General features: G+C 26.0%; 2 protein-coding genes across 5 annotated transcripts in view; one reads left to right on the plus strand and one right to left on the minus strand.

Annotated features, from left to right (window-relative positions):
• Positions 1–11,275: 11,275 nt before the first annotated feature.
• LOC112595828 (synaptonemal complex protein 1) lies at positions 11,276–55,948 on the minus strand. 2 transcript variants are annotated; one of them, XM_025341199.1, is made up of 17 exons: positions 55,758–55,948; positions 47,336–47,537; positions 31,869–31,934; positions 23,542–23,608; positions 20,135–20,274; positions 19,444–19,707; positions 19,091–19,201; positions 16,994–17,607; positions 16,042–16,924; positions 15,874–15,972; positions 13,737–13,916; positions 13,579–13,671; positions 13,239–13,371; positions 13,126–13,148; positions 12,761–13,036; positions 12,131–12,265; positions 11,276–11,711 (listed from the first exon to the last, which is right to left on the minus strand). In XM_025341199.1, exons 2-17 carry the CDS (start codon positions 47,519–47,521, stop codon positions 11,541–11,543), a joined length of 3,441 nt encoding a protein of 1,146 aa, XP_025196984.1. In that variant the 5' UTR covers positions 47,522–47,537; positions 55,758–55,948; the 3' UTR covers positions 11,276–11,540. The 2 variants fall into 2 exon arrangements, with proteins under 2 accessions (XP_025196984.1, XP_025196985.1); XM_025341200.1 differs by lacking the exons at positions 47,336–47,537; positions 55,758–55,948 and adding an exon at positions 40,142–40,352.
• A 13,857-nt stretch (positions 55,949–69,805) lies between these two features.
• Positions 69,806–72,089, plus strand: part of LOC112596000 (alpha-ketoglutarate-dependent taurine dioxygenase-like) — a 2,537-nt gene continuing 253 nt past the window's right edge. Inside the window, exons 1-5 of one of the 3 annotated variants that reach the window (XM_025341436.1) lie at positions 69,806–69,884; positions 69,993–70,081; positions 70,233–70,427; positions 70,858–71,099; positions 71,181–71,336. In XM_025341436.1, the coding sequence (XP_025197221.1) occupies positions 70,009–70,081; positions 70,233–70,427; positions 70,858–71,099; positions 71,181–71,336 (666 nt within the window). In that variant the 5' untranslated portion in view covers positions 69,806–69,884; positions 69,993–70,008. Of the gene's footprint in view, positions 69,892–69,951; positions 70,082–70,232; positions 70,428–70,857; positions 71,100–71,180; positions 71,337–72,089 lie in introns of those variants that run through there. The other 2 variants (XM_025341437.1, XM_025341435.1) reach the window with 2 other exon arrangements.

A 72,089-nucleotide genomic window follows, 5' to 3' on the forward strand; every position in this document is an offset into this window, starting at 1 on the left:
ACTGCGAAATAGGTACGACCCACGGTGTTTAAAATAAAATAAATTAAAAATGCACGTTGAAATTCAAAAAACGAAAAAAAAACAATAAAAAATGTGTCAATTTTTAGCGATTTAAAGTTATACCTACAGTATTAATAGTATTATTACTGAGAAGCCCGTTATTGATTATTATGTACATATAGGTAAATACAAATATGATATACTGCCTGTGAGCCTATTTATTACTTCAAATCTAACTGTGATAATTTTTTTAATTTAATCTTATTGTAATTAAAATTCTTAAAAAGTACAAATCAAAAACTATTGTTACAGTATTTATTTTGATTTTTGATATAAAATGAAAGGTACACCATAAAAATATTCTACTTCAATTTAAAATATTATGAAATTAAAAATATAATTATTATTATTATAGGAAGAAATATTAAAAAGTCTTGAACACGAATATTGATAACTTAGAAAACTATTATAACGTTTACATAAAGTTATGTTGTCTTATAACTTACAATTATGAAAAAAGCAAGTATCTATACCTTTTTTAATGTACATATTATCTATTATTTACTACGTATTGAGTGGCCTACTGCAGGCTACTCAGTTACTCAGCTTCTGTTTTTGTTTAAAAAAATATATACAATTACGTTAAGTATAATTATAATTATTATAAATAATAATAAATACTTTGACAATATATAGATATTATACCTATATGGCTATATCTATATACTTCCATTACATCTTCATCAAAAAAAATCTTGGGCATGCAGGTATTATATTATTATCGCCGGTTTAATCTACATAATATTACGAGTATATTACTTATACATTTATACGAGTTTTTGTAGGGTTCTTTTTTAGTTTATTTATTATTTAAAAATTTAATCTTGTTTAAACTAAGAGTTGGTTTTTTTCTATTAAACATTTTACATTTAAATAGGTATTATTATATTATGTACATTTATGATATTATTATGTAGGTATACTACGCGTCTAAACACATACTTCAATTTTATTATTTTATTGTTACGCCACGAATTATACATTATTATATTAACATATTATAATTTGTATTAAAATAATGGTCTCTGATCAGCACCTAATCGTCTAACGTCAGTCTTTATGATCACATAAATAACGATGGCGACGACGAATTTATTATAGATACGGTTTTTATTATCATTATTATTATTACACACGCAGCGGTTTATAACAGATGTGATGAATCTTATAACTTTGACGGGTTACACGAAAACCAGCAAAGTGCCAAAGTCTATAATCATTTTTGTGTATTATAATTAATTGTATTTTGTTTTCAACTTTTCAATGTATATAACGTGCCACACGCGATCGTGGCCTATATACCTACGAAGACTGATCGACAATCAAACACGTGTTAAGTTGTCCGCTTTATTATAAATTATTTTAAATACAGCATTTATTTGTTTTAATATAATACAACCAAAACACATTTATTTAATATATTTTTTTTAAACATCTAAAAGTTAGAACGTGTTTTGGATCAGACGTCGTCACGTAGGCGAGGCGTAAAGCTAAAAACAATAAATGTACCTATCTATCAGGAAATGACTTGCATAATATATTTGTATTAGATTACTTATATTTATTGTTGTTTGCTATGTTTGGATGAATTTTCAGCTTACACTTTCTGTCTTGAAGCTTTGTTTAATTATTTTATGCAACGGATAGATAAATAATCTGAAAAAGCTTAAATTATCTAAGACTTAAAACAGGCGGCATAATTTCCATTGAAACGAGTGGTAAGTAGGTTTAAAATTTAAATAGCCCGTTACCTACCAAGAACGCGTCAAACGCTAAAATTCTTTTGTTATCCGTTTCACGAAGTGTTGAACTAGATTTTTTTTTTATAATATAAGTAAGTGAAAAAACAAATATTATGATTTTTAACTACCATTTTATTTTATCGCCTATTCGCATTATACTATAATATCGTATCACCTATACCTGGAACAGTTAATCATTGGTATAAATTAGAAGATTTAGCCCTTCCTAAGATTAGTTACTTCATTTTAATACTTAATTTTAGTATATAAGTATAAAGTAATCTTTATCACAGTAAATTATATAATTTGTAATTTATATTTATAACCAATGAAAATAGTTTTAAATTTAATAATAGTAATAATGTATTGGTAGGTTTTCATTAATGTCGTATAAACAGTTAATGGTCTGTTAAACCATATAAGTAATTAGCAGTTATAAAAAAAAGTCTGTCGCATAGAATGCATAGTCGTCCAAATATCTAGATATACATTTACAAACAGCAAACGTGTGTGTGCGGCCGCGCGGGTATAATTACACCAAGTCATCCAAACACATAAATATCACTGATAATTAAAATTGTGCACATGGAGTGGGTGGAAAATGAATTTCCCACTCTTTTTCTTCTCGAGACCTTTTGAATTCAAACCTTGTATGCGTTTAACGACGTTTATCTACGTCCATGAGTCTATATACTTATGAGTTATGGACTCATAGCAAAGCGACATTTAGTGTTGTGGTCCATTTTAGTGTATAGGAAATAATAATGTAGTTACATAATGAGGATGGTAAAGAGTTTCAATCCATGCTACGATTATTATTTTTTGAATTACAATAAAACAACTAAAATCATTACAAGAAAATCGTTATTTTTTGTTAAAATTGAATGTTTATATAAGGAGGGGGTAAAAACAATTTGGATAAATTGGACACAATATAACCTCTTTCAACTTGCGGCCCGAGGCTATAGCCCCCCCCCCCTAAACCTCCTTGATCCCGTCCTGATTATAACTAAAAATAAAAATTAATGAACTCTGAAACTCTGAATTTATAACACTACATAGCATTGGCATACCATACACGAGTAATTGGCCAATGGGTACTTCAGCATAACCGGATCTGAAAATATCGTCGTCAAAGGAGACTTAGGATAATAAATAACATATTACAAAAAGACTTAAGGGGATACTTTCAAAATAAAAAGCTATAAATATCAATGGGTGTACTTCTACATAGTGTCGAATTTAATAATTTGAAATTCACGTTATTGAATTATCATTTATTAATAGATATTTATTATATAAATATAACTATAAGTTTTTATGCAATAAAGTCAATACTTTATATGGATTAAACTTCTTCTCCAAAAGATTTTTTTCCTCAACGAAAACACAGCAAATCAAATTAAAATTCATTGATTTTGTTACAATTATTTAGTTTATTAGTTATTAATCAGTATAATTTTGAAACACTCTGCAATAAGATATTAACCACATGCATGGTTTCCTACGATCTTTCTATACTTAGCTTTAAACATTTAAACATAAAGTTTTTCTATAATATAGAACATATAAATTTAGAATACAGTTTAAAGATTTTATTTTTTTATTTAAATGACATTGAGTCATTTTAGGGACAATTTATAACCGAATAATATTATATTCACAATTAACATTCGAATTGCTTGACCATTAAAAAATAGCTAATTATAGTATAATGGCAATTTAATACTAATTATTATTTTGAAAATTAGAATTCATATCTTAAATAAATATTATTGTAAATTTTTTTTTCAATTTTTCATTGAATTTTAAATAATATAATAAATTATATTATTTATTTGATTACGACACTTCTGTTGGGTATCCGATGGATTAAATCATATTATTATAGCTATGTACAATATAAATTCAAAATACAAAGTCTTTAAATTTAATTTTAAAATGACATTAATTTCATATAAAGTGCAAACGGAAGCTCTAAGGTCAAATTTAATCTTTTTGTATATTTATTTTAACCCATATTTACAAACGATGATATTATCTAAATATAAAGAACCGGCAGAACGACGTTTTATATTTTTAATCCGTTCAAAGTGTGAGTCACAGAATGAAGTCAACGAATGTGCTACTATTTTATCGAAGGACATTAAAATTGGTGTGTACTGTGGAGATAGTTAAATATTATTTATAGACTTTTCAACGAGCTATGGTTTTGTCATTTACTCAACTACTATTGTTATATAAATCATTTATATACGCTATTTATATAATACAATTTATAAAATATGTATAATATATTAAGCTAAATCGAAATGAAAAATAAAAATAATTACCGATATAAAATCGATTTATTATAAATTATAATATTATAATATTTCATCGTTGTCGCGACGTGCAATAAAATATTTATACTTAATGTTCCATCGATATCACGTATTAAGCGATACAGTAGTAACGTAATATGATATATACTAATTTACCTATTTTATGAATTATAGTTATAGTGAACACAACGACCTAATGGAATACTATCAGATCTATTAAATCTAAAATATTATAAATAATAATATTGTATTCTTATAAAATTTAACAATTTTATACAAATCGCTATTCTATGTTTAAGAGACAGTTAAATATTTAAGGAATCGTCACAGACTGTTACAAACAGTCAAAATCTTTAATGCAGATCATTGATTAACAAAAAATATCTAATATAATATTATATTGTATATGGCACAAAGATACGATCGCGAAGACACGGCGTTTCGGGTAGGCAATTTGTAACCATACTTGATCGACTGGTTTCAGTCGTATCAGACGGCAGTGTCGTTCGTGGTTAGCACTTAAGCAACAGTCATTGTACACGGCGCTTTGCGATTAAACAATTTTTAAAGTATAGTTATGATCTACGGCAGAGGTTTACAGCGAGAATACTTTGTCTACTGCTCGTCAGTTTTTTTTTTTTATGAAAATGTTTGAACGGTATATCGATGTGCGCGATGCCCGATTATGGTATAACACGGGCGTTTTCGGTCTTCGCGCCTATCGACCAGTACCGCGACACTACCGTTATCTTCGCACTTTGCCCGCACAACAGCACGCGAATAAACAATAATAAAATGTTAAATCGTAAACAGCGCGGTTTACACAACGGCTATGATTATGTTCCAGTACTGTCATCACGACGTTCCGTCTTCTCGGGGCTAAATCGCACGACGCGCGCGTCGCACGCTCAGTGGGTGCTTTCCCCGTTGGGACGGGGGCGTCGTCGTGATTGCGCGTTAATGGGGATGATTCGCATGTCTTTACGAGAGTAAGTTTTTCGTCATTCCGCTTGCAAGTCGACGAGTCCGATCGATTAGAGCGAAGATACGCGAGCGATTAAACGACCGACGGAAGCGTATTATTATAATATATATATATATATATATATATATATATATATATATACAATACACCGCCATCGTCACGGGATGATTTGTGACGAGAAAATAACAACAATAACAGCGTGATAATATGATAATATTATGATATGCGAAATCCTGCTTGCGAGCGGCTATAATGATATCCGTTATAATAATATATAGGTAGTTAACTATGTTATAGCACCTGTTGCGAGCGAACGCTCGAGTAACAACGCGCGGTTTTCCATGACTACGGACCTGTCTGAAAACGGGAAAAATCCATATAATCTCCCCCCTCTCCCCCCGAATAGTTTTACCAAAAAAAAAAAAAAAAAAATCCGATTCGAACGGATGACCCGCGTGTGTGCGTTACGATACGCGAATACACTGCAGCTCTGTGACTGTACCTATATACACATATACGCACAACCGTCTCTAACGACGACGACGTAGAGTATATAGTACTTACACATTACGTGTATACTGTGTAGGTATGTGCTCGTGTGCATACAACATGCGCACACAGAATGTAAGAAACATCATATAATAATATATAATATACACGTACGAGTAGTGCAAAAGCACGTCATATATATATAATATATATATTTATATATATATATACTGTATACACGGTACACACTCGTATACGTGTATACATGTATTATATATATATATAAATTATGTGCGGTACACAATGCGGGCGGCGCGCGAGATTTACGCGATATAAAAATTCTCAGCGGTGTTCAATGATGTGTGACTCTCCGACCTCTATTGTTCCCGGGAGGTACTTATTGCGACGTACCCACACACGCACCACGTCGTATATGTTTTCAAATGTGTGCGTTTGGGTATAATGCACTAAAATAAGACGCGCCCGCTCCAAATGTTTCGCGCGTGTAGAATATAATATACGATGTTATTATTATAAACATTGTTATTTTTTTCCCGCTCCGTCTCGTCTCTCCGTTTCGAGCGGATGTGTGTGTGTGTGAGTGTGTGCGTGTGCGTGTATCTGCTCGGACAAAAAACAACCCGAGATAGTTTCTCATAATCCGAATAATGCGCGGGCGACACGTACCGGCGGCGGGTTAGCCACCGACGGTGTCTGTGTATGGCAACAATAACGTTGTACAGAGATCGTACGTACGCGATATACAGGGTGACCCGTCGAGCGTGTTAACCCCTCCTCTTTTTTTTTTTTTATTCGAAAAATGTGCAGTCATCGATAATCTGGTGTTTGAAACGTTTAAACTCGATCTATCGAAATCAGATTTAAAGTTTTCGACGGGCGGCGACGATAATAAATATTCATGAGAGATACCTCTATACCACTCCTTTTGTCCGCCGAAAACTTTAAATACATATAACTTGTACCCATACTGTTCGTCTGAAATTCGTCGATTTTTATAACGAAGTACTTCAAAACATATTTTACTTAGAATTAAGGAGTGAAAATGCATGTTATTATCATTAAAGAAGTAAAACATAAAATAATGATTTAAAATAGAAAATAGTTTTTTTAGAAAAATATTTTCATGAGCAGTAGTAGTTTTTCAAATAATGAGTACCTTACATTCAATGCATCACTCAGTATATGTTTATGTATCATGCCATATAAAATAAGGTCAGTGCGTCTCTAAGTATATAAGTATATTTGTATGATATATACTCGTATATATATATATATATTATTTATAGGTGTGTGTGTGTGTATATTGTATATGTTGTATCTATTGAAATAATGTTGAGGGTATTTCTCGGACGTAAAATGTGTATCGTATAATATATTGTATTTATACCTATATATTATTTTAATCGCTCACTGCAAAAGACTTTTCCCGAAATTTGACATTTTTCAAACCCATAATTCGTATAAGACACGTTTTATTGGAACATATTTGCACTTAAAAAATAATAAAAATAAAATACTGAAGATAACATTTATATTTTTTTTAAATGGTACAAGTAAATAAAATAAATAAAGAGTAATAAATAAATAGTAGATTCTATTACTTATTTAAATAATTCTTAGAAAAAGTTATCCTTATTATAAACATTTTGATAAGTAAGAAACTTAATACTTTTTTAAAGTTTGAATAAGGTACAAATTTATCAAGTAAAAAATTTATTTTAAAAAAGCGGGGTTTTCATTTTAAAAATAAATGTTTGTATCGTCACAAGCCATTAGTTAAGCAGTAGAACAGAAATCTAAATAATTGGAAAATATAGCTTTTAAATATATTTAAATATTCGAAAAATCAAAGTTTGAATAAATTCATTTTTATATGAAAAATGATGGGGGAGTATGTTTTATGAATCGCTATGATTATGCTACCAATCAATGTGCCCATAACATATTAGCAACAATAAACGTTTAACACAATATTATTTAAAGTTAAGTATTAAGATAGATTTTAGTAGTATAATGCGTAATGTAAAGTCATAATATCTCACAAAAATGTTACACTCCCAAGACATTAATGGATATTGATTAAATAACCGATATATTATTATTTGTATACATCAACATTTTCTACTCAGGATAATTTTGTATTCAAAAATTATTTTTTACATTTAATAGAAGTGTGAGCCTTGATAATTCGATGATTTTTCAAGTTATTTTTAAAAGTATCTCATATTTTTATTCGAGGGAAAAATTACTACCAAATCTCAAAGACACTTAATCAAATCGGTTCCGGTCTAAATATTATGCTGCATACATTTATAAATATATGTTTGTATTGTTCGCTTCTGAGATTGCGATCGCCGCTGCAGGATGTACTGTGAGTATTTTTTATTCTTCTTTCGACAATTTTCTATGTCACTGTATTATAATATAGTAGTGGATACGTTGAGAAATATTTGGTGTGGGTTGGAAAAAAATGCATTTTCGTCTGTTTTACCGTTACCGTAAAAGAATGAATCCATTTTAGGAATTACTCATATTATAATATTCATAACGAAATATTATGCAATAAGTATTTTATAATCATATTAAACATAATATTATATGGAATGTTATTAAAATACGTATTGTTTTAATCATGTCATTGATTGCGTTCGATTTTGAAAGTTAAATAAATTGTACGATTTTTCAAATCTTAAAACTTTTCATGTTGACCATTAGGTCGAGTGTATAGGTTACTACACTTGACTATAATGTATATATTGAACACACTTGGTTACGTACACCGAAATATGAGTCGTCATTAATCAACGGTATTAGCCGTCATATTTTTTGACAAGTAAAACGATTTATTATTAAGAGTTGTTCTATTACTAGAGTTTCTCGTTAAAAGTAAGTTCAACGATTGATAGCTTCCTTATCATAAAACTCGTCAAATTTAAGAAAAGTTTTAGAAAATAATATTATATTATACTTAGAACCAAGTATTTTTGGTAATCATTTTATAGTACAAAATTATTTCATGTTGATAAAATATACTTTAAGTTTGTAATAAAATGAAAGGTAAATTATTTAAAATCTAAAACTTGACTATTTAGACATTGTACTTAAGTAAATTACAGTTTATGAACCATATAGATCAACAATTTAATTTAATAATATAATATGGTCTTGGTTACTGTTTTTAACTTTCTTTTTTTTATGTTGTTAATAATTTTAATTTTTACATAAATAATTATAATTCAATTAAGTCCCATTCATTATTAAAATAACAAAGTTATATGTATTTTTATATGCTCTTAGAGTAAGAACATAAGAGTTAAGAAAAAAATTTTAATTTTATCATTTTCATTCTAAGTCTCAACATATTTACGAAATGAAAAATTGGATACAAAAGAAAAACAAAACAAAGCAAACCGAAAATAATCAAATAAAAGATGCTTATAAATCAAAATTAAACAAAATGTAAAAAATAATGTGAAAACTTTTTGAAATATTTAAAATACTTAAAGTTTTAGCTGCTTTAGTTTAAAAAAACCCGTTTGGATTAATTTTACAACAAATTAAAAGGGTAAAAAAAACTATACAAATAGCAGTTGGTATAGAATTAATTTTAAGGAGGAAAAAAATTAAATCTTAAAAATACACGCAATAAATTAATCTTTTTGTTTACAGTTGTATACATTGTCTAAAAAAGTTTGGATTATCGTTTCTACTAACTTATACACAAGATAATTAATAATACTAGCTTGTTCTTTTTAAATATCTAACTCAAACACCTTTGTACACACATCTTTTGGTGCACCTATCAGGTTAAATAATCACGCTTAATTAATTTTGATATTGTGGTCAACCCTTTTAAAAGCCAAAGTCCATGGAGGAATTACCGAAACGTCCAAACTAAATAAGCCTATTGGCTTATTTAACCATTAGTCGTTAGAGTTTCTATAACGTAAACGACGAAAGAGTCGATTAATTTATGCGACGCACCAAAGAATCGTATGATGGTTCTCAATGGAAAAATTTTCCTCTTAATCGATTTTAACTACGTATCGTTGAAAACCGAATATTATGAAAATAATGGAATAGGATAAAAATATATATTATAATCACACCATCGTTAAGTTGTAAATTATAACCAAAAATAATGAAAAGCTTAAGACCATGTGCCTTGCACATCGTAATGTTACTGTAATTTATTGTAATCATAATAATATTATTATCGCGGATGAACCGATGAACGGAAAACTATGAATATTGAAAGAAAGAAAAAGAAACGAGTTTGAACGTGGTTCACAAAATCATGGAATTCACAACTACATCAGTCGCAGCTCGCAAGTCGTGCGCTCATGTGTACTTAAACAAGAATCATTTGGTTTTCTTTCGTGTAAATATCACTATAGATAGATATACACATACCTAGGTACCTACCTACTTACGTTGGAAACAAGCATTTTCTCTGTTGATTATCATATGGGCATCGCGCGCGAAAACAAAATAAAATGTTATTAGATATTACTTTTTTGTAATAAACTGCCTCGCCTGCATGTTGTAAAATGATGTTGGTTTGTTCGGGGTAATAAAACGGTGTTTAATCGCAAACAGCCACTACAGCGGCCGTCTCAATTTCTGTTTTCGTTGTTTGATTGTTTTTTTTTCTTTTTCTAAACTACTGCAGCTGCAGTCGTAACTCGTAACTTCGTGTACAATGGTTTAAATTGACTAGTTTTAATTGAAAACTATTCGAGTACGGGTACACGCTTATAATTGGTCTTTTATATTGGTGGAATTATTGAGGCCTTATATTTTAAAATAACTATCTAAACACGATGAAAATTTATTTTCGAAAAAAATGTTGCTACAATTTCATAACAAATAATATTAAACAAAAACAAAAAAAAATGTTAAAAAAATCTAATCCCTCCTCCTCTTTCTTCAACGGTGTCGAACATTAGGTAAGTTTTAAACGTGTAACAACGGACGTCAATGGTTTACCAGGATGCGAAAACATTTTTTTTTTCATTCTAAACGAATGTGTGGATAATCGAGAGTCTCGAAGACTCTGGAGATAATTTGGATTCAAAGCACGTTTTGACGGGTCACCGTGTCCTTCGCTGTTGTATACATAGGAGAGACAATGGTGAAAGGGGGTGAAGCAATTATTATAGCTGCTTAATCGGATTCATAACCTTGCCAGTAATGAGATCCAATAAGAAAATAATATAAGTTTATATGCACTCGTATATATGTAGGTACACTTCGTGTCGATATCACACACATACGCGCATTATAATAATAACGATAATATATTACAACGACTATGCAGCCCGAATAAGAGGTGTGAACCATGATATTAAAATATATACCAAACGTGTTATAATAATATTATACATTGCGTATGCATTTTAATAGCTGTCCGCGGAGTTATAATTGGAATACGTTTGGTAACCGAAAACGGTGTTGGTCAGGAAAATGGGAGTACACGATTATGGTATATGTATATACGGTATATATATTTATAGTATATATACGGCTAGGTTGTGTTCTTGATGTTGTGATATTTTGTTTTAACAAAACAGTTTTTTTTTGTATAAATAATATAATATATATATAATTATATAATTTACTAATCATTTGATAACATAGAAAAAAAAAATTAATAATGTTTCCACTATTAAGTATAAAATATTAAAAGTAAACAAAGTACAAAATGTTGATGTAATCATTAACGATCGTAACATGCGACGCAGTATATCATAACTTGATTGTGTCGTATATATCATGATTTTATTTATTCATTATGATATCATTTATTATCATGTTATTATATTATATAATATGATGTGTTACACAGTTGGACGGTTTTGATTAATTTTTGCAGTAATACTGAAGACTAGAGAAACGACGATGGGCGGCTGACGGTGATTATATGACGAATGGATGGTGTACGGTGATGGGCGGCGACGCCGTTCCGTCTTCGTCGTTTACCGTGCTCATCGTGATCGTGAGAGGTTCCTGCAGGTTGACCGGACACAACACGGTCGTTGAGCGTCCCGTACACGGGATCTTCTGCACAAACTTCCCATTCAGGCGCAGCTTTTAACAAAATGAAATCGTAAACGTCATTGTTATTCAATATTAAAATTAAATAAAAATTACAAGATACCCAACACAGTGATCGACTTGGGAATATAGTTTGGAGAATGTATAAATACTCTATAATGACATAAAAAATGTTATTACGCCGCTCCAATCATTATCTTTATCGAGCAGATTACATAGGCTAATAAACAGAAAGGATGTTTCTGGATTTGTTTTATAATCTGAGGAGGGGAGGATCATTAATCCACTGCAAGGATAAACATCATTCTATTTTATGCGTTTCACTCGAAAAAATTAGTACAGATTCACATTAAAATATTTGAGAACATTTTTGGAATATTCGGTCCAACTGCCTTTTTTTTTTTTACCACAAGTCAAGCACTGAGTTTTCATGGGTACGGCTATCGACCTACCTCGTACGAGCCAACCGGGTTGGGTTGAGGCGATTTCCATGCCAGGATGATACCGTCTGGTCCGATTTGCCTAACGACGTGTAGACCGATAGGGTTTTCTGGTCTGATCAGACACAAATATTTACGGTCGTCATTCTGAAAACAAAATATTATTTGTTTCAAATTCGCCGTGAATTGATAACAACATGCTATTGACATTTTTAAACATTTTTCTTTTAAACACAATAAAATCTTATTTTTATTACTTTTTAGTTACTATTTGCCATTTAATTATAACTAAATATATTTGTTTTAATGTCACGAATACACAACGAAAATTTATAATTTAGTTCTAAAGAATTTTTATAAAATAATGGAATAAAAATTATAACACACCTGCTCAAAATATTATGTGTGTTTAACTGTATTACTTAATTGGGTCATAATATGCCGTAATAATATACCACGAAAACGTTCGAACGCAATAATATCGATGACTTGGCGCAAACATTATCAGTGAGTTTATTATTTTTATAACCATTTTGAACAAAAACCTCTGTAGCGCATGTGCATGTATATATAGATGACCTTAAGACTATTGTTGTATAAATCGAACGGTGTTATGAAATTTTTATTTTACAACGAGCTAACCTTTTCATCCGAAGTGCACTCGGTGCCACCGTTCAAGTATTTTTCTACGGTCGTGCAATTAAAGTCAGGAGCGTATCGAGTGGATGGTATGGAATCGAGACCTCTCGTGAATTCTAATCGTCTACTCCACTTGTCGTGCTCAGATAAATATAGTAGTTCGTCAGCCAACATCATAATTATCTTGTTTTTTTCAAAATTCTTAGCCTCCAGCATGGCTGCTTGTTTGGTTAGGTGACAAACTGTTTGCTTAATCTTAAGCGGACATGTGTATTGTACCTAAACAAACCCATTGTCGGTATTCAGCAAAAATATTTCTTAAAAAAAATATTAAATATTAAACTTCGGATATAAAATCATATACTTACGGGTTTCTCAGATTTTGGAGGTTCTGAAACAAATAAACAAATATTGGTTATAGATCATGTGTATCAACAGCAATACACGAGTTATATTAAGATATTTATAGATTATAAATTACCATCTGACGTTTTAGTAGAGACATCTGATAAATCTAAAATACTGTTCGAGTCTAATGTAGTTAAAACATTATTAAAATTGTCCATAACTTTTTGTAAAATTGGTTCAAAATATTTAAAACAGGCATCGCATGTCTGAAATACATAAATATAACTTATAAGTATAACATAAAAATTTTCTGCTAAAATCGATTTTATTTTATTTTTCCATTTTGTTTTTGTTACAAAAAACTATTTTTGAATGTACTCAATAGAATAATATTATAAAAAAGTATCAATTTGTTGATGAGTTAATTTTTACTTATTATTTTAGATAACATATTATACATTATAATACATTACCTGTAATTGTGTTAAATTCGGTAAATGTGGCGTCGTTATGTGCTGATTGTTATCACCGATTTGCTCCAAGTTTAATTTTCCTACATTGTTAGTCTAATAACAATATAATAATTTAGATTAAACGATAAGCTAAAGAAAATGTGAAAAATATTATATACTTTTAAGTTTTCACATTGTAGCTCTTCGGCAGCATTTTTCGATCCGTTGTACGACATGTGTCTTTCCAAACTATCAATAATTTCTTGTTTCTGTGACAGTTCTTGGTTCAATCCAACAGTTATATTTTCTTTGATTTCTTTTTCTTCTGCTAGTGCATTTCTTAAAAGTTTGACGTGCGCCTAAGAAAATATAACAAACAATCACGTTAATAATTGCTTAGAAAAAAAAGCTTTTCAATTAAAATATTATCTTGAAAATGTTTATACAGAATGATATATTTATAAAATTCAAAACAAATAAACAATTTTATAATAAAACAAATATTCGAGTATAAGCCCAATAGGCATGTATTTGATTTATTCAATTTCAATATGTCTATCAACTATAATTTCAACAAATATTATTAATAAACGTTTTAAACATTATTTTATTTTGGTTTAAATCCGGAGCAGATTGGCCAAGGAGGTAAGTGGGCCAATTATCTTCTCGGCCCTTGACCTTTTCATATTAATAAAAAATATATAGTTTTAATAGTAAAACACCATTAGTTATAAAAGAATAACTATTGAGTGTGCAGGAATTGTACAATTATTTTGTTATAGGTTTTTAAACTCGAAGAATTCTATAAATCGAATATTATGATTAGAGTATTTTTTACACTATTACTGATAAATGATACGCGTGTAATGCTCGTTAGTCGTCATACAAGCTATCATTTTATATTTTCATAAAAAGCGTTCATGTCATTGGACATAATAATACTTCAACTCACATATACAAAATTTAGTATCTACACTCTACAGAATTTACTATTATAAAATTTTTCACTAAATATCTAAACCTAAATTTATTTATAGCATGGTATACCTACTGTATGTATACAATAAATTATGTTAATATCGATCGATATCTACCTATATTAGCTATATTACAGTAATTGTGATTTAAATTTTTATACTTGAATTTTTTTCTTGAAAATCTTGGTCATTATAACATTATTTACATAATATATTAGTTATTAATAAATAATTTATACTTTATTAGTGGTATGTATTCATTATTTAATTTATATTAAAATCAAATACCTATAAAATATAAAAATTATACTATCGTACATTCAAGTGCGTGTTCAAGTATAATAAATAACGAATAGCTCACCGCGTAAATTAATGATCAGTGGAACTTTTACGTATTTATAAATGTTCTGCTAAGAAAATTATTGATTTTGTAATTTGGTGTTTGAAATAAGTTTGTTTTATACATAAACTGTAAAAGAGTAAAAAAAATTGAAATCGTCTAAAATATAATTTGATTGGGCTCAATTCTTGACCCAAATAAATAATAATTAATTAACCACCCGAGCTCCTCGACATCCAGTCTGCTTTTTATTTAAATAATTATGAGAATATATATCTCTCAAAGATTTCATACTAAATATATACACATATTGTCCAAATTCAGTGGAAAAATAACGGTGAGGTACAGTGCAACATTATTGTGAAGACTAACATAAATTTTTACTTACAAATGTATTTTAAAATACATTCTCTTTTATTATTTTTACTAACGAACTTCAGAAGAACTGGTTATATTTTGGCAGAAGCAAACAAAAAAAAATAGTATAGTCATTGAATTAAACTAAAAAAAGTTATAACAGCTGCTATGGACGGTTCCATATCTGATATTTCAAGGAAGTAAATTAAGATTAAGAGCAGTGGCATGGTACAAAAATTATGTTCCTATTCTTATATTCTTAAGTAGAAAACACTTCAGTTATATTTATTACATATTATAACTATATCATAACTAAATATTTTGAGGAATTCCTTTGTTTTTTCTCTATGAAACAAACAGTTTTTAATGCTACGGAATAATATACATAATTATCAAAATCAATTTTCGTATTTTTTTTAATGCAAGGTTCAGGTGCAGTTAGCATGTTTCGCCCCTATAAAAATGACCCTGTAAATTGTGTATTATATTTTATTTTTATACCAAGTTTTAACTTGATATAAATGATAATAGCGCCCATAAAATTAATTTAAAAAAAAAAAAAAAAAGTTGTTACTGTTAAACAATTATCTCGATAATAATGTTTGTGTTTTAAAATAATAAAAGCAATAAATTAAAAATTACCTCAAGGGTTTCTACTTCTTCTTTAAGTTCTCCGTTTGTGACGTCATACTCATCAATTTGTTTTGATAATTTTAGTATAGTAGACTGGTAATTTTTTGCCTGTAAGATATTAAAATATGATTTAATTATTAATCTGCGGAAAATAAATTAAATTATTGAAGTATTTACTTCAGCGTTAGATTTCTCCTCAAGTTCATTATACACTGACTGTTTGAAGTTAATATCTTTCTGTAGGTCCTTAAATTTCATTTTCTCGCAATCTAATTGGTTTCTGAGTACGGCATTTTCTGATTTAATTTGGCAAACTTCATTGACGAACTGTTCCATGTCGTTTCTAAGTTGTGTTTCGCGACGAACCCATGACTGCTTTTCTACATCTTTAGCTTTCAATTTATGTACAAGTTCTCGTATCTCCGTTTCGAGCCCATGTATTCTATCAAGGAGTTCTGGTTCTCTATCTCTAGAGTCAGCCGATAACCGCATCCGATTCTCACGATCTGTTAACTGTTTTTGTTTTTCTGTTAGTTCTGAGTTTAGTTCTTCAATTTGTCGCTTGTACCCTTCCTCGACATTAGCCAAAATGTTATCTGCCTGTTGTAATGTCTGTTGATACACATTTTCTTTAAATTCAAGGTCTTGGATTCGTTTTTCCATTTCCATTCGTTCTTTAGTCATAATCTGCAGTTTTTCTAAGTAATCTATGTCCAGCTCTGTAGGCTTTTTGTATTCAATAGTCTTCATTAGTTTCGGTTTGCGATAGTGTTTACACACGACACGCCATATATTCCATAACACTATTGCCGGCCATGCATTTTCCAAAATTTGTAATTTACATTTTGTTTCCATTTCGGATTCTTCAAGTTCAAAATTTCGCTGCTCATACTTATTGATCAATGCTTCCATGGAGGCCGCGTGCTTACGAGCTTCGCATTTTTTTGCATTGACTTCAGATAACTCTTGGCGAAGTGATTCGATTTCTTGGGCTTTGACAGTTAATTCTGTTTGCAGAGCATTTTTTTTCTCAGCCAATATCATATATTTGTTTTCCAACCTAAAAAAAAAAAAAAAACCGTTAATAAAAAAAAACAATACATTTTTCGTAATATAAACATTAACATACTTTTGGAATCTAAGTCTAGTATCGTTTTCTGCCTCTTCGAATTCGCATTTTTCTTCTTCTACCAATCGATTTTGTTCTTTAAGTTTGTCTATAGTAGCATATAAAAGTTTTATTTCACTGGCCAGTCTTGATTCTCTATCGATAGTTGCTGTTAAAAGTTTCACTCTATCGTCTCCGTCGCTTTCATAAGCTTCTATTTTCCTTTCTAAAGTTCGCCAGTGTTCTTTGTAAAACGACAATTCTTTAGCAACTCGATCATCAACTAATGGTACCTTGCGTTCTTCAATTTTTTCACGAATTCTAGATAATTTTCTAAGTTCTTCGGTTAAATCTGTAGAAAGAATACTTATAGTTTTTTCAATAGGACTTTCAGTTTGAGTTGCTTCTGATACAGCTTCTGAATAAATATCCTCTTCAAAAATACCACTCTCTTGAAGGCAGTCAGTGTATGCCTGTTTATGGCGATCATTTTGATTTACTTCTATTAAACGACACTCGAAATGTCGTATGAGAGCTAGTACTTGATTAATTGTCGATCGATCTTCAACACAGTAACATACACTGTTGTACATTTCCATCAGTCGTTGTTTAATGTTATCGCATCGTCTTACATCCTAAAATATAATAATAATTAAAACTTATAAAATAAGTTATATGTGATGTGATATAGTTAAAACATGTGCTATATGTGTTCAATATTTATTGGTTATACATAATATACGAGTGTCAGTCGTTCATTTGTGCACGTGTTATGTGAAGAATTAAAAACAATAACAATATAGTTAACCTTTACATTCTACAGTGACGGTTATTACCGCAGGAATGTCTGTTTGGTATGTCGAAAATTCTCATCTAACCCTCTCGGTTGCACCCCCGGAGGTAAAAATCGAAACCTGTAATAACCTTGTCCATGCATTATGGATGCCGTAAAAATATAGTTTTATTACTAGTACGACCTACAGACGACCAAGTACTGAATCGGAAAACCATTAAAAAGTAGACATAGCTATTATTAAATAAATGCATTTAATTTTTGTGAGATATATTATATACTAAATCTTAAATCAGATCACGATTCGTCTTAAGTATAAAATTCCTATTACAAGGTTGTCACATGGTGCTATAATATACACTTTAGGCGTTGCCATTTGAAGCCTGTCCTTATTGTATTTAAAACATTCTATCTCGTACATGAATATATGGTATTTATAATATTGTGATATTTTTTTACAATAGGAGTGGTAGCTAATAGGTAATATTCTAATAAAGACTAGAGGGTTTGTTGAATTAACGACACACCTATAGATTTCGATGACATAATGGCTAGAATAATATAAATTGGTAATCAAATAAACGAATAACAATCACATGAGAATGATTTTGAATATTGGCTTTGTTTAGAATATTAACAACAAAGTGTTACGAACGTTGCATACAAATTTTACCCTGCAGATGGCAGTATTATTTTTGTTACTAACATTTTGTGTAGGGTATTAAAAAAAAAAAAAAAAAATCGTGAATTAATTTGGTAACTATTATTTTAAATTCCTGTATTTGTATACGTATTATTTACAATATGATACATGATATGTTTTGGTTATTTTATTGAAATATTTATTTATTTATTATTTTTTTTTGTTTATCAGAATATTTTTATTTATAATAATATGTTTGCTTTATTTTTAGTTAAATTTAAGAATGTGCTTTTGATAAAATATATTGTAAACATTTTTGATACTTTTTAATAATTGAAATGCCAACTAAAAAATAAATAATGATTTGTTGTATATCTACTTCAGGAAACAATATCTGTTTGAGTTCAACACTCAAAATTCTGGTTAAATTTTGAACGTAACACTTTGTTCTCACAATAAAGATAAAAATTATTTTATCATTACAAGGACAAAAAAAAAAAAAAAAAAAATTGAACCAAAACCGTTTAGTCTTAATATACAATAGAAAAACACTGATTTTAAATTATTATTTATTAGGCTATACAAAACTATGACCTTGCTTTTCAAAGACTAATTTATTATGTGACACATTATTCACACAATGTTGTATATTCTGTTAAGATCATTGTCATAGATAACTTACTAATTCATTTTCATGTTGGTCTCCGTCACTGCAAAAATCATCACTGGTGGCCAGTGACATAACACCGGAGTCGCTCATGTCTTCGGTGGTTTCACGGTTTTGACTTTTTAACTATAAAAACAATTCATTCGAATAAGTATGAAAACGTTTTGCAACCACATGAGATACATTTCATATTCAATGATAAAAAAAAAAGTCATTATACAGAACGTGATAAATGTCGGATTCATCATGCATAATATATAATTTAATAATTAAATTGCAAAAGATAACGATATATGAACACATTATTTAAATGTATATTTTTTTAAGATAGAATATTATTTTAATTTTTAATTATATTTAAATATTACTTTGGTCGTTGTTTCGATATCTTCCAACTCCAAAAGCCTGAACTCAAGTAGTTCGTTGTGTTCTGATGTTTCTTTAAGTTGAGTTTGCAATTTATTCACTTCAGCTAAAAGATCAGAATTTATACTTGACAACCGTTGGATTTCTCGTTTGTCTTTACGCAACGTCGAGTCTTTGAGTTGTTGCATTTGCATGCAATTGTATGCACGCAATAACTCTGAATGTTTTTCAGAAAGTAATGAAAACATAGTTTCCAAGTCTACCATCTGTAAATGAAATCCTCATAAGAAACAGTTATATATTTACCTGTATGGTAAAAATAATTAAAATATTTGTATGTTTTTTTCTAAATTTTCATTTCTGAGTTTTAAGTAATTTCATTGATTTTGTAAGCATAGATTTCATACATATTTAGCATAAATTAGTAGATATTTATGAAAAATATAAAATTATAAGCTTCAAGGCAAATTTCTTGAAATATAATTTTTGAGATATTGTGTTATTGTATCAGTGCGGATTATTAAGTCACAAAACTGAATTTTTGCTACAAAATGTTGTCATTTTCTTATAAAGAAAATATATTATATTTACTTATAATTATACAGAATGTAATACGCATATAGTTAAAAATAGATTTAAATCGATTGTTTCATGCATAGTTAAAATAATCTATAACTTTTTTAATGTACCTACCTGTGGTAATTGATTTTCATTGTCTAAAATTATCGAATTGTCTGTGTTTCCTCCCATGCGGTTATTGACTTCGACAGTTTTTTTTCGTACATCAAGAACATCTTGAATGGTTGCTTTTGATGAATTTGTTAATATTTTTTTGTACCTATATAGATTAAACATAATTTTTATGGCATATTAAAAACAACATAGCCACAGTAGAGTGGACTACAAAAATATATGTATAATTATTTATTCTGTACAGACTCCTACATGAAATATTTGAAGCTTTCGTGAGTTTACAATTATAAATGTAGTTTAAAAACTATACGTGTTTTATTATAATAATAGGTTCAACGAGATACTAAATTATCGTAATTCCACTTATGCTAGAGATTCGGGCAGTAAGTTTTGGTGAGCCAGTTTCCGAAGAGGCGTCATTCTAAGAACATCAATGTTTTTCGTCACTTTAATAATGAATAATATATGCGAATTATCTAGATTTTTATCAAACTTTGTTCGTAAAAATGATTTTATCAATATACCATATAACCTATGTGTAGATAATTTTCAAAATAATAAATAGTGTAATGCCATAAGATATATATCTCAAAAAAAAAAAAAAAAATATATAAATAAATAAATAATGTAATAAACGTATATTTTTGGTTAAGATTTCATTAAACGTACAAAAATACAGTATAGATTTGTCTATTATTCACATAAAAATTAATAAAAAGTAGATACTAGCTACCAAGTATTAATTAGACATAAATTATAATAATTTATCATAAAAAAATTTGAATCAATACAATAATTGTATAGTTAAAATTTATAATTTTTATTTTCAACAAAAATAAAATATACTATTCTTCATAATGTTACTTATTAGTTTTCTTATATTATTCGAAAATGAGAAGATATGTTTAAGCACTAATGGTTTTGGAAAGTTGAATTTTACTCGTTTTTAATATATGAAGGAATTATTATTTAATTATATGTAGTTAATAATTATTATAACGTAAATAGTTACGTATACTGTTATAAGAATGTAATAAACTTAAGTCACTTACATAGTTACCTACATATAATATAAACCATAATAAATAAGTTGAATTCCTTTGAACATTTTATTTAATGAAATAAGATTATAAGTCAATAAGAAATAGAAACTAAATTACATTTATAATTGCTTAATTTTTCTTTTCTTTTATTTAATAATAAATTGGTATTTTTAAATTTAAAAGATTTAAAACTTTCAATAAATAAAATGTACAATAACTAAATAATAATTTTATTTTATACTTAGAAATATATTATGTTTTATTCATATTTTATTTTAATATTATTAAATAAGTTGTAGTTACGTTCAGTGAATATTTTTTATACTTTTGATTATTGTCCAAATTGTCAAATCTCACAGGTAAAAAATAATAAGATAATTATTTTAATTTGAAAGAAGGTTTCGTAATTAATTACTTATTATTTTTTATGGCTTTATTTTAGAATTATTAAAATTAAATATATTTAATCCATGATGTAAGTTGTGCTGTACAATTTATATGGTAAATAAGTAATAATTTAATAATACCTATATTTAAATATTATATAGTATACTACGTATTACATGTATTTTTATAGTTTTTATATAATGAAACTTATTAAAAATAATAGTAATAAATAAATTATTAATTGATTATGGAAAGTAGTCCTTAAATTTAATCCAAAGATGCTCTCGCTGTAATTTTCAATCGATATATTATATCCACATTACTTCCTAGTGTTACCGGTTATTATATGGTAAACATATCCAATCAATAATTAATAAAATATACGAGATTTATATAAAAAAAAATTCATTTTTTTCTTAAAATTAATTAAAATTAAACGATTTTAATTATTATTTATTTAGTTGTGTATAATATTATTATTTTTAAATCATAATTATTGTCATATTTGAATGCGAAAATATGGAACATAAAATTAAATCCAATTATACGTTGTCACGAATATATAATTTAATTCTTTGATACAATATTCTGAAACGCCAACATTTCATTTTCCGATTTAATATACTGGAAATATAAGTGTATTAAAAGTGTTAAACGCCTCCCATGTAATATAATTGGTTTTGATCAAGTTATTATTCTACGACTTATAAATTGAGTACAGACTACTTTAAAAATTATATGTATTTGGAATAACACAACATTAAGTACTTATGTAGTAAAATTAAACTTAAATTAAGCAGAACTTTGTTACTATATAAATGGAAAGTACGCAAGCGATTGTAAATTATAATATTATTTATTAAAAAACAGCTCATACGTTATTATTAGTATTTACTTTAAGATGTACAATTAATTTTATAATCATAAAAATAACAAAATTACATTATAATTATAATTTGCTCGGGTAACATGTTCGCATTATTATGTTTGAGGAAGTAAACATAAAAACACGCTACGGTGACTTACAATTTTATTAGAAAGGTTTATTCTTATTGAACAGACATCGAGAACGGGTATTGAAAAGTCCCGTACACCAAACCCATCATTACGACGGTATACACTCGGGTTGAAAAACAATATCAAAAATAATGATATGATTACGAATATCGTTTTGGTCGGGCATCACGAATATTCGTCTCTCGTACAGTCGTGCACAGATTAAAGGCACCGTATTATATTAATATTTTTCGTTTATTTTTTCCGCAGTTATTACGATCATTCGTATTGCAAGCGACGCACGCACCATTCGCAAGCCACAGCTTTATTATAACGACGACGGGGAGAAAGCATTTCAAAATATGTTTATAATAATAGTAAAACATCCGTTACGCGTATCTAACATTTTTACGATGCACGTATGCACATGCCTAATAATATTATACCTCCGTAACCATATAAACGTTAGTAGAAGTCGGCGGGTGACGTTCGAATGTGACATTTCAACGTCTTCTTAAGCTCGCATTTAACAGCGAGCGCAGAGGTTTTCGTGTCGATAGCTTACGTTACTTTATGTTAGGTTAGGTTTAACTAGTCATTAGTCCAAATCCGCAACTGCGCGTAACGATATACGATATAATGTATATACATTAAACGACACTAGACTCTATACTAGAGTTTAATTTAAATAGTTTTAAAATGTTCATAAACTATATGACATACGTACATAGCATTATGTCATTACCTAATCAATTTTATTGTTATCTACAGATGTATTGAAAAATGAAGTCTTAGTTCGATGTTTATATTATCCGGTTTCCAATTCTTATTATGCGCGTTTATTTTGTATTGTAATCAATAGAAATAATGATCTATAAAAATTTACTGTTATGATTTAGAAGGTTACTTTTCATAAACATTATCGTTAATTTTTAACGGTTACGTAACAACTGCTGTTGAAAGTGAAAAATGTAATCAGTCGTACCTTATGCACTGGTCCTTTTTTTTTAAAACTCGACTGTTGAGAACCTTCATTTAGCTTTTTAATCTAAAAAATAAAAAAAAAATAAAAATATATCAGTGATAACGATCAACAATAATAGTATATAATACCATAGTAATAATAGTGAAGACGCGTTTAAGCTCGGTGCGTAAAATAACGTTCAAAACGTTTCAATTTTTAATATAGTTCACTTTCATTTTTTCGCTGTCTTCAGCGATTTACTTTATTATTTTTTCATCATCATCATTAATATATTATTTTTTGCACACGCGATTCCTCGGTAGATCGTGATCCCGCCAAAATCGTACCTTAGATCGCTCGTGATGTCGTGGGTGCTTCAAACCAGTCGTTGTTGCGAGCGGTACACTCATACAAATACACTTTCACCTCCGACCGGATCACGTTTTATCTCCGCTTTAATTTAGTATACCTATATATTTGGCACCCGGCGCATAGTCAAATTGAACTAACTAATTAATTTCGACACCTGTTTACGGCGGTCGATCAACCCACCTGCATGGCTGCATGTCAGCCTGTTTAATGTACCGTTTATCATTTCATAATTTTTAATCAAAATACTTTAATTCTAACCACAGAAAACTATAGAAGGTTATGAAAATTAAATTTATACTCTCCGCCTCACTATTCTTATAATAATAAAAAGTTTGAAATGTTGATGCATTAATAGTATTGTACACTTAAATTATACTTATGTTAATTATGTATCACATGCTATTATTTTATTAACGAATAATTCTTGTGAATAATGTAAAATATAATAATATTTATTCTTTATTATAAGTTATAACCTTTGAAAAAAAAAAACAGACAAAAATAAAGAAGATAAATATAATGAAATCTATGTTATAATATACGTATAAAATCATAATATTTTTTCGTTTAAATTAAATTATGAGTCTTGCGATAGCTCACAATCAGGATCGATGATCTGTGATATATACGTATGCTATTAAATTTGCCAGTTTATTTATTGTGTCACTAGTATCAATAAGAACATTGGACTTTTTTTTGGATAAAAGTGTATGGTAATGAGTAATGACTAATGGATTCAAATGTAAATTGAAATACGTCTTCCTACTGCTGAGATGAAAAAAAAATAACATTCACAATTTATTCTACTAGGATTTGACATTTGTTGGCCTTTATTCATAAGCAGATGAGTCATGTATGAAATCACACAAATTTGACAGGTGAACACGCCTATTCCCCACAGGAAATCCGCCAATTCGTTTCGACTGATTAATGGACAGCGCCGTATGTATGCTATATACACTCCGAGAAAACAAACGAAGGAGGTCAAAGCAATAAATATCTACCACTACAAAAAAAATCTAAGTACTACATATTAATTATTATACTGATATGGGTGGAAATTCTATGAACGTCTTGAGCAGAGTGCTAATAATTCGTTGATTGTTTTTGAAAATGAATCATAAAACATAAGATTTATGTTATGTCACACGTCGGTATTTATATATTATATCGATGCATATAATGTTGTAATTCATTATTATTTTATGTTAAGATTGTCAACTATTTTATTTTTATTTTTAATTCTTAACATGCTTTGATAACGTCCAAAACGTAAATTACACGTTATTATAGTTGAGGAGAAAAAATGAACATACGTGCTATTAAATGTAGGTATAGTATACACGCTTGAATACACTCAGTTTCAATATAGAATATTTAAGTATACCTATACTTGTATAATGTACATAAAAATGTAATAAAAATGAATAACTATAATATTAGTTGAGACATTTTATAGCTTATATTAATGCTTTAATAATCAAATTCTCTCACGTGTCGTCTAATGTCTGGTTGATCGCATATTCCATAATTTTTAACAAGTTTTCAAAATGTTGTAAAGTTATCACATGATAATTTTACAAAACATTGATGAATTCAAAAATAGTTAACCTTTATACTTTGGGAATATTGTTGTCGAAATAGGGCAAATAGTAACAACTAGATTTAGTATGAGTTAATGATAAATAATAATAAATGTATGGACGTAACAAGCCAATACAATAATTATGCATGATATTATATTTTTTCAAACAGGTAAAATTGAAATTTTTATGGTTTTTTACTTATAAAAATATTCAATAATATATCTATTATAAAGATGTTAATTATTAAAATTTCGTAATAAAGTGATTTAGATAATACTGAATAAGGTTTACAATCGTTACAAGAATACTAGTAATACTGGATTACAGGTAAAAATGCAATAAATGATAATTTTAAGTTGTATTTTATAAATGTCGTAATATACCGTGTATAATGTAATGGCCTAACATAACCACATGTGACCTAAAGATGTGGAAAATGTCTATTCTACTATTATTTTAAAAGGTTAATAACCACTAAATTCATATTTTAAAATACTATTAAACAATAAATAAAACTATTATGTAATATAACACCATCAAATCGATTTGTTGAAAATATGTAGGTATTATAAATGCGATTTAAGATAAAAGTACTAGATTTTTGATTTCCTTTACGTAGTCAATAAAATATTTTTGTTCTTTATTTTAGTCGGGCCATAATGATTTATAGTGCCTATTAGAGTTAAGATTTAAATACAAAGATAAATGTTTATTTATTTATAAGTTTACCAATAACTATGGCTTTAAATGTTTAACCAAAATAGATTAGAGAAACTATTGATTTTACGAATATGTGTATACCCGAAAACGAACTCAGAGATTATTACCTTATGAGTGCATTACCATAGTGTTTATATATTATATTTATTTTTTTAATCAATAGATTAAAAATAAAACGTTAATAATACTTGAGATTTCTTAAAACTGTGTTATATACTTTTTTTTTTTAAATAAGATACCAAGTAAAAATAATAAAATAATAAAATAATAAAACAATAAAAATAATTATTAAAATAGTATAAAAATGTAGTATATGCGCAATCCACATTGTCGGAAATACTATTATACATATAGTTAATACTAAGCCATTTATTTTGATTCAAATCGTTGACTGAATATTTATGTATAGTTATTAATTACTATCGTGATTTAATGGAAGCTCTAAGATATTTTTACTTACTTACCAAATTATGATATATCGATGTAACTTATTAAGCATTGAAATCTACTTCTTAGTAATGGCTCTAAATACATTATCTTTGAAGCTAAATTCTTTTGTACAATCAAAACTTAGATATATTTTTACAATTTGAAAAATGTAATTGGAGAAATTTCATCTCAAAACTACGTATAAATTTCTAATATTTTACAATTCTAAAATCAATTATAAGTATAAAAATTACATATTCTAAAAAATGAACTAAAAATAAAGAGTGTATTCTTAATATTATGTGCTTAATTTATATTGTATTAATTCTGATTAATTTAAAATAAAATATATATTCTAACTCTTGAATTAAATACCTATTTAATTACATATAATATAATTTAATGTGTTTAGATATTTTATAAGAACCTTTATCTTTTTCAGTATGATACTGAAAAAAGTTTATTATTATATTTATTCTCTTCCTCTGTGATAGTAAAATTGATACAATACAGTTTTTATATTAATAGTTATTCCGTTCAATAGTAGGTAAAATAATTTATAATGATGGTTTTATAATTTTAATTGTGTTGTATACTTATTACGATTTTATTTTTTAATACAGAATTAGAACAATAGAACGTTGAATAATACTGTAAATAATAGATAACTGTTATTTTATAACAGAGTTGTATAATAATACAAATAGTTGGCTTTTTATTGCATATTTAAAAAATAAAAACGTGTAACATGTTATTATCAGTTTTATAATAGGTGCATGAGTGCATTCACAAGCCGTTATATTATACATGCCAAAAAAAAAATAAAATATTGTGTAAATATGGAGTGTTATATCTTAGAATAATTCAACTAATTATTATTGTATTATAAATTAGCATTATCATAGTATCGTCTATAACACTATGCTCTGGCCGTAAAATCAATAGCTATGTACCGTATCAAACTTTTAATAACTCACGTAGAGTTTCAAGTAGGCATTTATTTGTACATTGTCTAAAACTCGGGATATTCGTCCGAAACGTATTATTATTATTATTTGGAGAAAACTAATTAATTTGTTCGCGTATTTTTTTCTGTTGTTTTTTTTGTCTCGTTAATAAATAATAACATTATAGTTTATATAAGCAATGATCACACACAGGCAAATATTATAACGGTAGAACGATGCATTTCGGTTGAACGAACTTCAATCTGTGTGTTCGAATCGAATAATTATTGCATTTAATACGTTAAAATGTTACAAGTACTGTCTTCGTAATAAATATTAATAACAACAAAAAAAAAATATACGTATTTATGTATTATATTTTTAATTTTAACAACAGCGGCCGTAGGCTCAAACGTAACCGGTTCGTCATAAGTCTGCGCTTTAGGGAGCCCGGTAAAGTTATCGCCATAATTACATTATTGTAATTAAACCGTTTGTACGACTGTAGTACGCGTGCGTATAATAATATGCGCTGAGCGTATACGACTGGGTGTGCGGATGGCGCGTGTGTGCGCGTATCAGTGAAAGTACAAACGGCGGCGGGAGAAAGTAGCTTTGGCTCGTTCCGGAGTGGACGCGGGAAAAAAAAATATTATAAACAGGCTTATGTATTGCGTGTGTGTGCATGTGTTTATTATTATTGTTATTGTACATTTTTTTTCTAGTTCCTCCTCCTGAAAATTTTATTGTTATAAATAAATTTACAGCCAGCACGCACATGACGGTGTATAGGAGATACAATAAATACGCATTCTTGGACTTCCAATACCGTTAATGACTTTCAAAATAATATTCACCGTCTATGTAACCTTCACCTTTCACACAAATACTTAGAACATACATAATACATATTTATATATTGTATATTGTATATTTTATAATATTATAATAGTCACAAGGGTGTTACCGTATTATACGTGCATAATAAAATAATACATAAAACCTAATTATAATATATATATATATATATTTGGTATTTGTATTATAATAATTGCCGTTGTGGAGTTACGTCTATACATGAAGTACTGTAAACGGTAGTAGGACGAATACTTCGTGACGTCAAGAGCATAATATATTATGGTTAAATATAATGTGTAAACGTAAACGTGTAGTCTCCAAACATTACTATAATATGATTGCAAGTGACTATTAAAACAACAATGTGTATAAGTTATGATGGTATAACAAATAACAATTGTTTTTTGTATTGCGCAAGTCTCCGAAAAATTAGGACTTATTTAGACACGGGTCCTCGTTAAATGGTTAATATGGAATTACTACACGAGTGTATTTGAGAAACACCATATAATGCGTGAGTATAGGTACACCTAAATATCATGTTTACCATCATACCAATTATCCACTTGACAGTCGATACAAATTCAAAATTGTGGTTTGTTTATTTTATGTTTTTAAATACAAAAAAATATTTGGAAGTAGTATTAGATGTTCCCAAATTATTTTAATATTATTGTTAACCTTAATAAATGAATAGTTTTTAATTTAAATAAAACCTCTACTAAAATATAAAATTTGATATGAAATTATGGTATTACAAATACCTTACGTTGATGTTTAAATTTTACAGTGGAAAATATTCATGATTTGTTCATTTTAGTATACATTCCTATCTATACTTGTATATTAAACATATTTTTAAAAATTAAATTTTTTGCTAATTTTATTGAAATAATAACTATTTACATTAATACAAACTTTAATTTTAAAATAAAATTATTATTTAGCATATTTTAATTTATTTTTTATTTTTTTTCGAACTATATATACATATATATATATATATATATACAAAATTTGTATAAATACTATAAATAAAATAAGTATAAGATAAATATTATAAACTAGTTTAATTGATTATCATCAAAACTGCGATTTTAATTTTTAAATTACATAAACTCAACTATTTAAATTACCTAAATATTATATATTTGACATTTTTAAATATTCCATATACTTGCCTACATCGTACCCTACCTATATATTATAAATTATAATGACATAACAGTATTTTATGTAAAATTAAACTCATGCATACATAAAAAAAAAACATCTTAATAATTTTGAATGTTCATTTCAATTAATACTATTTTTGTATGTTTAGCAATACAATATAATTTTTACAAAACTGTTTAAAAATTAATATATATATATATATATACTTATAAATGGTAATATTATATTATAAAACATAGAAATCGTAGATCCGGCTGTTATTTTTAAATTAGGCAATAATGATTAAATATAATAATTCATAAATATAACAAAAAGTTAGAACTTATGAAATATTTGTTTTTAGGATTATAAAGGTAATACACTTTTTAATATTAAGCTTACATTTTAAACTTATGTATATAATATACATATCTATACGCTATAGCTAATAAATAATATATAAAAATGTCTGTTAAAGTAATTTTATACTATTTATAATAATAATAATTTATTGATTTAGTCGTAATAGAATTTATGTAAAAATGTAATTATTGTGTAGAATGGATCTAATAGAGTTTTTAGTTACAAATTGAATTTTCTTCACATTTCTTATTAATACGGGACTTTGAAAAAATTGTTCTTTATATCTATTGATTCATCGGCTTCACTATCCATTAGCTCAGATAATTGAATATATAAAAACGTAATAAAATACATATCTATACATAATTTAAAAAATAGATATCAAACGATAATACTTTTATGATTTTTTTATATATGAAATAACATCATATTAGAGGTATCAGGTACTTATTAGACATAATATTTTATTTCATAAATTTAAATAAATGAACTTGAGTAATTGTATTGATTTATTTTAATTTTTGAAGTCAATAATTATATATTTTATTTTGAACATAATAATTACATTCGATAATAAAACTCTTCTAATGTTTATTTAACACGAATAAATAATAATGTTATATTGTTGTGCATAGTACTAATCTATAAATATGACAAAAACTAGAAAGTATGTTTAATAAATTATTGTTTTATATAAATTCCAAACTGACAAAGACTTAATAAATTATCACTCATATTAATCATATTATGCAATAAAGATATAATAAACGATAGTTATTAAATCTTAATTTTTTTTTATGGTATTAAATGTATTATTTAATTATTTTTGTATTGATTAAAATGAACTAGATATTATTTTATGATTATTATACTTATAATTAATAAATAAAAAGTAGTGAATATAGATTTGAAATAAGTAAGGTAATTTGTATTTGTTATATATCTCAGTTATGTATATGGTTGTGAACAAACAATGTAACAGATTAAACTTGATGTTTAAACCTACCTACCTAAATTGTTTTAATTTGACATATAGCTAACATATATTATAAATTTCAATTCATCAAGGTTGAAATGATTGAAACAGTTTGTCAATTTTATTATTTAATGAGCATATGCAGAGAGCTTTATAGATACTGTCTTATTATTATGTAATCAAGAAATCCATGAATAAAATTAAAATTTACGAATACAAATATAATAATATATTAATAGGTATTATGATAATATTATTCTAGTTGTTCGTTTTTACCATATTGTACCTATGACGTGTTGACACGTACGAATTAAATACATGCATTATGAAAGTATGGTAAAAGTACATACATAATACAATAAGAACAAATTTAATTCATTGGAGGGATATTTAAACCTTTCATCGTCTTTAATAATTATTACATCGAATATAGCTATCAAATGCACAGAAATATACATCAGATTCAGTTGTTTAGATACCACATTATATTATCATTATTTCATAACTAACAACTATACGTAAACATAGAAACAATAGTTATAATATACGCCTATGTACTATAATACTAATGTTATTGTATTGTAAACCCAATGCACTTAACAATATGAATGCACTTTCAATGTGTTAGTTTTTAATTATTATTATTTTTGATTAAAATAAGTGACTAAATAAGAACCAGTACACTGACACTATTCTGTTTGTAGTTAATACCGACTGCGGTTGTTGTTCTATTTTATTGTTCTTATCGGGAACAGACCTTCTAGCGTTATCTTTTATCAGTTTTAATAAATCCGACCAACATAATAATGCTTGTAAAAACGGGTTTTAATTAAAAATCACCGGAAGCATATGAGCCAACGACTTATTGTTGTAACTTGTAACCTATGTAGTCCAAATAATATTCTCCCTTTAGCTTAAAGAAATAAAAAGTTACTCACCAGGTCTTTGACTCTACTCGAGTTTTTACTAGTAAGTGACATATCTTCAACTGAATCTTTGATCATCTATAAACAAAAAAAAATTCAAATAAACGTTTGAGTATAGAAATGTCGATTTATTGAAAATGTGATAAGGTATATACCGCATATTCAAATAATTATTTTTAATCTATACTTAGGACAGCTAAACAGATAATTAAACAAAATATATGTATATACAATTTAATAAGGTTTAAAATAAAATATAATAATACATTTTAAAATTGTGACCAATTAGAAAAAATAACTGAATGAAACTTGTCAAAATGATTGATAGTGATTATAGCACGTGCCCATGTTTAGACAGATTAGTGATTACTGATTATAGTCGTATCAAATTATATTATCTAAATGATCTAATAAATTGTACCTGACTTAATTATAAATTAAATATTAAATATGGGTAAATTTATAATTTTTTATTAAAATTTTAACTAATATTACATTAATCATTAAGATTTAGGTGTGATTGTTTTAAATGATTCATCAGAATCATTGCAAAGTTTTTGTTAATAAACATAGAAGAAAATTCTCTTTCAAAGTTTTATTGAATAATATTTTTTAGGAATTAGAAATTTAAATAATTTAATTTATTTTATGAGAATTAATATAAGTATTCTTTTATTTGCAGACTAAGTAAGTTTATAGTTTATTAAATTCGTGGAAGACTAAAATAGATTATGTAGATTTTGAAAAAATATTATTTTACAATCAATTGAATATCCTTTTCAAGTTAAGTATATAAGTTTATAAAAGCGTATTAAATAAATAACTCTACTTTTATCTATGGGATTGAGGAAAAATAATGGTTTATTGTACAAAGTATTATCCTTTAATATCCAAAAAAGATCGTTATTTTGAATAAAATTAAAACTAATTGTTTTCAGTAGTTTATACTCTTTAGTCTTATCAATATAATCCCATAAATATAAATATATAAAATAAACATATTATGTATGTATTTAAATATATGTAATTTTTAATATATATATATATATATATAAATATATATTTATATATAAAATATTTAAAATTTTTTTTAGCATAATTAAGATATTATAACAGTAATAATGTTAGTATTATGAATAATATAAATAAATTTAATTGTATATTAGGTATGATGTGTTTGGTTAATTACTAAGAAAATATGAAATCAAACTTAAAACTATTTTAAATTTTAACAATCCCTTAAATCTTATTATATGTTCATATTTCTCCAAAATATCGAGTGTAAAGCGTGCTATTATTTGCTTACAGTTATTATGATTTATATAATCTATATATTTATTTAAGAGGTGCGTAGTATACATGGAAAACTACATACCTTCTAATGCTATACAACTAAAAATCGTTTTATAAATTTAAATTATTATTTTTATTAATTGTCTGTTATTTTATTATATTACTAGTTTTGTACGTATTCAAGAGAAAAAATGTGCAGTGATTATTTGAATGGAATGAATTATGTTATATGTTTGATGTATATATATTTTTTTTTTAAACAGTGACAAGGGAAATGTAGAAATCACACTTGTGCGTGTTTGGAGAGAAAAAAGTTCACCGGACGATAATGACGGTACACAGTGGTTAATGAGTAATTAAACATTACAACCAATTAAGGGCACGTTCTCGTGATGGAGCGTAATTAACGAGGTAACGACACGAAGTTATCGTAAACGCGTTTCTGATAATAATAAAATTGCTATTAATGGTGGATAATGTTTTATTCTATTACATATAATTTCTTTGAAGTCTATTAAAAAAAATCTAAGATCAATATACCTCACTAGTCCACTGTACCTATAATATATATGCTATAGTGGCGGCATTATTTCGTATTTTTACTTTGATTAAATATATATTAGATATCTATAGCGCGGAAGCATCATATTATAATTCAAACATGAACACACAATATATTTAAACTACTTGGTTAGTAGAAAGGTATACATACGTATAATACACAACATTCATACATTCATTGTCGTTGACCATTAGATATAAACACACAGTCATAAAACATAAGTCATCAGAAAAAAATATGTAGTTTAATAACAATTTTGTTGCGAATTTGTCAACATTTAACACACTAAACTTTGATTTAAATAATAACTAGGAAACATAAAATGAAAGGATTTCTAATTTTTGAATCGGGTATTTAACTGATTGGACTCAAAAACAAGGATAGAAAACATATTAGTTAAGTAAATTTTTAAGTAATTATAAATTTTACTATAAATTATAACATTTCAATCGGTTTGTTTGTTAAAAAAACACAAAAAACCAGTTATAACTATACTCCACTTCAAATTGGTTATTGAAAACAATGCTGTTAAATTGGTGCATAATATATCAACTGATTAAAATGTTACGAGATATGGATAACCAATATTCAGACTACTGTGATGATTAAAAACATCACTTCTACACTCAGAAAACTAAATTATATACAAACATTTAAAAATGTACCGACAAAAGATATATTGTTAAGGTAATTTATACTTGAAAGTAAAAGTGAAATCATTATTTAATTTGATTATCTAATTAATTTTAATATTTTTATTTATATAGAAGACCGTGATGTAATTATATGGTAGACTAGAGCTTGCATCGCAATAGATTGATATAAAAATTTTAATATTAGAAAATTGTGCTTTGAGGATATTTTTTATTTTGTTTCTGCTACATAATACGTTAATATATCACGTTCTTTTATATCCATAACAGTTACTATTCATAGTTTAACTTTTAGCATGTTTTACTGTCCGCGGGCACAGGAAGTGCCGCAGGTATGTTAACAGTTCTTATTATTTCATAATGTCACATGATCTGAGCTTTCCCCTTGCGTATTCGACTTTCTAATGCCATCAGATGTCAAAAGATTATTAGTTAGTCGACGAGTAATAAATTTTAAAAATAACAAAATGATATATCAACATTTTATACTTAACTACAAATTCGTTTGTTTACTGAAAGAATTAATTAATTAAGTGTTATTCAACAATATATAACAATTTTTAAAAATTGTATATTGTTCAGAATACACAGTTTGAGCGTGTTGCTGCACCAAAATTTATAATAGTGTATTTTACATTTCATAATTCATATTAATAATTTTAATAAAACATAATTAAATACACAAATAGAGTGATAAACAAAATACCTATTATTATTGTATCTACAAACAATTTTGCACTAAGTTAAATGTAATTAAACTTTAGATTATCTATTATCTTGACACATTGGCTTAAGTAATTGTTAGTTAATATAGAAAATACAAGTTCAAAGAAAGTATAATAGATAGGTAACTACCACTACCGTAATAAACAATAATTTTTTTTTTTTTTTTGGTCGTATACTTAAATACTTTTATATAGGTTATGTGTCAATGCATTATTGTATTTATGGACGTACATATTATAAAGTAAATATACATATATTATTACGTTTTATAATCTATAGCGATAATCCACTATAAATTATTCGAATAATTATGTCACATTATATTATATTATTTTAATAATGTATGTAATACTACGGCATAACTTGAAAATAAATATTATTTTGTCGAGACATTTATGATCATGGTATTAATGTATTATAGTGATCAATAAGTTAATTAAAAGTAAATTTTATTGAAAATATAATAATAATAATAATATTAATTTTTATTGATGTTCTTCGCCCACTTGACGAGTATAAAATAAATAAATTAAAATTTATATAAAACAATTTGAAACTAAACAAACATGCGTTCAAACATAAAGTTAAAAATAAATTTGCACTTGCAGTGGGAAAACAATGCCAATACGGATATATAACATACGAAAAATTGTAAATGCCGAGGTCACGTTCCCGCGATAGCCAAACGTCGTTTCACACGAGAAGGATGTGCCACTTATCACATATTACTCTTGCACGCCGCACGGGGGCCCCAAGTTATTATAACCAGCCGCTTGGTCCACTGACCCACCTGTTACCTGAATCTCCCGTTATCGGATTTTCAATTTTTCCTTTCTTTTCCCTGGACCTACCTACCCCTTACATGTAACGAGAGGAATTATTATTATTTACTATTCAAATAGTCTACGTAACGACGGACGATTAAACATAAAATGTGCAACGCGCTGTATATTAATAAACGTATTCCTTAGCCACCGACGGCCACTGTCAACGATCAATCGGTAGATATATTTGTATAGGTAGATATATACAGGAAGAGCGCCCCAAATTTACACTGGACAATTGGCCCATTTACCTTTTAAGGGCACCCGATGTCCCAGATTGTTCTTAAATGTCAAAGAACAATTGGCTAAATCGGAAGACTGGTTACTCATTTCACCCCTCCCTCCTAGACGTTGTGCCGCCGCTGTTGCTCGTCGAGAGAATATCTCAAACCGGCTGATGAAATTTCGAACGATAGGTAAATAATTTATTATGTGGAACATGTAGGAAAGGAAGTTGCTAAAAAAAAAACAAGTTCCCAGTTCGTTCGTTTAGAACACCGAATAATAATTAAATGACCGACATCTTCCCTCGATTTTTTAGTGAATGAAATCACTGCAATCAAGTGCATGCGCAGTGGTTATTACGATAACAATAAATCGCTATTTCCGGAAAACAAAAATACGTAAACACAATGTATCATATATACATATATATGTATCATATATGTATTATATATACGTATAGGTAATCTAATTTATAATTGAGTACGACAACTGACATAAAGAAAATAGTCGACCAAAAATTCTACCGTACACTCGTAATGTAACGATATAGGTATAGTATGATATACATAATGTTTAATAAATAAAAAAAATTTTTTTTTAAATATTTAAAGAACTCATGTTTAAGTAAAACAAATGTTATTTTGATATAAATATCAGTGTAATAAAAAAGCATTATTACATTTCCGTTAACTTTGTCTTAAAATTTAGACATTTAGACTGTAATTTGTGAAGAATAAAAACATACACGAATACGCAGTTCTCACGGTTAATGACTGAATAACACTTCCGAACAACTTGATCTATAAATGACAGTTTAATCTAGTTTAAAAAATGCTCAGTAGTTCTAGCTTAACGTTAAAAAATGTAGTAACTTCCTTTGTTTTTTTGGTTGGTTATGTTAAATTAATTAAACTTATAATAGTTATTATCAACCAAACAAAGAATTTAGAAAATAGGAAATTAAAAATGTGTAAATACAATAAAAATGTTTTCAATGAATAAATGTTAACTACATTAAAAAATAAATATACAACATTTCAATCTATTTGTTACTATTTTTATATTTGTATAATGTCTTTGTAAATGTTATGCATTTATAAAATAACTTTCTTATAAATTTGTGATCTATATATCATTACAAAACAATTTAAATTGCATATTATTATGAATATTATATAATTCGTATTATATTACAATAATATAAATATAATTTGTAAATTATAAACATGATATTAAGCAATTATGACAATGTGTTAATTAATGTATCAAATTATTATATTATATGCAACAAACTGTTATATTCCAATAAAATTTTAATTATTATTATCAACATTCAACTCAATTTTAGGAGCTTAACGTTAAACTATTTATTTAATAATTATTTTTAAAGAACCTACAATTTTTGATGGATCAAAAAATAGTATAAATATTAAAAATGCTACTCAAACAAAAATTGTTCTTTATTATTAATTATGATTGTATAAAAACGCACGTACGATTAGAAATTTTATGTTTGTCTTTATAATTGAATTTCATACATTGATTGTTTAAAACAGTATTTCTCAATCTTTAAATAAGTGTATGCACATTAATGAATTTGAGTTTTCCCTACAAACCCTATTAGGAAAACCATTGTCTAGTGTGGTATCAAATTTAAAATTATTATTCGCAAGCTTAACTTGAAGTCGTCTGCTATCGTCGTAATGAACGATTTAAAAGAAACGAATTAAAATTGAATTCGTGACCGAAAATCACAATTGGTTAGATCAGAGGTGAATGTACAGGAGGTTAAGGCCAATATCGATTTGTGGTCAATCGCAATGATTCCTGGAGGCTTTATATTTAGTGACTTAGGCCGATTTATACGACACTATAGGTCGAGGCCGATAAGTTTTTTTACACTACATAACTTACCAACAACGTATTCTAAGTGAGACCAATGTAATCTACCAGACTAAATCATTTATAAAATAAACGTTTCAGTTCAAAAAAAAATGTACATTTATGATCAATTATGGTAATATTATGTTTCCAATACGATTATAAATCATTGATTTTTAGTAAATAATTTTGCTACAAAATAATAATTATTATTATAGTTAAAAATTATTTTCATTTACAAAATTTTCCAAAATAAATAACATATTTTTATTTTCCATTAAATATTAGGTATTTTAAATGGCATTTTTAATTATTATAATATAATAATTAAAGTTGGATAAAATTATTATATATTTTATTAAGCTAATGTATAATAACATAATATGATGTAGCATTTGAAGATTATTAAAAATAAAATAAAATATTATTTAATTGATGTTTTATTACATTAACTCTATTTCGAATTCTTAAATATTCATCTGATAACAGCAATATTCTTATCGTGTTTATCTTCTAGTTTATTTAAATTAAACAACTAAATATTTTGTTCAACGTTTGTTTCAGCTGTTGTATTTAATTAAACAAAAGTACAGTTTTTATCAAAAATAAAATTGTAAATATTTCAATTTAAATAAAAATAATTATTATCACTTATATTTGTATTTAGATGAGTAGGTAACATACTATACAAACTACTATGGTAATAAGGCAACAGGTAAAAAGTATATTGTATAATATGTTATATACTCATAGGTATATATATATATTTTTATTTGTTGCATTGTCCAATTAACAAAAGTCGTGAGAGATACTGACAGTAAAATTCAAATGTAAATTTACTAAACCTTCATTATCATTATTTGATAAAAAAAAAAAAAACTAACAGGATCAACTCGTATAATTAGAAATAATGGTTAAATATACAGTTCCATTTTATTAATTACCTACCTACTCAATTAAATAAAATTTAATTTAAAAATATTTTTAATTCAATAGATATTTTATTACCTATATGCAGCTATCGACTATGCATAATAAATGTATACATTATATCAAATCAAATTTTATTATTGTTATGAACATCAATTTTAGAGGTATTTTTAAATATAAAACATCAACGTATCAAATACATATTGTTTTGTTAAAAAAATAATAATATTTAAAACTAATAATATAATAGTTATGTAATTATTTATTTATAATTTTAAATTATTGAAGTCTTTAATTATTTAAAAATGAACCTAAATATTAAAAAATAAATTTACAATACTAATACATTTAATTTAATTAGGTACTCTATACTTAATCTATTTATTTTTAATACTTTTGTATAAATATGCTAATTATTATCTTTTAGACATTAATCCTTGCAACTGATAAAATACGTTTAGTTAAAACTATACCTTTTTAATATTATACTTTAAATCAGTTTTAAAATATAAGCCAATCAAATATTAAAACAATAATTTTTCTACTATCAAAAAAACACTGAGTTGGTTGTAGATTAAAATCCATTTTTTTTTTTTTAACTTTTATTATAAGGCATACAATCTGTAACTTAAATTATTATAGTAAGCATGTGTGTGGAATTAATATTGTAGCTTGACATTTGTACCTGATAAAAGCAGCCACCCAATGGAAACACTTTATAACATGATAAAATCCATTTTAAATATGAAAAATGTGTGTATACAGTGCAAGTGATGTAAATAAATACAGTATATATTAACATAAATATCAGTATGATTCTAAAAATAAATACATATTTTAATGATATTAATCAATTATTAAAGAAAACTTTAAGAGTTCATAATAATCAAATTAATTATACAGTCAAAACTTGTTTAAAATGTTATCAAATGTTTTATTGCCATTGAATTTTAATAAAAATGGTTATTATTTTAAGAGAATGTTAAATCATATAATTAAGTACATATTATTAATTATTGACATTTTTTTGAGAGGAGAATATTTTTATGGGTATTTAACTTAAATATATTAAAAAACGAACCTTAAAATGAAATCTATAGTCTAAAATATTTAATAGCTAAATAACTGCAGTGCAAGCGTTCAAGTCTATATTGGAATGACGTCTAGAAAAATTTCAAAATATCTATTTACCTGCATGGTGGCGTCAAGATGAAGTGGTGTATTTATAAGATCCATCGGAAGGCGTGGGTGTATCAATGAGAAATTAATAATAATAATAAATATATAACAAGCCTTGCGGACGACACTCAACCGATAACGACGGAACCGGCATTATTCCCGAACACGCGCACAGCCGCAACAATCAAAACACGTTTCACCGTTGGAACGTGAGACCGAACTGAGTGCACGAGCAAAGCACCTGTTGCTCCGACTATCGTTCTCCATCATAACCCCAGTGCAGACGTCTACATACACATTGGATATACGACGGCGGCGAAAAGAAAGGAAATTGACACAGCTCTGTACACCGAGCATACAGACTCTTCCATTTACAGACCATTATTATGGCGTGTATATTATATTGTGGTTCAACGACATCAATTTGTGGTTTCGTTGAATATTTTTACTTTTTGGAGTCAACAAATGTTTCGTGGTATAGATATTACAAATGAATGTATTAAACATCTTGAGCAAAATGACTGTGTAACTTTTTAACTTTTAAAGTGATTAAGCCATTGTTTTTACAAACGAATGTTATTTTTTGGGTTTTTTGTTATGTATTTGTGTATTTTATCACTTGTTTATTGGCCCTAAAGATGGTTTGAAATGTTAATAACATATTTCAGTAACATAGCTCACTACAAAATCATCAAAGTCAAAAACATCCAGTTTCTATGTCCTGTCCTATTGACTTCTAACGAAATTTTCAATCATTATAAATTAAAAATAATGAAGGTAAAATTGTGTTACCATTGAAATATTTCAATTGATTTGAAAATAATGATAAAATATATAACAATAGCTATATTGAAAAAAAAACCTGTCACATAACTATTCTTAACGATCAATTTCCGACTTTTTTTTTATAATATCACAAAATCAAAGGTGTTAGTCGAAAGTCATTGACATTAAACCTGCCAATAAATTGTATTACATATTATAGTAAATACTTAATAACAGAACAGGCATTGGCTATATTATAGCAATCAACGAACGAATTATATGACATCATACTATTACTATACCCAATGGCTAACAGTATACACTTTTATTACATTTTCAATTTAGATCGACGATGTCGGATGATTTTTTTATGCTTAACTCTCTATTGTAAGCAATCTAAACTTTCACATAGCTATTATAATATATAACTATAAATAATATATAAGATATTCATGAAAATTTAAAATATAAAAAGTATTAAGTATTTAAATGTAATATTCTTTTAAAAAAACTATATCAGAAGGGACATTTTCATCGTTCACGATTTATATAGTTGTTTTAAAATAAATTATAAACTTAATTAATGAATATTTTTGTATGGTGTAAGGATTTAATCGTCTAACTTTATTGTATTTTACATTAAAGATTATAAATTAGAGAACTTTAAGTATAATATTATAGTTAGGTTTTCGATTTTTCGATACCATGTTTTCAGTTCTCGTTATTTAAATGTCTTAATAAATCTTTATAATTGAAAAAAAGGTCAATGTACTTAAAATGTTATTTAAGCTTAACACACAATATTGTATTTGACTACACGTTACATTTTTAAGTAAAAATCATATATTATACATTTTTATTTGCTTAACAACAAAGTTACGATATTATTATCAGCTATTATTTTTGAAATTTCTTTCGTAAATCATTTAGGTTTTTTAAATTGCATACTTGAAACATATTTTTTGTATATAAGTATGTAATAAAAAAATTCAACACGATATTTAATTTTCAATATTATGGCCCGCTGCGCTGCTGTTTTGTACTTACAACGGCTGAGTTACTGTTAAACAAGATTCATACACACGATACCCACTCGTTTACATGCAACATATTGTTCGTGAGTTGGTCGTTTTCGCATGTAAACGTATATATACTCGTATGTAAACGTTTCCTATTTCTTTAGGGTTTAGATGAGAGAACAAAATAAAAATAAACAAACAGTTAAATCTACTTTCCTCTCGTTTAACGCACTAACCATATTGTCTCAGCCATTTATTTATTTAAGTTATAGACTTTAAGCCAAATAAAAACATCGTTAAGGTAATTTAATGATGCGTATATAAATAAATTAATAATTTTAAATTATTGTTATTTTGTATTTGAAATATTGAACATTATATTTATAACTATATTATTCTAAGCTTAATTTTAAATTTAAAGTTTGTGTGGAATTTGTAAATTCAAATTAAATTTATTAAATTAATTACATAATATAAATACTAATTATTTATTATGGTATGATATGATAATATAGATTAGCTTATTAATATAAACCATAAATAATATTATATGGTATAAGCACTGTTCTATGTGGTAAAAAAACAACCGCATAAGTTATTAAAAAAGTAGGTTTTTTACAGTAATTTATATATTTAATTATTTGTTTATTCAACTATAAATATCTTCAAATAGTTTTCAATACAACTTTCTTACAAATTATTTAAGTTTTATTTTTTCAAAATCGTTTTCTATTTTTATAACCTATGTAACAGTGTATTATTAAATTATTTAATTCAATATTTTTAAGCAAAATTAACTTATTGGCTCTAAAAAAGAAAATTAAAAAACTGATTTAATATTTGTTATATATTTATTATTAATATTATTTTGCTTTATTTATTATACTATTTAATTAAATTAGATTAATATCTTCGAAATTTCCAACATTGTTTCTTATAATTAAACAAATGCTAGTAACAAAATTTAATTGAAAAAATTCATCGACTTAGAATATCTAATCTATAGAATCCCACGGCTGAAGAAAGTGTAGAAAATAATCATAACATTTCTTTTCTTTTAGATAAACCATATTATAAATGATGAATAGCAAGCAGATCACAAAAGTTTATATCAATGGTTGATTATTATTGTTTCATCCCGTGGGCTATAATCAGAATAAGCCTACATATTATTATGCACGCATAGTGGACCACCAACGTAACGTCCTAAAATTAGTTATACCTATGTGGATTCCATTATTTTCGGTATGTTACTGTAAGATCTCAGATTTATGGGACGTACTCAAAGAAAATATAAACTTTGTTCATTTTCCATGCAAATTAAAATTCTAATAATATCGTTTAGGTACCCCCTATTCCATGTACTATGCATACTAAACATAACAATTGAATACAAAATTCAATGTATACATGGCGCCGTTATCGTTGTATGTATAAATTGCCATTGCACTTCTAGAAGTTATATATTTAAATAAATAAAATCAATTATGAATTAAAAAATAATAGCAATAACATTATTGTGTGCGCATTTAACGGTAAGTAGTTTTGCGTAAGTGTTATAACCGAAACCATGTGCCAGTAGCTTAACAAATTTCAAATGTGTAAGATACCGTTGTTTTAGCATGCTCCGTTTATTAATTGCGTTTATAGTGGTTAACGCACTAGGTACCTATCCTAACAGACAAAACGGTTATAACGTAGTTCCAGTAACTTTTCGACTGCATGAATATTAATTTTTGTATAATTTGGATGTGACTCGAATTTATATCGAACATAATATTACACAATTAGGAGTATATTAATATAAAGAATTACCATTAAAATATTCTATATATTTTCATATCAGATATATAATGTAAATTTTATTGCATTAACTAAATATCCAAAAGTATGATTAAAACCTGAAAAGTGAATCTGTGGTTTAGAAACATTAGAGATTATTCATCATTGAGTAGGTCACTGTAATGGATATGTTAAATTTGATTACAACGATAAATCATACATAAAATTATTCATATTTTTAAAATACTGTAAGACTAATGTAGAACTATGCATTAAATTTTAATTATACAATAATTTGTAATTTTTATGATTTTTCTTCAAATGCTATTAAAGTCAATTTAACATTATGCTAAACTTTTCGATTAAATTAACAAATAATTTTTTTTATCATACAAAAAACGAAATAAAATTTAAAAAAAAAATTTTTAATTTCTATTATTCCTTAATATTAATAAGAACTAAGATATTTTTAAAATTTAAACAAAATTTTAATATGTATATTTTTATAATCTTTCAATTCTTTACTGTTATATATTTTTGAATTACATCAATAAAGAAAATCGGCTTTGAAAATGTGTTCTTCTGATTTATTTATATTTGTACCGATTGTTTTGAAAAGTTATTGGTAATTTTTTTAATACAACTGACACCTCAAAATACTAAAGCATCGACTATATAAATGTAACTTGATACTAAGAACCAAACTACCATTTAATTTATTGATTGAACCATTTTGACTGTTCATAATGGTAATAACAATTTTAAATATACATTATATATATATTTATAAATAATCTACAAAAAACACACATCATTGTATAATCAATACATTTAACGTTTTGTTCGGAATCTAAAATTAAATTATACACAAGAAAAAAAATTATTACTATATCTTAAACATTTTATAGAAAAACGCATCATTAATGTCTTAATATAAATTTTAATTCAAAACCAGTTACATACGATATTACGTCCATTTGAAATATTGCTAAAACTTTTATTTAATTTTTCGTATTTTTATTTTCTTCATACTTGGAATAATTTAACAAATTACCAATACACATTAACATGACAACATTTGCATAAAAAGTGTAAAAAATTAGTGATTACTCTACAATTAATTTTGGAAACAGAGCAAATACCGGTTATCGAAACTCTTATAGAGTAAACCAATACACGTCAGTGTAACCAGGGACCGCACTTGTACGGACTGATTGACGACAGCCTACACTTGGTTCACACGGTACGAAAGTACATTATCGACGTCTTAATGGTCATAATTTACATATTACAATATAGCCAGAGCACCGATTTTTCAGAAGATTCAGCACAGACAAATAAATAAAAAACAGTTGAAGGTTATTAATCGCCAATGAAGGTTGGTTTAATGGAACTCAACTCTGCTACTTTCGTCAGCTGTCAAAACCTAAATTATAAATAGTCCCATAAATTCAGGGACTATACGATACATTGCTTAAAAAAGGTTTTTCTAGAGAGTGAATGTAATTCGTTAAAACATTTTTTAAAAATGTGTTCTAATTTTTTATACAACACATAATATTATACTTATGATGATACCAATCAATAGTTTGTAATACACTTGAGTACTTAATGATAATTAAATTAACTTACTGATTATTCCCTATAGGATACCCAATGCTAAATTTCTTAAATTATACGAGTATATCAAGATATTACAAGCACATAAACGTGCTATTTAGTCTCATATAAATTATCAAAGAATATATTTTAAATACTCTTCACTGAGTAATTTTTATGTATAATAATACTCGTGTTATAATATGAATCGATTATAAAAATAATATTACATAATAATAAAAGTAGGTAAACTAAAGTATTTTTCAATAAAAGTTATATTATTAGAACACAATTTTTAAGTCTATTTATATAATACAATATTTCAATAATAATAATAAAAAAAAAAAAATTAATTTGTAAAAATTAATGAATTGAAATAAACCAATATAATTTTAGATAACATTACTGTATACTCCATTGTATATTTTATTCAATTCTGAAGTGATTTATTAAAATATGTATGCTTTTGTACATATTCTATTTATATACAAGAGTAGAGACACATTTATGATTTATAACGTTTGTATCACTTGTCTATAGTGCATTGTAGTGTTGACATATGTATTTATTGAAATATTATATGCATCGGTGATCAGTAATCAAAAAGTGATGATAATCCACCGTTATTTTAATTATTTATTTTTTTAAATAAAGCAATTGATTTATTACCTCTTAGTTGGGATTTAGTATAATAAAATGTTTTGTATTTTATGAACAATAATTGTCACAGTAAAAATGATGCATGGGCCACATGTTACCATGATGTCCAAATTATTATTTTCTAATAAGTTTGACAATGTGGTTAACATATTTAAATAAATATACATTTTAAAGTAGAATAAATCTCGATATTTTTTGAACTATAATGTATTCCATATACAATGCGCTTAGCATTCAGAATCTTGTATTTTGCTTTTTTGTCTTTTACTAAAGAAATGGGAATTGGAACCGGAAGTAAACGGAATAACACGAATACGCTCATATACGTATACACTATACATATATATTATGTATTGCGTATCTTGTCTTGGATCTGTATGTGTATGTACCATTAAAACCAGATAGAACCGGTCACTGTGTTACAACCGGTCGATGGCCGCTAGTGCGCCTCTTGTTTTTCGTGATCAAATATTATAAAATATTTTTAATGCCAATAAAATTGATACTGCATTATACCCTTAACCATCTTTGTTACAACGAAAATATGAGAATAGAACCGATATGGAAATGTCTATGGAAGAACTAGAAATTCAAATTAAAAAAGAATATAGCAATTTATATAATTTATAGCAACATTTTAAAATATAGATATTTGTCAATAAAAACGAAGTTTACTCTAATTAATCTTGCGGATTATTATTATTTTAAATCTAATTATTTAATTACCTAATAGTATTTTTTTCAATATTCATTAGTGTTATTATTACTAACCTCAATCACAATAAAATTATAACATAATTAAGCATTTTTCAAATATCTTTGTTATTAATTATAACTTGATTAGTGCGAGTAATTATACAACACTATGAAAAAATTGTTTGCTCATAATATGATAAAATATCGCAATACAAACTAAAAATATCATACAGGAATTTTTTGCAAATCACAAATAAGCACCATAGGTTTTCTTAATTTTTTAGATATGAACAAAGATTATTTAACAACCATAATATGGTTATACCAAATCTATGTTTAAATTTAATATTATTTAGTAATAACATAGTTTTCTTTTACCAAATATATTATTGTTTGATTTTTTTTTCAATACTTTTTTATGAGAAAACAATATAACAAAAATCATTTAAAAAATCATTTATAATTATTACAACGCAACGTTAATATTAAATTTCCAAATTTTCCTCAATTATAATATGAGTTGTATATATTATTTTTATTCTATTTATTATTAAATATTTTATAGGTATTAATGTGGTATGATATATTTATAGTATTATTAGATGATATTTGATTTTAAGTAGAATAAAATGTAATATTACTTTATAAATTTAAAATTTAAGTTATAAATAATATAGATACTTACTTTTTTAGAGTTCACAACCGGAATTTTCTGTTTCACACCATTTTTTGTTGCCATAATACTTGTGCTCGTCTGCGGTATCCTGGTTGGTTTATCCGAAACCCCAATGCCGTTTTTGACATTTTGGTTACCGGTGAATTTCATCTTAAGCTCTGCAACGCTTTCTGTTTTCCGTATATGTGGCCACATCCTGCTATAATCGTGCCTATAACATTATCACACGATACAATTATTATGCTAATATTTTATGCATAATATAAGCCTATGGAAAATTTTTACGAGATTTAAATCGTAATTTGACATTCTATCACTAGAAAGACTGAGGTCTATTGAACCAGAAATCACCAGGTCTTTAACCGGAAATTCAAGGATTTTGAGGCAGTAGGTTTGGTGAACCAATAATATTATTATTATTACATTTTTTTTTTTTTTTTTGAGATTTAGTGTCTCACTCGCTTATGGGTAGCCAACTGAGTATATACCGCCCCGCACTTTGTGTATGTAATTTAAAAATGATTAGTGAACCGTGAAGAATACACGTTTCATCGACTGTTAGAATGAAAAAATAAAATCAAATGTACGAAAACCTTCGGGCGGTTAGAAATTCAAAGTAAAATAAAACATCGATAGACTATTGTGAGAGATTGTTTGCAAGATGCACTTAAAACCGTAAGAGTATATTGTAATTTAAAACAAGTGAATATTTAAGCTTTAAACTATTGTTTAACACGCCAACGGTTGAATGTATTTTTGGCATAATAATAATTCAAATAAATGTATCTATATATATTATTTAAATAATTATAATTTGACAATTGCAAAAGTAATACCTATTTTCTTACTCAGGGTTTGGTTTTTAACAGTTTATAACAGTTTTTTAAAATGATAAATAATTGTAGTACAATCATTAAATTAAAAGTATACACCATTTTATTTAAACAATTTAACAATTTAAATGTATTAATAATTGTTATAAATATATTTAAAGTTATTTTTACAATTATTATTTAAAAACAATTACTGTTCATGAGGTTGCTCTGAGTTATAATAATTAATCTAATGAGCTATAAAATGTAAATCGTTGTCCTTAGCAACTGATATAACTCTACGTAACCATGTACCACGCTAACTTGCTAACATTCTACAAAACACATAATTTATCGACAGTTTGACGTAAAAACAATCAAATATGTATACACGTACAAATGATGTTACGTGGTAAATCCTATAATAAAACCAAAAAGACTTAATCGCAAAAGCAGTCCCATTATTTTGTCAAGGAAAATTACCGCTAATAACGACCACCGGGACAAATTCGTCGCATTTATTTACAGGTTTAAAAACGTAATGGTAATAAAAAAAAAAAATAAATAAATAAAAAAAAAAAAATACTACGCGCATATGTGTGTAAATTTGTTAAATTGGTCGTATTTTACGACGGCTATAGATGAACGGTAATCGTCTTCGTCGGTGGCGCGCGCCACAAGGACATAATAATATTAACTATCGATAGTGGCAGCAGAAAACAACACCCGTTGAGACTGACGAGGCCTATACCTATATAAAATGTATAATGTATTTGTGTATATATACATTATACAGGTATAGGTACGACAGACCGGTGTCATCATTATTATCATTATTATTATTATCATTATTACTATTATAAGACGGTCATCATATTCATTGCGTTAAATTGACTGTGCGATGGACCGGAGCAGTTCAGAGAGGGTTAACCAGCGTGCGGTGCGGCGATATATAGACAAGACGCGTTAATGTCTCTTCCGCGCGTTCGAAACAGTCATTATACATTATTACGTTCTGTCCTCTCTTTAACACTGTCCCGCCGAGCACCGGCTTACACACCGGTGCAGCGCGCGCGCATGTGTGTGTGTGTGTGTATTTGTGTTTTTTATGAACACCGCGGTAGAAATAAAAATATTGCACCGGACCATAAACGTTTCGGAGTATTAACATTCTTTTGAGGTTTTAAAATCGTGAGCTCTCCCGATAACATTTCATTTTTGTCATCGACCGCGCGGCCCTCCCACGTCGGCGCGCATAGCTGACCATACACGTAATATATTATTATACAGATACTTTTCCTAGTGTAACATATATACAGTAGTATGTACAATAACATAATAACATAATATATTATTATATTCGTATAATATATGGCGTTGTGTGTGATCGAGCCTTAAATGTGTAAGTCAACATTTTTCATTGACGACGACGAGAGAATGTAGTGAAGGGCATTATGTCTATATTTTTTTTTTATCGTACTTACAGGTTTTTCTCCCCTATATAGTTAGCGAGGAAAAGGGACGAAAAATAAACATTTAATGTTATTGTAGCGATTTACGGTGCTAACTTTAACCAATCAAGTAGAAGTCAAGTACAGATCACAGGGTGAATTAATATGGTTTAATGTCATTATTATGTAGATTTTGTTTCAATTCACACAGTTCACACGATGGTATAAATTAGACGACATGTTTAATTCATTAAATATATATATATACCATGCGATTTTAATTTTATATCTAAAATATTAAATAAACAATTCAGATTATTTATATTTAAAAAATGTATCTAATTTTCTATTAATGAACATTTTACTACGTATTATTTTATCATACTGATCGAATATGTAAAATAAATAATCAATTAGACGTGTTGAAACAGTATGCCAAATAACAAAATAAAAAGAAAATTGTAAATAAATTTTTTTTTTATTTTAAATGAAAAATGCTCATTCTAATAAGTAAAAATCTAATATTTCTTACGATTTGTAGAATTAACATTCTTAATCCTTATTTAGAAGTATTAAATTAATAGTATAATCAAAGATTAGCATATTTAAAGATTTTTAAAATATTTTAATATCTTTATATAAAAAAAAAAAAGTACCTATGAACAATATTATTTAACATTATCTTGCTCTTATATTCTGCAGAAGTTAAAAATAATTCTCAAAAATTGAAAAACTGAAAAATAATTATACTTTAAATTATATTTTAAATAATTTACTAACATGTAAAATACGACATAAGCAATTTAAGTTCGATTAGTCTGATTAGATAACCTATGCATGCTGTACTGAGAGAACCTTATCTGCCCTCAAAAACTTTAATAATATTTCAGCAATTTAGCATATCTCAAGGAAATTCAATAATTATATAGTATTATACACTTAAAAGAAACATTGGCTCTATATTGGTGCACTATATTTTTTGATTTAAGCACTAACAATAATAATAACTTTTTATAAAAAATAAAATTACACTTAAAAATTGGTACAATATACAATTTTATTTTATATTACTTTCACCATTACTTTTTGCTTCTATCATAAAATAATTATTATTAAAAAAATATCGTGCTCGATAGTTTCAGTAATATAACAAAAAATGTAATCATCTGTCTTATAAAATTGTTCTTAATTGACGCGAGTTTAAATAAAAAAATTGTCTAGGAGAATCAAGAAGATAAAAATATTTTAATCACACAATAAATCAACAATTAAAATTGTTGATGTATTTAACAATTTTAAGTAGGTGTAACATGAGTATGGTAACATACTTATGTTATATAAAAATTTTTATTCTTTAATTTAACATTAATAAAACATTATTAAGCATAATATAATAAATTTTTAATATATTGTATTATCTACATAATTTATGTATAATATTTTATATATGATATAATGTTCACACTTTTACAGCTAATACAATAGTTATAATACTCACGCTGTCCCTTTACCATATTTGATTTAAAACTTAAAAAATCGTTCTTAAATTTAAAAATAATTAATTTTAAAATATGAAAATTGTTACTTTAACTTAAATTAATTTATATTAATTCTATTTTAAAATAATTTTTCGTATTGACTATTGTTAATAAGTATACACAATTTCACTAATATTTTAGTACCTAGGTATTAAAAATCTTAATATAAAATAATAAAAACTACAGCAGTTTTGAAAACACAATTTAGAATACATAACAAAATTATGAATTCGTGATACCTACGTACCTAATAATTGTTTCAATTTAAATTCTACACTTCATGTTTACTCAGTTTAAAATACTAGTAACTATTAATTAAATAATTATAGAAACAATAGTTAATAAACGCCCACAAAAATATAATTTTTTTAATAATCCATTCAGCATATATTTAACTATTATATTATACAAATAAAATATAATTAAATAAGTTATTAACTATTATAATATATTTATATTACCCTTCAATTATTTGTCAATATTTTTAATTACTTTTGATTAGTTTTAAATGCCAGTATTATTGTATAATAATAACAATATATTAGTTGGTTTATGATTAATAAATTTACCTTATAAAAGATACAAAATGGTTTGCAATTTTATAAATTTAATCTTTAAGAGTAGAATTTAATTTATATTTATCTAATATAATTTCAAATGTATATTTTATATTATATTCACGATTTTCTGTACGTAGTCATAAACACGTATAAACCATACATGTATAATAATAATATGTATACAAAATTTAATTTTCAGATTTTTATAGAGATCTATGAAAAAGTATTATGATATTGGTTATTAAAATATAATCTGTATTTTTTTTTATAAATATATATATAATATATATTTGTCAGTAGTAAAAACATTCCATACATAAATTATTATTTATTAATACCTGATTCAGAAAAATAATAGACCTCTAGATTAAACTTGAACTACTTTGTGAAATAAAACCATTAAAACAGCATTCATAAGACTCAGTTATTTTATTTATTTGATGTAAAATTACAAGTTTTAACTATTTTTCATACAATTTGAATAGCATACTTATTTGATAAATAAATGATTTTTTACATCATCAGTTTTTATTGAAATTATTACATTAACAATCATTACAGAATTAATACAATATTCTTTTTAAAAATTAAAAATAATTATTTTTTTTATTTTGTAAAAATAAATAAATAATAATTCATGCTAATAATTTAAATATAATTTTTTGTATTTTGTAAATTTAAGTATTTGTAAAATATTTCATTAAAATAAATCACTGTACTATATTATAACTCCTTTAAAATAAAAATTAGGCAACAGCTTAAACATATCATATTATAATAATATTATACTTGATGGTAATCAGAGTTATTTATGTATATTGTATACATTAGCTTATAATTATATAAATTATTTACTAATAAAAAATCATTCACAGTAATTTTATTTAAATACCCCATCGTGTACTATTAAATTTTCCTTTTTTAATTACCTAACTAAAAATATATGTAAAACAATTAAATAAATGAGTTGGATGGGCCAATGAAGTAGCTGTCAGTACAGTAAAAAATATTTAAACTAAAAGTAATGTATAAAATGTTTACTATGAAAAATATTCAAATTCTTTGTTAAACTATTATCTGTCTTATTTGGATCATGATAAAATATTATTTATTTCCTTACAAATTACAAATTTATAGTAATATTTAAGTATATACTATGAATTTTTTAATACATATTTTATTTGTCTTAACTATAATTTATAAGTTTTTAATTCTCAGGATTTTTATATATAATATACTATGTAGGACGTAGGTACTTAATGGCGATTAGTTAGAAGGGTATACCAAAAAAAGAAAATCGATAAAAACACGTATTTATAGTAAAATGGTTATTAAACTGTAATCTATTATAGTATTATACATAATATATTATATTAGGTATATAAATATGAAATTCAAAATTCAATAGCTCATGAGTGTGCTAACATGGAAGTTAGTTTGTAGCGATTGTACTTTTTAAATGATGTATTGTAAAAAATTAAATAGGTAACTGAACAAGACTTATTTCATATTTGACTATATTTCCCACGAAACAAAAAACAATTAAGATAATATAGTACTATATCCACGCATGGCGCATACACACGCACCAATCTATTACACATTTAGTAGAATAGCCATGTGTGTAGGTCAACGAAACGCAAGCCAGCTACGTTAGTATCTATTTTTGTTTTTTTGACCGATGCATGTTGTTTAATGTTTATCTCTAAAGAACCTAACATTGGACAGTGTCCGGACTAACAGTATAAAAAACACAACGTGATACGTTTATTATTTTCAACAAACTTAATAACGTGCATTATTAGATTTTTTACCTTACTCTATTTAGTATCCACATAGTATAATTTTAATGAAAATCATTTATAAATTTTTCACACCACAAGATTTCTATTTAAATGATTTTTTTTAATAATTTAAGCTTAATTCGATAAAATGTCGATGTATGTCAATATATATATAATCTATTATGTACATCAACGATATTTCAAACGTTCTCTTTTATTATTATTATTATTTTTTTGTAAGAAAAATACATATTGTTACAATATTATACCTACTAATAAGTAGGTCTAAAGTTATACTATTATAATTTATAAATATATGTGTTAAATAAAAAAAATAATATTTTATTTAAATAGCATTAATTATATTATAAAGAAGCCTTGTAACTAGCAATCGCATATTATAAAGCAGCTATTTTAAATAATTTTAAACTACTCAAGGAAATATTAGACCCACATTTTTTTATGGCGTTTGAGTAGGCTTAATTAGTTACTTATGTAATAATTAAAATAAATACTCGTATATACTATACAATTCAATAATATTATAAGTTATAATAGATATATCATTATATCATACATATTTTAATTTAAACATCCAGTTTTAAAGATTATTATATAAAAAGGGAAAGGTAAAAATAAATTATTCTAAGTATTTGTTATTTAAAACTAATGGTTTTTTGTTTTAAAAACGTGTATTATTGTGTAATTATGTTTTTAATAAATAAATGTTTTAATACATTAAGATACTTATATTATACTCAAAACAAGACCATTATTTTAAATAAAAACCAAAAACTTTTAGGCTAAATAAATATTTAAATGTTAAGTAACTGATAAACATTTTTTTCTTTTCTAAACTAATTTAAGTTTATGAGCTTAAAGAAATTTAGTATTTTTTATAAATGTATTTTTTAGGTAAGATTACACTAAATTAGAAAACAGTATGGTGTATTATCGCGTTAAAAAAACATTTACAAGTAGGTATAGACTGAAAATGTTTACTTCCCAAACTTATAATAATGTTTTGAAATTGAAATGTGTACCTATAAATTTCGTAGACTGCAGTAAACACTTAAAAGTCAAATTTTCTAAGTACAGATCATATATTTATAAGTAGCTGTATAACTTAATTTCCTAAGAAACAATTTAAGGTGCGTGTACTGTTATTTAATGTTTAACTGTTACTTTTGTATAATTATAAATAAATACTATAATAATATGGTTTATCATATTTATTGTCATAAATAAATTACGAAGTGATTATAAATTAAATAATTACTATACGATTGAAATATTTAATGTGAGTTACACAAATCACACATTATATTAAATTATGATTTTGTTTAGGTATAAAAATACCATCGTGTTGTACACGACGTACAGTTAAATCTTAAACTTAAACTGAATTAATAGTCCTCGTCACATTTTATAAAATAACTTTAATTAGCTTTATGAATTAAACTTAAGGCTGAGCTTTCAACTGAAAAACATTTTTACTCAAATAGTCACTTGATGCTTACAATTATTTATTATACCATATCAATCACTGTTTCATACAGAATAAACATACTTTTAATCATGTATACTTTATAATTACTTCGTTCTTATAATTATAATTTATAATCGTTCACAAGAATTAAAATACAATTTATTGAAAAAAATAATAGTAACCAAGATATTCATCACAAAATAGTTCTGTTTCTGTATCTCAAAAATAATAATATCGTAATCGCACAACTGGTAAAAGGAATCGGGAATAAAGCATACTTTAACATATTATGATAAACAGAATCGGTAATACCTAATCAGTATTTAATTAAATTGTATAAACATTCTACTGCGCAAGGCAGGGTATACGTAAGTTTTCTTATTTGAACTTCCTATTAAAACTTGAGCCAAGTTAGTTGTATATATATATATATATACATTCATTTAGCTAAAAGTTATTTTTAAATATTGATCAAAAACTAAAAGCCTAAAATGTTATTAAAAAAAGGTTAACTCAATAAAAGTTGATGATTTTTTCTTGAATATTTATAATATATATTAAAAACTCTACTATAATGTCAAATAATACTATAATGAGATAAAATAAAAAATGAATTTGTTTTTGTTGTTCACGTATTTTTTTAAAACTTCAATTATCACTAACCTATGGTTGAAAAAGCTTGTAGTTAAACAATTTTAATTTCAAACTTCAACAATTTACATTTTACTTTGCTTTCGCAGTTAATTCACGTGTGTGTACCTACATATAGCAGATGATAATATATAGATATGTTATACCTGTGAGTTATGACGACGATGACGAACAAGTCAACAGCATGCGTGCCCTGGGTCTTTTTGCGTTTTTATACGGTATTTTTTACATAGATACTTACTGTAATAATAATATAATTATTTATTACAGACGGAAACGTGTTGCAGCGGACGAACACCGCGACGGCACCACTCCGGACTCCGATCTGGCCGGCCAGTCAAAAGACGATATTATATTTGCAGTTTAGTCGGCGCGGTTATTTAATAATCATTATATTATTATTATTTTTAACTCGACGCAGTCGTTGCGGCGAAAACTCGAACGCAACCACCGCCACTGACATCGTTACGCGAATATATTCGTAATATACTCGTTGGTCGTTCGTTCATGTATTATTAAAACGTCATAAAAATTTTCTTGAAAAAAATAAAAACTAACTCGTTGTATTCACTTACGACCGTAATTACTAAAATATTATAACTAATTACAATTTACAACAGTATAATAACGACTTAATTATTGTTCAACTATAAATAATACCGCAAGATGACGGCCTTTTGACTCAACTCAAAAAGTCTTTCGTAAGAGCCCTATAAATGCATATTTATTATATACGTACCAAATAATATATGGATGTACCTACGACTGTTGCACGCTCGGTGACTATAGCATGTCATCAACAAACGACCGCCGCGTCCGCATAGACAGTATAATAATATTATTGTTACAATCGAGATCGTAATATCAATATATCATAATCGTAATACGCACTATGAACTCGACCAAAATAGATCAAGACTGGACCGAAGATCGATGGGACAATTCCAGAATCAACACTAAGCCTAGCTCTCCCCCTCCCTACTCAATAATCGATTCGCATCCCACCATCCCCGTATGTCACGGTCACAGCACTTACGGTAACTATGTAATAATATAAAACACTCGTGGAGGTGGCAACTGGAGGTAGTAATATATTATTTGTAAAGTAGTCGTGATGTTATTGAGTACCGTGTAAGTATAAAATAATTGTTATTATTATTATTATTATTATTATTACCTCAATTCATAATTTTATATTATTTGCACGTTGAACATGGTATAATAATATATATACCACAATTTAACTAAATTTTCACATATGTATGACTATTATATACTGGTAGATAATTTCGTGGATGTCTGCATAGACATAAATAAATCTGGAGGTGTCAAGATAGACATTTATGCCACAAAAGATGGACAATTTAATGAACAAATGATAAGGTCTTGACGCAGTTAACCTGTTCAATTATATCAACGCGTAGTAATTTGGATAAAAACATAACTTAATTGGGTTAAAAAAAGTTGTTAATATATATTTTTTCATTTACCACCTGGGTGGTCTTACACATTATGGATTTTCGAATGATTTTAACAATTTCAAGTTTTAGAATATTATGCCTCAATTTTTAAAAGAAGTAGGACTAATTTTAAACTTTGAGGATGATTTTTGCTGACAAATTGGATCTATAGTTAGGTGGTTCAAAAATTGCGTGAAGGACATGATGAATATGTGTTTAAGTATTATTATTACATTTTGTTGTGGTAAATAAAAAATAAATATTATATCGTAATACAGAAATATATAGTAATATTTACTAATTTTTATGCATTTTTTAAGATATTCGACTACTGTGCTAATCTACGGTCTGAACGATGGATGTGATAATAGTAATATACTAATATAAAATATAAATATATTATGAATGAATATTTTTTTTTTATGCAGATGCCTCAGCCATTTCATTATGCATATAATATTATAATACTTTTTGTAATTACACATTTCCTTGTAAAAATATCGTTTTGATTCTCAGTTTTTTGTTTAATGAGTATTACGTCTCCGCAAACTCAATAGATGTTAAATATTTTTACAGTGCGTGAAGTAACACGAATCATGGTCATATTATACGATATTAATATTATGATAAACCTAAAAAATATATTTAAAAAATCGTATTAATATTTGGCTCGTCATCAGCGACCTACTATTCGATCAATTATATTTTATAAATATACAAATAGAAACAACAATAAAAACTGATTTTTTACAACAATTTTTTGTTTGGTATTCCAAACAATATCTTTGTTGGTTATATCATAATCTATAATGCACATAACTTTATACGATATACATATTGATATAAAATAACATATTTATCTACACGCAATTTGAAGCATTCATCTAAAAATTTTAATTAATAAATTTCACTAATAATTTCTAATTATTTGTTACATTAGTACAACTAGTTAGCAGTGGTCGATGGTCATTAGAATCACATTTAGCTGTTGGTTTGTAGCACTCTTTGAAAATTATCCAAACTTGTGTACGATATATATAATAAAACAGAATTCTCGTTTTATTTGTATGTGTAATGTTGTAATGTATATATAATATGTATGATATGATATGGTATATAAATATAGGTTTTGTAAACTAGTTAACTATAGTTGCATTCATCTTGCGCCGCTATAACAACGGTTACTATATTATATAAAACCGATATGCTTTACGGTACTTATAAGCATCAGTTTGAATAGTTTAACAGTTTTTCATTGAAAATCGTGAAATTATTTTCATATTTTAGTATTGAGGTTAAATAGTGTTTGTAATTAAATAATGATATAAATTATACTTGATAAGACTAACAATAAATTTTTTAACATAGATAAAGAAATTATTATTGACTCTATAAATGAATAAAAACAAAAACAAAATTATAAGTAACCATCAATCCTCGAAGACTAGTGGCAACAGCCGAACTACATACATATATTAATTACTCATATACATTATTGATAGATAAAATCAGTGGTTGCGAAAAGGGGTTTTTTTAATCGAATTTCCAAGACTTAAGTGGTCATCATATAAGCAACTTAAGTTACAATTAAATCTCTTATCTATTTTGTCAATATAATAATAGTAATATTTCGATAAAATTATAAATTGTTTCAATAAAACAAGTATTAATCGTAAAATTCCCATTACACGGCGTCGTAGATATGCAATGTTTTACTTCATTCGTTTTCCAACAATTCAATGAATAAATGGTACGAAATACAATATTTTGTTATACTATATATTATATAAAATAATTCACCATAAATGATAACTTATCCCTTTTTTAAATAAACTAAAAATGTTTTTCCAGATTCTGATGTTTGAATTTTTAAATATACTTGAAGACCATATTTTTGAATTTTTTATATATTTTATACTACTTAAGAACTGTTCTGTAGCGATACAAACTTGTGTTGTTTTTTTTTTTAAATAAAACCTTATCTTTCACTCTAAATTATTTAGTGTATGATTTTCTTGTAATTTTTGATGTATTTAATTAAAAAATTGAAATTTTTTTAATCCTTAAAATTTTGTACTAATACTAAGGATAAAAGTCTTTAAAAATATAAAATAGATTTAGCATTGGATCTAGTAATAATTAACATATTTGGACCATTTTTTTAAGTTATAAATATTTATTATAATGATTGTATGATTATAAAATTAAATTAAAAAAATAAGGAAATGCTTCATGAATCCCCCCCCCCATTTATATACTCATATTATAAATAATTCATTATTGGAGAATTTTAATGATAACCTGGATGACAAGATATATGTGTCAATACAAAATCAAAATATATTTTGATATTTATTATAGGTACATTATATAATATATATACATATTTACACAGACACATTTAAAATTATATTTACAAAACACTAGTCTAAATATCACTATTTTCATTAAATCGTGTACTTATTTTACTATAAATATTTAGATTTTAATATCTGGATACACTAGCATAATTCGTAGCAAAAAAACAGATAAAAAGTTTAATAACTATCTTTTCACCTAACATAAGATTCATGGGAATCTTTCTATACACCAATATTAAAAAAAACAAATTATATAAAACGCTTTGTATCGTCATAACCTAATATACGTCATATGGTACAGCTAAACACTCAAGTTAACTGTTCAGTCAAATAAAATAATCGGCAATAATATGGAATAGAAACCAAAATATCAACATGACAAATGAAAAATAACATATCTAGCAAAAATTAGGTATACAAAATTAATTCGCGGATTTCTGATAGACAAGATCAATCTATCCAAATGCTGATTTAACACACATTTACGTTCAAAATAATCAATTTTATACTGTTATTTTTAATTTTAAAGTAAATTGATTTAAATTTATAACTAAAAATTATATTACATTTTTTGAATAGGCTTTTTTATTATACAGTTTAAAAACAAGTAATGAGTATTTTAAAGTAATACATTTTTTTGTGAACATAAAAATAATTATGACCTGCTCCAAAATTAAAATATAAAAATAGGTAATTATAAAGTGGGCATTATATCATTTTTCTTACCATAAAATGTAATAATAAATGATTTCACTATAAAATTAAAAATAACAAAGCAGTATTAGTTATTCTGAATGTATAATTTACTATTTTTTGCATTAGTAAGACGAAGATACATAAACAATGTCTTCATAAAACATTTTTATAAATAATAAATGTACATTTTTTAATTATCAATTTAAAATGATATGCATATACTCAGTTTAAACATTTTTTGTCTTCTAAATAAGGGTCTAGAGACGACCCTGATATAGTAAATATCAAATGTTTGCTTGTATCTTTAATGACACTTTACAACTTATATGCTGAGAACAAAATTAATTCCAACCTAAACAATTTTCCATTTCTCTTCTAGGGTCTGTTTCGGACAGATTTCAATGTACAGTAATTTATATGACAGATCTGTTGGTTGCGAACATTAACTATGCCACAATGGACATTTAATATATTAAACAATTTCGTAGAAATTGACTATTTTATTCTAGTTTAACATATATAATGTATTTATGTTACGCATCGTAGTAACAAGTTAGTAATACCCTTATCGGCCTTATTTACATGTAATTAACAAAGTTTACTTTATATAAACATACATTTTTACTATTTTTTTTTTTATTTAAATAATATTATTACATATTATATTACGTAATATTACATTTTTAAACAAACAAATATGTATAATTAACTCGTTTAGTTTCATAAAACTTGATTAATTTCATAATAATATCATTATTATATTAATACATTAACTATATATATATATATATATATATACGTTATATTATATGTTATATACTAATAACACATTACTTACAAAAAAATTTAGAATGTAGTACGTAGGTCTAGGTAGGTAACGGGTACCTACCATTTAAAAACCTACTCTTTATTAGAAATTTCATAAATGCATGATATGGCTACCGTTTACCTTTTAGCTATTTTACATACAATGGAAAATAATATACCAAGGAATTTAAATGTATTTAATTATACTAATTATTTAGCTTATATTATATAGCAAGTAATTAATAGGAATATGAATGTAATATATTGATAATTATTGAACAAAACCAAAAAGGTAAAGAAACACTTTACATCTATTTTATTACTCAAAAAATTAAGATGTACCTTTGAGTATATATGGATTGACCTAGATCATAAGAGACAACTATGTATTACCATTGCAAAACCACTTGTACCACTCGAGATTTATTTCATTTATATCATATTTTGATAAGCATAGAAACATAAATAATTTTTAAAATATTTGGATGCATTTTAAACTATTTATACCATGCATCAATAAATAAATACAGAAATAGTATGAATTCAAACGATTCTAAAAATTACAGTATGCTAATGTATTGACTTAGGTAATAACAATTGGTAATCATGGGCGAAAATCATCCGAAAATATTAGAGCAAACAAATATGAGAGGAAAAAGATACATAACATTTGATAATCTCTATAAATAAAATCCAAGCACGTGTGTAAAGGGTGAGATTATTTAATCTTCCCCTCTCCATCAGTGTATACTAATTGAGTCCTATATATGAAAATAAAATATACTATAATTAAGTCCTAGTGTTATTTTTGATTGTATAATCAGTTGTTTAAGTGTACGTGTATGTGTATGGAGGTGATTATGAGATATCATCGTTCTTTTCTTTTTTGAGACTTGTCAGATAAAAATAATAACATATAATATAGCCCGGTAATTTTGAATTTTGATTGTACCATCAATAGTAATAATAACCAATATTATATTATTATTATACAATCTTTTGTCTACGAAGCACATTAAGCATATTATATGAACGAAGTTGTAAATTAAGTTATGTTAAGTAAAGAAAGAAAAATTTCTTTTTGATCAATACATACAAATTTAATTTTAATAAATAATTTTCGAATGATCACCAACACCGGACTTGCTACAAAAATAATTGTAAGTCGTTTATTAAATTAAATTAATTTAACAACAGGTACTATATAGAGTTAAGTTGACATCACCGTGATGAACTACCGAGCAAATCATTAATAAATAGACAGAAAATTAGCAATTGATTAAAACTAGACATATTGGATGCTCCAGTTGAAAGGCCTTAAAAAATTATTCATTAAGATTTTAAAGAAAATTACACTAATACATTAAACCTAATTTATGGCTTAAAATTAATTCGAAAAAATATAGTTTATGCTAGAACATCCATTATGGCCAAATTATTAAAAATGTATCAGATTATATTTTAGAAAATTACATATCCAAAAGCTCTCATTTCATTATCTTCCTGAAATGTGAACTTCATTTGTATATTCATTAAAAAAAACCATTTACGGTTGTGAATATTTTGATTCTAAATTTAATACTATGTTTTGTTCAACCTATCCAACATAAATCAATTTAAAAACATTTTGTTAAATATACTGCACAAAACTTATATCAAAATGGAGATACTTGAGTACTTATATTATTTATAGAATAAATTGTAACAAGTAAAAAGAAAAATAAATCATAGAACAAACGTAGCTATATAACTTTCTAACACAATAATAATATTTGAATATGTATAAGTAGTAGGTACAAAGCTTATCGCGTACACTTTTACCAATAATATATGAGAAATAAATGTAATCGTTCTATTTATTAACTTGCACAAGTCATAGCTAAAATAATATGCATATATTATATAAGATTAGATTATACTGTAATAAGTTATTACAGCAGTCTATTTTTATCAACTATTATTATACATAATATATTAGTATATTACACACATTGATCAAACTTTCAAAATTAGTATAAAAAATATTTTTTTAACCATATCTGTAGCATTTTTTGATGCAGACAGTTCTATCAGTCTCTAAAAATTGGAAGGAAGATATTTTTTTTTAAATTTTGACAGATCTTAATTAGTATTTAAAACATGTAAACTCAACTAGTATGTACCTACCCAAAATAATCCAGGACTCAATTCGTTCTAAAAGGTTTTATTGGAATTCAGATTATATGTATCATTATTTTTTATGACCCTTTGGATTTATTATCTATCGTTCCTACCCCGGATATGGGTCACCAAGAATAGATTGGTTAGGTTAGTTAATACGTGTTTTATCGCGACAGATGTATGCCACCGGTCAAAATCGCATTCCACATAAAACATATATTATTTTCTTCTTGCACAGTCGGCAGGAGGTTATAGCTTCATGGTACGATACCTGACGTCAAAATTACCAATCTTATAGCATTTTCGTGACAATAATAAGTATGTTAGAATGCCAACCATCTGTGTCTAGAATGTTCATTTATTATGCAGAAAACATTAGCAAAGGCCAATATAGTATATAATAGATAATTATGTTGGTATTTTACTGTAAAAAATTATATAATGCCAAATTTATCGACATTGAGCATTTTACTCATAAAAAATATACTTCAAGTGGCGAGAAGAACTGTTCTTTACATTAAACCTTTGATTTCCAAGAAAATATTAATTAACATGGAAATTAATTACGATGTCATTTCGAATCAAAAACAAATTTATCTGTGTCATTTTCACAGTCAATACACTTACTGGATAATATGACATAGGATTATATGTTTATATATGAATAAACTTGTAACGGCTGTAACTAATTTATCATTAACACTCATATTCAGGATCGCTTTGTTAAACATCATATTATTTTATCCAATTTCTCGTGTATTTTACTTGTTAACATGAAATATTTGGACAAAACTCCTTGTACAAAGTTTTTTAAAACTTACAGTTCAATTTTACACGACGATTTCTCAAAAATTAGGATGAGTGAGGTAAAAATTTGACAACAACGACAATCTAGTCAAAATATCCTTAATGCCCATGATGTCCTTAATATTTGTAGGTAATGTAAATGTTCGTAAAATATATCACGTGATGACAATGTTTTACATGTGACTACAACAACTAGTGAAAAGTTCTTTTGTACGTTATGTCACCTGAAAGCTTACTTTCGATCGCAACATTCGCAACAATGGGTGAAGATTATTTGAATTGACTAGCTCCACTGAATATACGTCATGATGTAAACGTGAATAACAACCAAGCATTAAATTAATTTTTGCTTTTCCTCGAAATATAAACTTATTAAAACAGTGATTTGTATTACCTACCTATATAATATACTTTTTATTTTAATAAACAACGGACACTTTGTATATATTTGAAAATTATTATACCTAAGTAATACATCAATAATTGATACCTACGCACAAGCCTGATAAGATCTAGTTTATCATAACTTTAAATCAAATGTCAAAAAACATTTTTTGTAAAAAAAAAAATACGTAATTGTATGTTTTATTAATAAGCTATTACTAAATAGTAAAAATTAAAATGTTCAGAGACAATGCAGGTTTATTTTTAGAATCTTTATTTAAAATATTTTAACACTAAATCGTTTTCTATTCATAAATGGATTTTAATTGATAATTCCGATAATATATTATCTTAACTCATTATGGAATACTTGTCTAAGATTTTTAATAACAATTTAAAATAATTACGGAAGTCAGTGTGATAGCGTTAAAATTAAGTGCTCCAATATAAGTACCCTTACACCACTGTGATTTGTACCAATGATAATAATATTATAATAATTATTATATTAAATTCTATATACAATATTAAAGAAACAGACTGATAGACTGTCTCCCTTCATAATAGTTATCCGTAAGTAATGAGTAATGATTTATATTCAAATAAATTTATTAAAACAATTACGGACTAAACTGATTTACTCAAAAACGATTGATAAGGTACATTTACCATTGTCAATGTGCAGCTGAGAGACGTTCCTATTTTTTTTTTCTTTTGGGTGTCTTTGTTGATCATTTTTTGTTTACGAGTGAATATGATTGGCGATAATCGTTCTTATATATCAAAAAATATTAAATATTATATTAAAATCCATTAAAATTATAAAAACAATTTATCAATTAAACACGGCTAAAAAGTAAAATTGTCAATGAACTTGTCATCAATGAAACGATAAAAAATGACGGAAGAATTTGAAGATGCGCATATACTCTCGAATACCTCCAGTCCTGGAACACCGTGTTCAACCTTAACGACTGTGGTCCCGATCCTTTAGCCATGCTTCAAACCTTCACATTTGGATAATTAGATTTATTGTATATATACATTACGTTTGACTAAAACCGTCACGTGGTAGAATTAACGGTTACTGTTTCTAAATTTAATGATAACAAGCTTGTGTGTTAAACCGCTAGACGGCAGTGTATGTTAAGCTATTGCACATATGTAGATAATTTATTTTATTTTACTATTAATAATCAATGATTTTACATTTATACTGCATGTAAAAGGTTAATAATAAAATATATTATATAAAATATAATTTACTAATTAGCAACTAAATTTTTGATGATTAAGAAATAAGCTGAAAGTTAAAGTAATATTATACGTGTTATCGCCATTATCAAATCAAAAAATGTTAGTAGGTACGTACTTCATTTATTTGTATTTAAAAACATTGAAAGTAGTACTTACAATACAAAAAGATTGAACAAATAATTATTAATTAATCCAATTTAATTTTAAAGAGATAAAATATTATACATAAACGATAAACAAGATAATAATTATTATTTTCAGTTTAACTGGAAAAAGCTAAAAACTAGATTATTTTAATGGTTACCTACTTGAAATAATTGAGATATGAATTAATTCAAAATCTAAATTTTTATAGTTAAGTTAAAAAAATAAAAAAAATAAACTTTTTAACCTAGTAATTTTTTTTTTTTTTTTTTTAATGTAACAGTAAATCTCAAAAATTAACATTTTAAAATTTAGATGCATAATTATTACGTAAATCAAAAATTAATTAAATATTAAGTTTGAAAATTTAAGCAACACGAATTACTTACATTACATGAGTACGTATATATTACAAGTATATTATAACTATACATACAAGGTTTATGATTGAAGGTTTAATAAAATAAATTATTTATAGTTAATGACTGTTTTTTGTTGGGAAGAAAAAATACATTTTAAATGTTGAAAGATGTTAAAAGGAACATCATAGGTAAACGTGATGCCATGATACTTCGTTTGCAGTTAAATAAATTATTAGTGTACCTATGAATTATTATTTATTACCTATATTTGTAAACAATTGGCTATTTGATATTTCTATAGATATTTTACATAATTTATCATAGTAATACTGTATGTTAAATTAACTTTTGTCAAAAACATTGCTGCATATACAACATAATGTGGGCATCGAGAATATTGCGAATAAAAATGTCTACAATTCTACTAAAAAAATATTTATTGATAATTGTACTTATAATTAGCACAAATGTATTACGCTTTTTATTTAGTATCGTGCGTATAAAAAAAGTAAAAAAAAAAAAAATGCGACAGACAAATTAATTGATATCGATGCAACACTATCATCCGTAGGTAGAGGTATGTGAATGTGTGAAATAAATAACTGACTCACTCGATAACTCGTCCGCCCAGTAGGTATATTATATGAGTTTAATAGCGTATACTCGAATATTTCCAAACGTTCTCACACATTCGGGAAAATCCGCGAATATACTAGACTATAATATAACCGGCGTTGCCACAATACTATAAAGTAAAATAAAGTAATAAAGTAATAAAGTAATAAAATAATTATTATTAATATCAGGCTTGGACTGGGATGTTGTAACATCCGCTCTTCACTGGTCGCTACCGTTCGACGTGTTCCCTATGGCAAAGTTATGTTTATATTAACACTAGAAATCAGGGTAACCTTATTTAAGTAAAGTCCATAGGTATACGTATACAATATTTATCGCATATTAATACAAAACAGATAACTAATATACAATAAATAATAATGTATAAAGTATACGAGGGTTATCGATCTGAGGAGAGTGGCCGGGTAGGTAGATATGATGTGTAGACTTGCCTCTAGTGTGCGGATGTTCATCGATAGCCGTGCGGATCATCGAGAAATCTTCTCCGCTGTCTTGTTCTTTTCGTGTCGCTCACACCCTTGTATATCGGTAATTTTATACACTACGACTCATACAGAAAAACTTGAGTCAGCAATCGGCCCCGATCGCCATTCCTCACACTCAGTATATTAGCCGTGCTCTGAAGAACAATGTTACGATGTCGATAGATGGCAATTGTTACTATATAAAAATATGGAGTGAAATATTTATTAAAACCTAAAGAGCAAACATTAATAATTTTATGGACATTTTTCAATACCTACATTTCACTATAGTTAAATAGTTGCAATATATCTACATGCTAGCTTTGATTTGTAAATATAATAGAATAAATATTTATAAAAAAACAAAGTATAAAATTGACACGGAGTGATGAACCCACTGTAAAAAAGCCCGGTTAATATTAATTCAAAAAAACAATTACAGATAAAAATATTTACTGTCATCATAAAAAATTATTAGTCCGAACTATATCTATTGACAAAAATGGTAAAAGTTCAATCATATATATCTATAATTTATAATTCAAAAATTGATAAATTTGTCTTCATTAACTACATAAGATATATCTGCTGTATGAGTAAAACCCGACAAACCAGATAATTAAGATAAAAGCAATATTATTGGATAAAAAAGTTCAATTAGTGTCAAAGTCAAAAAAAATAGTCGTAACATGTAACAATAGTGCTGTCATATTACCGATATTTGACTGAAATGCTTAATAATACTAATTGGAATGTTATTTTGTGCATCACATATTTAAAAGAACCGGACTTTTTATATTTTGGGCTTTTGAATAGTCTACCGGGAAAATGTAGTAGGTACCCTTGCACTATACTACTATAACCAATTCATGTTTGTATAAAGTTTATAGTTCTATTTCTATAGCTACCAAACTAATATAGGTATAATATTATTATTAGCTATATAATTGCGTATTATAGAATAAAGTGATGTGTGAATATATAGGTTTATGGAACAATAACTTAAAATTAGTCTAAATATTATGAACATTTTATTGTATGGGTATAAGCAGTAGATATTAATAATCGGTACATTAATACACATAATAAAAATAGTTTCTAACCCTTAGGTACATGAACATGATAATACTTTCTAAATTACATGTAACATACTTATTATGATAAAATAAAAAAATCGTTATTTTTTGATAAGAATTAAATTACCTATTTAATTTTTTCTAAATTTTAACTTCAAATGTTTTTAAAAAAATGTATGCGCATGTTCTCAAATTGTAGTTAGAAAAGTTTATAAGAAACCGTGCATTATATTTTTAGGATTTAATTATAAGAATTTAAAATGTATAAATTCTTAACTAACAAATAATTTGCAAATTTCTGTGATTTTGACCAATATTTGAACTTTTAAAAACACTTATTGGTATAGATGTTAGTTTTGCTCGGTATAAGTATGAATACATCTTACAAATCTATGCTGATTTCTTAAGTATTAGAGATAAGTATTTAAGTATTTAAGATTAAATTGCTACCTATACTATAAGTAAATATTAAAAAAAAAAAATAGTATATTTTAATGCAGTCGTAGCAAATTTTCAAGACAAAGGAAAAATTGTGAAATTTCTAATTTAATTTGAGTAAATAATATTCTAAAATCATGCAAATTATGTGCTAAATTTAGATAAAGGAAATCATTAAAATTCCTAAATGGGTGTAGCTGGCGCAATGAACGTACAAGCTATGTACGTTATATACAAGCTATATTAGGTATATACTATATATCTATACTTATTTTAAATAAAAATATTTATAATATAAATATATAATATTTATAATCCTAAAATTATTATTTAAAACAAGGGTCGGCAACCTTTTTGGTGTCAAGGGCCTAAAAATAAAAATGATTTTTTTTACGAGGCACTAATCGAATACACCTTATTCTATCTAAACAAAAGTTTATAGTTATATCAAATTTAATTTATTTAAGTCCATCGTTGTTTGGTAGGTATATTAATTTAATGTAGTATATATTAACAATTTTTTAATGATAAAAAAAATACAAAGAAAAAGTTAATGTGATTTTTGAGATTGAATAGCATCAAACAGTTTCTTGATTGTAGGTTTGATTTTCGATGTAAAGATTTTCAATACCTATAGCATTCAAGTAACCATCGTATAATAGCGAAGTAGGTATATTTTCTTTTTCAATATTTCATTAGTGAAAAAGTTAATTTACAAATATTCGCACTTCTAATTTCTAAACGCGGATAACATTTGTTTCCCAGAGACTCGAATAAAACTGAACTAAGTTGTGGCCATCGTGAAAAGCAGTTTAAAAACTTTCGTCACTTTGTAACTCAATAATTACCATTTGTAAACAATAATGTGGTTTACAATATTTTTATATTAATTATAAATTGGCATCGCGGACCGCGGGTTGCCGTCTGTCGACTCTTGATTTAAAATATTATAAATTTATAACTATTATAAAATATATAAGTAAATAATATTGTTATTGTTATATTATCATCATTCATCATTCATCACTCACAAAAACTGATTATTTTTGGGCGGCAATATGATTTTACGTTTAGTTGATTATGTATATTTGATAAGTTTTATCATTTTTATCACATAGTATTATGTTTGAGTAGAGATAACAACAAAGTAAAGTGAAAAATAACTGAACTCAAACTTGAAACTTCAAAGTTCTTTTATTGTATTTTATTTTTTTTACATGTACGCGGTTCGTTTAATAATAGTTTGCATATTTTAATACAGAAGTTATTTTAATAATATAATTTTAATAGTATAATAATAATAATCTGTTGTATAATTTATGTTTAGAAATATTTTCTATAAGATGAAAAAAATTTTGAAGCCATTAGGATGTGAAGTGCATGGGGTTGACTTAAAAACTGAAACAAGTCCTGAAAGTAATATTTATGTTTCATAATCTTTAATAGCTGTGTTTCATATTTATATTTTTTTTAAAACAGTTAATTGATTTATCTACTTACCATGTTTAGTTAACTTGTAATTTAATTATATCATAATATATTTTTATGAAATACATTACATTTTCAGTTATTAAACAGATACAGGAAGATGTTACAAAACATAGAATCTTAATATTTAAAGATCAAGGTGTAATAAGTGGTGATAGACATGTTGAGATTAGTCGTTGGTTTGGAGAGTTAGAATCTACATTCTACAAACATAAGAAATCACCTCATCCTGATGTGTTTCGAGTATCCAATGATGAAAATGAAGGATGTACAGGTAAATATGTCTATATATATTAATGAAATTTACTTCTTTATGTAGACATTTAAATTTTTTTATCAAATCTTAATTAGTAATTATTTTTGTCAAATAGGTATCTATTAGTGCACATATTTTATTATTTAAACTTCACAAAAAATTTACGTCTATAATACCCATTTATACTAGAATAATTACATTATTAAACAATGCATTTTAATAAACTTTTTAATATGAAAATAATTGATATCTATGTTTGTATGGATATATTCATAAAATAGTTTTTTAATAATAAAGAGTTTGTTTTTTTTTTAACTTGCCGGAAAATATCAAAAAAGTTACTATTATTATAAAAATTTGATATTTGAGTTTATCTGAGTATAATTTTTATTTAATTAATCTAATATCAAAATAATATAATTTTATAATTAGCTATATATTATTCAAGGTGTTGGACGATCGGGTTGGCACATAGATGGGACATTTCAACCTGCACCATTTAGTTATTCTTTGTATCATATGCCGTGTGTACCTAAAGAAGGACATACATTATTTATTCCACTGACAGAGTTGATTCAAAGTTTGGATAAAGATACTTATGATACTTGGAATCGAGCTTGGATGGTTAGTGATAGAAGATCGTCACCTATCCATCCACTGATATATAGTCATCCTCGAACAGGCAAACCAGTGTGTATCATTAAAAACTTTTTTGAAATTATATTTATTGTTTATAATTAATTATAACATTAATAGTTATTATAATTATAGGTGTTATGTTTTCATTTGGGAATGACTACTGGATTTATTTGGAACTATAAACTTCCATCAGAATCAATTGCTAGCCATGAAGAATACAAAGAACTTTTAGGTTCAATAAACAATAAAATCAATCAAGATAATGGAAAGCTTATATATGTACACAAGGTATATATTTTATTTTATACCTAAAAAAAAAAAATAACGATTTCAAATTTAATTACCAATTTTTACTATATATTTTTTTAAATTATTCACTATTATTGTTAAAAAGTTATAACAAAATTATATAAAGTATATATAAAAAATATATGTACTTATAAGTTATAATATTAATTATAATAATTTCTTCTGGCTGAATTGACTTTATTTTGGTAATATATTGTAGTGTATTAAAAATTAATTAATACTAATAAATATATAATTAAATTTAGAAATTAAAACTTATATATTTTTCACACTAATGTCTAATGTTGAAGTTACTTTAAAAAATCTCTTTTATTACTTGACATTTTAGATTTTTTAAAATTATTTCATGAGATAAAAACGTTTAAATATTGGCATATTAATATGGTTTAATCATGAATCATATAAAAAAAAAAAAAAAACTTTTTTCCTATTGTTTATTAATAGTTCGACCATCTGTATTACATTAATTTAAACTATAAAGTTTAAATGGGTAATTATTCTCAGATAAATGTTATCTGCAGATAAAAAATGTATTTTTTAAATTATTTTGATTCCTCATCCTAAAAAAAAACTCTGAATTCCTAATATAATTTTCCAAAACTATTAATTGTTGACGTTTATAAAAAAATTAAGAAAATACATAGTTAAAATAATTTATTTTATGTTTAGAATGCTGTATTTATTTCAAACGCACTATTATTTGTTTATAAATAATAAATTGTTTGTAATTTT

The sequence above is a fragment of the Melanaphis sacchari genome, unplaced genomic scaffold, assembly GCF_002803265.2.
Source record: "Melanaphis sacchari strain LSU unplaced genomic scaffold, SCAv2.0 Contig2_pilon_pilon, whole genome shotgun sequence".
NCBI lineage: Eukaryota > Metazoa > Arthropoda > Insecta > Hemiptera > Aphididae > Melanaphis > Melanaphis sacchari.

Excerpts from the sequence above, each read along its gene's own strand:
- LOC112595828 (XM_025341199.1), bottom strand. The coding sequence starts at position 47,521 with ATGTGGCCACATATACGGAAAACAGAAAGCGTTGCAGAGCTTAAGATG. Across the intron at positions 19,202-19,443 it reads ATATCGAAACAACGACCAAA|TTAAAAAGTCAAAACCGTGA; the intron begins GTAATATTTAAA and ends TTGTTTTTATAG. Across the intron at positions 16,925-16,993 it reads ACTAGACTTAGATTCCAAAA|GTTGGAAAACAAATATATGA; the intron begins GTATGTTAATGT and ends TTTTTTTTTTAG.